The sequence below is a fragment of the Juglans regia genome, chromosome 6, assembly GCF_001411555.2.
Source record: "Juglans regia cultivar Chandler chromosome 6, Walnut 2.0, whole genome shotgun sequence".
Classification (NCBI taxonomy): domain Eukaryota; kingdom Viridiplantae; phylum Streptophyta; class Magnoliopsida; order Fagales; family Juglandaceae; genus Juglans; species Juglans regia.
The window spans coordinates 23701647-23773735 of NC_049906.1; the positions used below are offsets into that span (position 1 = coordinate 23701647).

General features: G+C 38.5%; 2 protein-coding genes across 3 annotated transcripts; both read right to left on the reverse strand.

Moving 5' to 3' along the window:
- Positions 1–4240: 4240 nt before the first annotated feature.
- On the reverse strand, positions 4241–8969 carry LOC108993933 (isoaspartyl peptidase/L-asparaginase-like). The gene is made up of 4 exons (XM_018968989.2): positions 8590–8969; positions 7566–7799; positions 5222–5308; positions 4241–4882 (listed from the first exon to the last, which is right to left on the reverse strand). Exons 1-4 carry the CDS (start codon positions 8749–8751, stop codon positions 4391–4393), a joined length of 975 nt encoding a protein of 324 aa, XP_018824534.1. The 5' UTR covers positions 8752–8969; the 3' UTR covers positions 4241–4390.
- A 19898-nt stretch (positions 8970–28867) lies between these two features.
- On the reverse strand, positions 28868–42188 carry LOC108993938 (uncharacterized ATP-dependent helicase YprA). 2 transcript variants are annotated; one of them, XM_035691324.1, is made up of 27 exons: positions 41853–42188; positions 40723–41511; positions 40516–40627; positions 40306–40403; positions 39573–39728; positions 39053–39121; positions 38724–38846; positions 38495–38644; positions 38254–38385; positions 38084–38163; positions 37754–37848; positions 37579–37646; positions 35080–35181; positions 34935–34990; positions 34309–34416; positions 34060–34135; positions 32903–33039; positions 32648–32807; positions 32361–32540; positions 32091–32207; positions 31802–31957; positions 30468–30635; positions 30166–30278; positions 29862–29985; positions 29456–29551; positions 29312–29374; positions 28868–29226 (listed from the first exon to the last, which is right to left on the reverse strand). In XM_035691324.1, the coding sequence occupies exons 1-27, from the start codon at positions 42015–42017 to the stop codon at positions 29137–29139; spliced, it is 3783 nt and encodes a 1260-aa protein (XP_035547217.1). In that variant the 5' UTR covers positions 42018–42188; the 3' UTR covers positions 28868–29136. The 2 variants fall into 2 exon arrangements, with proteins under 2 accessions (XP_035547217.1, XP_018824543.1); XM_018968998.2 differs by having other exon boundaries at positions 34935–34999.
- Positions 42189–72089: the final 29901 nt, after the last annotated feature.

Below are 72089 nucleotides of genomic sequence, written 5' to 3' on the forward strand. Positions count from 1 at the left end.
CATCTCGCCCCTCCCACAAAAGAGAGTGGTCCAGCCCCTCAGCTACCCGAAAACTTACCCCAACCTCTGTCACGATGAAGAGTGGGGTCAGCGTTAGTCTGACCCAACACTTACCTTCCTTGTGATGTCAACAGGCGAGAGGGTCCAGTCCCAAATTGCCCGACTACTTACCTGCCCATGAGGGCTAAAGGGTGGGCAGGTGACCCAACCTCCCTCGTAGGGAGAGCAGGTCCAGCTTCTTAGCTTCCAGAACAACTTACCCCGCCCTCGTCATGGTGAAGAGCAGACTAGCTGTTCAGCTGTCCGACACTTACCTCCCGGCAAGGTACCAAATGAGTGAGTTAACCTAAGGCTGTTTTATCTCTCTCACGGTGGAGAGCAAGCCAGCCCTGCCCGACACTTACCTTCCTCGTGAGCGTCAACAGGCAGGAGCGGTTTAATCCCAAACTGCCCAACAACTTACCTTCCCGTGGGAGATAGAGAACGAGATGCGCCTTAAGGCCATCTCACCCCTCCCATGATGGAGAGCGAGTCTAGTCCCTCGGCTACTCTACAATTTACCCCGACCTCCGCTACGAGGAAGAGTGAGATCAGCGCCAGCCTGACCCAACACTTACCTTCCCTATGATGTCAGTGGGTGGGAGCAGGTTTAGTCTCAAACTGCCCAACAACTTACCCCACCCCACATGGCGAAGAGCGGACCGGCTTCTTAGCCGTCCGAGAAATTACCTCCTTGGGGGACCAAAGGTGCGGGCTTGGCCTAAGGCATCCCAACCCCTCCCCTGACAGAGAACATGTCTAGTCCTTCAACTGCTGACACAATGTCATCTTCAACAACCGAACGCCAAATGAATGACGCCTCGGGCCCCTTCCCTCGCTCCTCCCTCCACCAAACTGGATGCCAAGTGACTAATGCCTCACGTCTCAGACAAGACAACCCAGGTTTACAAATTTCGAACTCATAGATCGAGGACGAATTATACTAACTTATTTATATTGTCTAGCAGTCGAAGGGCAGACCACCTTCTCGGTCGTCCGGCAAACTACCTCCTCAGGGGAACCAAAGGGGTGGGCTTGACCTAAGGCATCCTGACCCCTCCCCCAGTGGAGAGCAGGTATGGTCCTTCGACTACCCAGCATAACGTCATCTCCAACAATTAAACTCCAGACAAGTAAGGCTTCAAAATCCTCTTGGAACTCCTCCGCCAAATAAGAAGCCAGAGCAAGACGACTCCTCAACTACGCGACGCCCCCCCACCACCCCCTCCCCTCCCCTCCCCTCCTCTCCTCTCCTCTCCTTCCGGGGAAGCCAAAAAGGAGGACAAATTTTGCATCCCGGCCTCTCTCCCCACGAGATATAGGCCCGTTCTCTCCTCAACCCAAAAGATGCATCAATACAAGAAGAAGAATGTTCAGCTGGCAGGGTAGGTACTAGTTGGGTTGCCTAAGAGTGCGCTTGAGATTAGATCCTTCCCTATCAAGGCCCCACGCTTTGGCGCCGAGTCAGGAGGGAGTACTTACACTCTCGGTGCATCGATACTTACACTTCGCCAAGTGGCCATGATTGCAAGTGTCACCATGTCTCCACGGACCTGTCAGTCTATGAGGCTGACGGGATGATTAGGGTGAGCAAAGCATCGTGTTCCCACGGAATTTCCTAACCCCTGCTCTAGTCTACAAGGCCGACAAGAAGGTCAGGGTGATCAAGGCACCCTGTTCCCATGAGTTTGCCTCACTTCTTGCCTCGGTCTACAACGCCAGCGAAGGAGATCGGGGAGCCAAGTATCACGTCCCCCCAGATTTGACTTATCACTCACATCAGGCCCGCCAAGCTGACATAAGAAAAAGCAAAAAATATACTGAAGAAAAAAAAAAACAGAGCGAATGGCAAAGAAAAAATAAAGATAATTTTATTGACAAGTCAAAACATATACAAAGCACGAGCAAATAGCCGCAAGGGCATCCAAAGATACTTGGTCAAAGTGCTTTACAAGAAAAGGAAATAATGTGTCTAACTTTACAAACAATGCATGAACAAACACTAAGGTATGGGAACATCATGATTCTGCTCGGGAGCATTGGGGTCTGGAGCAGGCGCATTAGGATATGAGGCGGCCAACTGAGATGCACCCTATCGGCAAGAAAAGCAAAAAGGGGAATAGTCAGCATAGGACTCCTAAGTAATAAAACGATAGAGAGGAACAAACCAATGCGAAAGACCTCGGAGAAGAAACCATCAAAGATTTGGTCACCTAATCGAGAGACTCTGCTCGAGCTCCTCACCCATCAAAGAATTGTTTATTATATTTTGTGTGAAAGTTTAAAAAAATTGTAATAATGAGATGAGATGAGATAAGATGAAACATTTTTACTATTCAAACAGGGCCTAGAGATCTATTTGTTGAGAAGGGTCCAATTAGAAATGATTATGTAAATTTTCTTAAGTAAAAATAATATACATTTCTTTACCACATAATAGATCCAAGATTTGCCAAATTTACAAATACATGATAGGAAATAATGTATTAATTATCAATCTTGGCCATGAAAATTTAATAATAATTCTTCACTTCAAAAAGTTGGAAGAATATATAGTTTTTAAATTTAAAAAACTTTAAATTTTAATACATTTAATATAATATTTGTTTTTTCTTGTTATATCAAAGATAAAAGGCCACCTTTCCAATTTTAGATTTAGGGCATTCCAATGGTTTCGTTATTCTAACTTTTAAAATGTATCACTAAAATCTATTTTTTTATTTATTTTACATATGAAATTTTACAATATACTATACATCAACTTATCTATTTTTTTTTCTTTATCATTTAAATATCATATGTTTTAATATTTTTTATTCATTTCAAAAATTTCCTTTAACTATCAATGATATTCTTATATCTTTTGTTATTTGCAATATCTCCTTATATATAATGTCATATAATTATGTTCTATTTCAAATTAATCCAAATTTATAAGTCAAACCAAAATTTAAATTGATTCAAAATATATATAAAAAAATATTATATTATGAGAATATTCTCAAAATATATTATAAGAATATTCATTTTTGATTATTGTGAAATAATTATTATATTATATAATGTGTGCTGATAAGTATGGATGTATGTTATTTTAACTTTAATAAAAACTTCAATAAATATATAGCCAAATTAAAAAGCTATGACATTTGAATGCTTAGATGAATCATTCATTGGGTCGGGACCAGACTGCCAGTGGCGGAACCACCCAAAAGTTTTTTAAAATTCAAGATTCCTACTATATTTAATGGGTGGGACTATCATTTCCCAAAACAAAAAGGGGCAGTGAAGGGTCAACAAGCAACTACCAACAGTTGCAGGAAGAAGATTATATAAAAGTGGGATGGGATGTCACAACTTCAACGCTCTCTCGATCAAATCTCTTTTTTTTTTTTTTTTGGCAACCTCTCGAGGAAGATAGTATCTCTAATAGGAAGAGCTCTAACTTTCTTTATATGGTAATAAATGAGAGTTCATAAAAAACTGTAAACAAATATATTATAATAGACTTTTCTTTTCCAAACGCTCGTAGACATAGATAATATGTCGAATCACGTAAATCTGTGTGTCTCTTACTCTTACTTTCTCTACATTTGTTTTCCATTCACTGTCATAGACGTACAGATCGCTACAGTACCGCCGCACCGGAACACTACCGGAGACTCCAAACAACATCAACCAAGGTTTAAGTTGATCCAGTGGGCCGAGAATGACTCTTTCTCTCCCTTCGATCTGTTGTACGATTTTTCCAACATCAACAAGATGGGTGAGATGAGATAAGGCTTACTTAAATAGCTTTGAGCACTCAAAATCCCAACAGGCTTAAAGTTCAACATAGCCTAAAATAGGTGATCTTACATTCCATGCCATAATTTTGAAGGTCGGATCTTAAAGCTGGCAGTGTACACGCATGCCATAATATATCAGTGTTGATGATTCGAGGTACAAAATATGAAACATCTGTTTGTTAGGTGGAGGAAAGTGTATTTTTTCCTAAATTAAAACATGATATATTAGCTAGGCCCTGTGATCTAAGTACCGAGCGAATACCCTTCATCACGGATGCCTGCAGATCTAAACAACGAGAACGCCATGCTTTCTATCCATGAAGCACCTACCGAATTTTGGGGTACATGTTTTCACCTTTTTTTTTTTCGGGCTTTTTCTTGACGAAACAAATTAAGGGCAGAATAGCAACTCAAGCAATGAGAACGCCATGATTATGCAATTCCATATCTACACAATAGCAGTACAATGCGTTTCCATATTTTGGACACTTCATAAGATACCAAATACAAGTACAAGTCACCACCAAAATGCAATTTATTGGACTCAAGCAATTGAAAGTCACCTAAAGCACCCAGTTTTCCACAGAAGGCCAAATTCCAAACTCTGCATACCCATCTTCAGTAGCAGAAGCTCGATACATGCCTGTCGTATTAAAAGGCATTGTGACTTCTCCTTTTGCAGACACAGCAACCAAGCCAACATTGTCTCTTGGTACACGTTCCTCAACAACACAAGCTGCAGCATCCTTGAGAGAGAGACCTTTGAATTCCATGAGGGCGGCCACATCTCTTGCAACAGTGCCACGCATTACGGCTTCGCCTCTCCCTGTGGCAGAAACTGCACAAAGATTGTTGGCATATGTCCCTGCCCCAATGATGGGCGTGTCCCCAATCCTACCAACCATCTTGTTGACAAATCCACCAGTAGAAGTTGCAGCAGCTAAGTTTCCGTCATTATCAACAGCCACACATCCAACTGTACCGATTTGGCTATCGCCATCGCCAGTTGGTATTTCTTTCTTCACATCTTTCTCAACCGGTTGTGCATAATCTATCTGTAGATTGATCACGGTAAGTTGCCAGCTTCTGATCAAAATATATTCGAGGCATAGTGGAAGTGAAAACAGGTTATAGATATACAAACTTTAGACACTTGCACAATTCCCCACTTCAAATTAATTGCTGGGTTGCTCTACGTACAAAACAGTCCGAATGTTTATAGGTCCTTGACAGTAACAAGGGATAGCCAGCAATTTGCAAGTTATAGACTTATAGTGGTAGTGAAAAGCACTATGCAAGTGATTGAGGAAATACCATTTCACAATTCAAGAGAGACTCACAGCACAAAATTCAGGATACTTCTCATCTACAGCCCCAAAAAGGAGACAAAATACCTGAACTCTATTGGCTTCTTTGAATTGCTTTAGCCTCTCAATGTTTGCCGGAGTTATGAAATGGCTTGGATCTACGGTTTCAAGACCCTGGACAAATTAAGAAGTCATCATTACATAAATATTTGATGAACATAAACCATACTTTGAGTCAATCAAATTCTAATAATAATGATTACAACAATTAAAATATCTTTTTTTTTTTTTTTAAAAAAAAAAACAACAATACTGACATTATTATTGTTGGTGTTCTTGCTATCAGTATTACTAGTGTAGACTTGCACAATATGCGGGAATAATTCAAGTAGAATAGTGAGGAGTTCAAGAAACAAAATGGGTAAATAACGATGAGTCAATAGCTACATAGATGAATAGCCTTTTTTTATTGGAAAAGTAATAATAAAATGATAGAAGAGTTAAGTGTATGAAAGTGGAAGAGACATATAATGAGAAATCAATATCTACCATAAGATGAAAAGTTCCTTTTTCCTCTCTATTGAATTAGTAATCATGAATGGAAGGAAACTTTTTGTCTTCAAACTTCTCTTTTAATCTTAATGTCATAAAATGGAGAGGGTTTATTGCAGATATAAAGACAATACAATGAAAGGCCTTTTTAGCACTTAAAAGGGTTGAGATAGGTCAATAAAGTAAAATGAAAGATAAAATAAATTGATGAGGTGGCTTAATAGAATACAAAGAACATGCTTCAAAAATTACTTAGGTAATAGATTGTTAGAATAATGGTAAAGTGAGTCAATTCTACCTTACATTTGAAAAAGTTCAAAATTCATATAGGGTTGAGCCTCACTTAGTGAGAGGATGTCTGGTATAACAAATGATAAGGAGCATTAAAATAATGCTTAAGTGATTAAATTCACCATTTCAACTAACTCAAACTTTTAAGATGACTAGTGTTTTGACAATTAGGATAATCATCATTAATATTATTATTTATCACTTCAGATTTCAGTCAAGATAATAATCCCAAAGAAATGCCAGTTTTCCTTTCATCTGAATTCAAAACTGCAAATGGATCTGAGCAGGTTTTGAGTCTTGGCCTTTCCTAGCATTTATTTGGCAGACCTACCCTCGTAATGAAACCCAAATTGCACGATGTTGAACTTGATCAGATCAACACATTCATACTGATCTACAAATGGTTCACTTACCTTCACTTACCATTTTCCTATACACTGATACAAATGTTGATAGCATGCTATACACTGACTTCATCATTCATATTCTCTTTGCCCCTCAGTCCCTCTTGGTTAGGCCTGAAGTCGAGGGCTTGAATCGAGCTGTTAATTCTAGTATGATCGAGTATAAGAAAAATCCAAATACTAAAAAGAGCTTGAGGCCAAATTACAATGAATGTGTTATTTATGGTTCTAAGGAGGTGTTAGTGGACATCTTATGTCACCTCTAGGTCATGACCATATAGGGCTAGGACTTTTCAAAATGAGGATTTGAAGTAGGATGATATCCAGTATTGTTAGTGGCCACTTTTGGCAACAAAGAGTGATAATTGGGTTTCTTTCAAAATCAAGAGCTTGCAAAGCTTAAAAGCCAGTTTAGTTGGATATCTTGAGGGACTCTAGGGTCCCTAGATGAGTTGCAAAATGGTGGTGTTTAGAAGCCAGAACAAGGAGGGGCTAAGGTTTTCGGAATTGACTGCTCTGTTTAGGATCAGGATCCCCCATATTTCTAATGTAACTCAACGGCTAGATTTTATGTAAATCCCAATCACTTCTTTCAAATCCAATGGTAGGAATTTTCCCGCATCAATATTGATTATTAAAATCCTGAACCATTAATGTTTACACATAAAAAAGGATGAACCATTAATTTTCCCACATCAAAATTCATTATTAAAATCCTGAACCATTAATGGTATTAATGTTTGCACATCAGCTTTCCTTTATTTTTCCTTTTTCACAACCCAAATTCAGGGAGAAAATAAGGATGTTGACTGTAGTAACAGTACAGCAACTAAATTGGGTTCTTACAATCAGTGGAAACAGAAGACTAAAAATGCATGTCATACTCAATTGTCTTGAAAACCAAGAAGAGAGAGAGAGAGAGAGAGAGAGAGAGAGAGAGATGGATTCAGTGCATGCCAGTTTTGTAATGCTACATTTTTTGGAAGTAATATCTATCAGCGCAACGCATTATTATTTTTTCTGGATAAGAAAGTCATAAAATCAATAGATATTACAGATTTACAGGCACAAACATGTCTAAGGAAACTCATAGAAATTTGATTTCAATTCGAAATGAAAAGTAGAGTTAGAATATAATAAGCTCAAGCATAGTAAATATGATCAGTAGTATGATTTTCACTAACTTGTTCCCGTGCAAATTTTTCTGCTCCATCAAAAGCAAGATATATATGAGGAGTCTTCTCCATGACCACTCGTGCTAAAGATATGGCATTAACAACGGTAGTGAGCCCAGAGACAGCCCCACATTTTTTTGTCTTACCATCCATGATACAAGCTTCCATTTCAACCGTGCCTTCCGTTGTTAAGACAGACCCCTTACCTGCATTGAAGTGCGGATTGTTTTCTAGTTCACGAACCTACACATGGAAAATCATCAAAAGTAGAATAGTAAGTGAAATAATCGTGAACAAATTTTCCAAATCATTCATCAAGAACAGAAATAGCAAGGCCTGCATTTATCCATAGATTCTCCACTTCAACGAGCTTCCTTGAAGACATAAAAATGGGAACTCGTCCTCAGAATCAACACAAGGTACAGATCCGAAGGGTTATATGCTCATTCAAAAGTGATCATAGCACTCTGTAATATAATTATGAACTAACAGTTGCATTTAAGATGTTAATTTATAACCAATCTCTCTCTCTCTTTCTCTCTCTCTCTCTCTCTCTCTCCATATATATATATATATGCATCTTTTAACATTCTCTTCTACATCTGGTTCATTCATCACCTGATACAGCGACATTATATTAAAAAAAAAATAGATTTGGCTCCACCTCAGCAGTTTACTGAGTTTTTGATCGTCTTAAAAAAACAGTTCCCCGGAGCATCATTTGAGGCAATTCCTCGAGTATGTTCGAAGAGGACCATCCTTACATTTCTAATCAACAACAGAAGCATTGAATTTAACATAGAACTAGTATAAGGCAGATAAATACGAAAGAAATTGCCAACATCGGACACTATAGCGAGGTAATCGAAGTAAATGGATAACCGAATTACATAAATCCAACCACTGATATAGTTATACAGACAGAGAAAACGAGAACACATCATGTTCCAAACAAACGCATTAGTATTACTTGAACAGAGATGTATATAAAAGTTTGAAGAGTGGAGTGGGGTCATGTTGGGTGGTTACGTACCACAAGTTCAACGACGTCGAGGGGGGACTTTTGGGCTTTGAGAGCATCAACTCCGATCTGAAGGCAGTGTCGCAGGGCGGCTTCTCGGGGTTGGCGACGCTCCGGCGGAATTTCAGGTGCGATGTCGCCGGCGCCTCCGTGTAGAGCTATAGCCCAGCCCATTTCCACCCACTGTCTTTCACACTCTTCAACTCGGGGAAGGGTGGAGGAAGAACTTGAAGTAGTAAGTAGCTTCTCAGTCTTAAGGCAGTGTCTTCTTCTTCCCCTTATTTACAGTGGAGAGACGGCTGAATTGAGCTTCATCTGCAAAGCCAATAGTGAAGTGTAAAGTGCTCGCTGGAACCATGCTTTATTTCGACCTTTCCTAGGAAGTACATCGAATCCTATAAAATATACGTACATCGAATCCTATAATGTCTTAAAGGCAGTGTCTTCTTCTACTTCGTTTGTAACATTTAAATTTTTTTTTTTAAAATTAAATTATATCACTTACATAATATATAATAATAATTATTAACTAAAATAATGATAAATATAATGTTTTTACAATTTTTATATAATCATACTTTAAGTTGAGGATATTTAATGATGTTATTTTCTTAAATTATTTTATAAAATTTTATTTTATTTAAAATAGAATTTTATAAAAATTATAAAAATAATTTTGTTATAATTTTTCTTGAATAAGAATTCAAGAAAAAAAGGGGAATCCCGATAAACACCTGTCACCCATTAATTAATACAACACCAATAAATTGATTTTTATGATAAAAGGAGTCCTCATTTGTGTTTTTAGTACAATTAAATTTGTTTATGTTTGGATATCAAAATTATTTCAACCAATCTCAAATCAAATATTGATAGAGATTTATTATTTATTTTTTAATTTTTTATAAAAAGTTAAATTAATCATAATTTATTTTATACATTCAAATATATATCTTAATTTATTTATATTCAAATATATCTTAATAAGACTCATAAAATATTATTATTCACATATAAATTAAGATCATCTGAAATCAACTTAGCATTTAAATATAGAGTAAATTGCCATGATCAAGAACCACGGGGACTGGAGGGTGTTGCATTTTATTATTTTTGAGTTAATTGATGGAAAATTCTACTTTCTTAATTTGTTGATTAGAAAAACGAAAATATTTTAAACAGTGCACAAGGTATTTAAAGAATCTAAAGGAAAATTTTTAAAAGCAGTGAAACACCATTACAGATGGAAATATCCACCTTTAGGAGTGTTTAAATTAAATGTTAATGGAGCCATATTTCCAACACATCACAGTGCAAGTATTGGAGCAATTCTTAGAGATTGTAAGCGTGAAGTACTTATGATAGCTAGCAAGAGAGAGCAGGATGTTAGTGATGCAACAGGAATTGAGATGATGGCGATACTCAAGGGCCTTCAGCTTAGCACTCACTTGAGAATCAACAACCTCATAATTGAAAGTGACTCTCTAATCATGGTAAAGGAATTATAACAATTTGAGCCATCCATATCTATGTTAGACAATGTCATAAGGATGCAAAGGAGTTGATGGCAAGGTTCAGCAACTGTAAAGTTTGACATGTAGGAAGAATATGTAATGAAATTGCTCATAGGTTTGCAAGACTTACTTGGAATATCAATAACATTAGCTTGTGGTGGGGATATTTCTCTGATGTAATTTCTCAAGTCCTTTGGACTAAGAGACAGTTGAAAGGTTAATGTCTATTAACGAAATTTTTTATAAAAATAAATAAATAAATAATGGCCGACAGCCGAATACATCCATTAGTGGGTGTGGGGAGTATTGGTATAGTGAGAGAGAGATCAGCTAGTGAGAGAGAAAACACTGGATATTGTTCAATACAAAAGTTGAAGGGACAATGACCATTCAACCAAAATAATGTAAAGAAAAATCTAATTGTAAGCGATTATGTGCATTAATACACGCATTCATTCAATGTGATTGGTCAGAAAATAAATTTTATTGAAAATAATACTAATTTAAATTTAAAATATAAAGACAATATTAATATATAGATTAATACATAAACTTGTTTGTACATAGCAAAACTCATAATGCAATATCAATATTTTATTTGCTCTAGGATATAATGTGTTGTACAATATTCGATTTATTTAATCTTATAAACTACCCGCCGGCACATAATTTATTCGTACGAAAAGTCTGCTGCATAATCAACTAGCATAAAACAATATTTGTTTTTTTTTAATCTTATAAATTTATTGAATCTCATTAGTATGTAGATTAAATAAGAAAACTCTGTAGATTAAAAAGATGTTTAGAAAATGAAATGAGATAAAAATTTTATGAATAGTAGTAAAATAATTTATAAATAGTAGTAAAATAGTTTTTGAATAATAGTGAAATAGTTTGAATTAAGATGTTTTATTGAGTTTTAGAAAATAAGAGAGAAAAAATTGAATTAAAATATTATAAAATTAAAAATATTATTCTAATGTTATTTTTTAATATAATTTTTTTTTTAAAAGTTGAAAAATTTGTATTATTTTTTGTATTTTGTTTGCGAGTTCAGAAAAATTGTAAAGATTAGATAATTATCAGATAAAAAAAATTTAAAATTTAAAATTTAAAATTGAAAAGTATTTTTTTAAAGGAAATTTTGACATGAGTTTCCCAAACAAGCCCTAACATGCCATAAAAATGGATTATTACCAAATGTACCGGCAATAATTCATTTGGTGGACAGGAGAGACTTGAAGATTACAACTTGTATCGGAAAAGCACCCAAATGGCATATTGAATATACAATGGCACAAGGGAACATAGCCAAGAATAATATAGGAAGCCGTATAAGCATAAAGTGGAGAAAATGGTTAATCTTCACCTTCATTATTCCCCAAATTAGACACAGCTCTGTATAACCCAGAAAAGCATCCCACAACATCTAATCATGGAGAATTTCCTACGGAGCAATGCTTGAAGAAAACTTCTTTCCACAGCATAATTCTAAGTGACTTGAAGATTAAGGTTTCGTTCAGAATATGTCAATATATATGTGAATATTAATAAAATAATTTAAATTAAAATGTTTTATTGGGCTTCGGAAAAGATAGAAAAAAGTTGAATAAAAATATTATTAAGTTAAAAAATTATTTAAATAAAGTTATTAATAATATTTTTTTTTTAAATTTAAAAAAGTAGTATATTTTTGTGTTTTGTTTGGGAGTTTTGAAAAATTAGAATAATTAGATAAAAAATTAAAAATTAAAAATTAAAAACTGTTTTGTGTTTAAATGATGTTTAGAAAAAAAAAGACATTCATTTTTATAAAATGAGTTATAAAAATTATAAAAATGATTGTCTCTATCGTTACTCGTCTTCATAACTTCCAGCTCCATGTGAATGTATCTACTAGACACACATTAATAAGGCGCGCGCGTGAAGCTCAACTTTGGCAGAAGATGTAATCGATCACATAAGGTGTGAGTGCGGAGTTCGGCTTTGGTGGGAGATGTATTGGATTGCGTACAGTGTGAGAGTGGAGTTCAGCTTTGGCGGGAGATGTACTCGACCACATACGGTGCGAGTGCGGACTCCGACTTTGGTAGGAGATGTACTTGACCACGTAAAGTGCGAGCGCGGAGCCCAACTTGCCCGACTTTGGTGGGAGAAGTGCTCGACTGCATAAGGTGTGAGCCGGGAGCCCGGCTTTGGCAGGAGATGTACTCGACCGTGTAAGGCGCGAATGCGAAGCTTGGCTTTTATGCACTCAAGGGTGGTTGAGCTGTCAAGTGACTTGCCTGCCTATTTGGGCACCTAGAAGGCCGGGCAGCCCTTTACCTTTCTTGCATGTTGACTCGTTATGAAAGTGGTGATAAGCCGAGTAGCCAAAAGGCTAGATCCGCCTCTTTAGCCCTCGTAGACGTGAGGGAGGTCAAGCAGTTCGTAAGACTGGACTTGCCTTGTTAAGTCGAGCAGTTTGTCTGTATGAATGTTTGTCGTTGTTAAAAAATATATATTCATTTGACGTTTTTGTTTTCAAAGGTGTTGGTGAGTTTTCTTTTCCGATCTGAATTGCTGTTAACGTTTCTATTTTGTTGTCAGCGTTAGCGTTTGTTTGTAGTAATTCACACAAAGTGGTTAGGGAGCTCATCAACCCCCTGGGCCCACCTTAGGTGGTTGCTTAGCCGGTCGACTCATTCCCAAAAGTAACTAGCGCAAGCCGGTGGTGGAGCTCGAAGGCACGTTAACTCCGAAGGCTCATTCCCAAAGGTAACTTGCTGGCACAAGTGCGAACACCCGGTGTTTACTAGTGGAGATGCCGTTTCGAGAGTAACGTCGGGCAGTACGTAAGACTAAACCCGCTTTGTTGACATGGCAGAGGTTGAGCAATTTGTAAGATTGGGCTCGCCTCATTGACCCTCGTAGATGTGAGAGAGGTAAGTAATTGGGGCGCTTGACCGTGCTACAGAAGTCAAACCGGTTAGTGTACATAATTTCCAATCATAAGTGTGAGACTCATGCACTTGAATCATCCAATTGGAGTGTGACAAAGGTTTGAGGCGTGTCGACGAGGCCCGTGAGTAGAAATTTTTCGACAATGATTGAGATCTGGGGCCCGCATGCATGTTAATGCCAAGAAATCGATTCTGATGGAGACATGTTGGGACGTCCGAGCAATGCTTGAGTGGTTCTATGATTCCAGTGTTTCGCATGACATGAACCAATTTTGTTAGTACAAATAGAATTTACATAAATTTAGAGAGAGACAAACCGAGGTGTTTCAACTGTTGTAGCCAATTTTTGCTTGACTGAAAATTGCTCGCTACTAGTTACTATTTCTTTTCTTCCTTGCTCTTCTTTTCTCATTTTTCTTCAATACACTTATTTATTTTAAGCACTGGGGGAGTTGGCTGCCTTTGAACACTTCAGTTGTGGGTCAAGCAAGTTGCGGCGGCCGAAGGCTTCGTTTCTAAGTAACCTCATTGTTGAGGGGCTGTTGGCCAAGAAACTTGTGTGGTAGAGGGACTTTCTTGGTTGGGTGGTGCGGATAGAGGACCTGTGGCTAAGTAACCCACTCTGGCCAGGCAGAGTGGTGGCTTGAGCAACTCCAAGCTCAGGCCGAGATGCATGCGTCTAAAGTGCATGTTGGACTGCAAGGCCGAGATGTGTTGGCTGTTTGCATGGAGTCGGCTGGCTGCTTGCATATGGCTTAGCCATAACTCCTTTTCTTTCCCTCTTTGCTTTCTTTTCCTAGCATTTGACAAAATAAAAAGCCTTTTTTATTTTTTTTCCTTTTTATTTTTTTTTATCTCTGGCTTTATTTTTCGAGCTATCATACATACTCCAACCCATGAGAGCCATTCAAAAAAGTTTCTGCCAGGCTTTTTCTTCAACTTTCTGCTTCCAATGTCACTTCTACAATTCTACTTGTGATGCATCTATATGTGTTCTTAAAGTTATCTTTGTTCGTCTTCTTCTTCTTTTTTTTTTTTTTCTTGAGAAAATCATATTGCAATCATTAATAACAGATATTACAACTGGATTTGAAACATACATTACAAGCCAACTACAACATTAATAGCTCTTCAGTACACATCCGTGATTGACATGGTCTAGTCCAAGCTGTAAATCTCTACAGATCTAAAGTCTAAGAGACAACACAACTCTACCCAAGACAGAGTTAATCAAACCCCATATTCCATCTAAAACAAAGTAGAGTTAACCAAACCCCACACTCCATTTAAGACGGAGTTGAGGACACACTCTACGGATGAAAGTCCAAGAGACAGTGTTTTTTATTTTTATTTTTCTAAAAACAAAAGACATTATAGAAATTAAAAATATATGAAGAAATAACTGATTACATCTTGGAAAGATATAGATCTGCATTTTCAACCTTGAAGGAAAAACATTACACAAACATCGGCTGTGATGGTGCATGAGAGCCACGCACCACCATGGAGGTATGGCAGACGATCAGGTTTGAAGTAGCCGATGGTCCTGGACCTAGAAAAGTCACGCGTGGCAGCAGAAGGGCACCTTGAGTGGTGGTGCGTGGAATAACGTGCTCTCTATGGGCTATGTGCGGCTCATGGGCCTCTCCATTTAGTGAAATTCTTCGCCTGTCTGAAGGATTGGCGCCTTGAGAAGCCTGTGGTAGGACGCGTGGTGGTTGCCGGATTCCGGAGAGTAGCAAATCGGCCTTCCTCCATACTTAGCCTTGAAAAATACCCAAAAATGAAAAAGAAAAGAAGAAAAATAAGAGATGAGAGGAAGGAGAGATGAGGGAGGGAAAAGGGAGGGAGGAGCAGAAGCTCCTCCCCCCTTAGTTGTTTATGATTTGTGGGGTTTCTAAAGAGAATGAGGAATCTGTCTCTCTAAAAACTAGGGTTGGCTCCCTTAGTGGAGTGTAATCTTAGTTATCTTTCTTCCTATTCCCATCAGATTAACACGCACCCGAGCAAAAGGATTAACCCCTTAAGAGCTCAAAATGTATATAGTCTAAATTCTACTTCCAATTGTCCTTGTTTCTTGCCCTCACTACCTTTTGTCCATCAAAACATTCAAGAAGCAAGCGTACATACATTTTGAGCTTGCATTTGGCCGAGATGCATGGCCGGGACGGGATGCATGGCCGGAACAAGATGCATGTCCAAGATGAGATGAATGGCCGGATGCTAGCTACTTGCTATGTGGATATGGCCGAGCAGTCGTTGAGGAGCCAAGCAATTGCTTTGGCTATAAACATTTTGAGCTTGCATTTGGCCGAGATGCATGGCCGGGACGGGATGCATGGCCGGAACAAGATGCATGTCCAAGATGAGATGAATGGCCGAATGCTAGCTACTTGCTATGTGGATATGGCCAAGCAGTCGTTGAGGAGCCGAGCAATTGCTTTGGCCGAGCACTTGGGTGAGTCCGCCACTGGTGGCTCGTGGAAGTGACGCAAAGTGACTTGGCCAAGTTGCTGACGGTGGCTAAGGGGTAGTGGCCAGCTTGTCGCGAGACCGAGGCTGAGCAACCAGGGGGGGTCTGAGAGAGGTGGTGCTAGCGAGTTTGCTCCTGTGCATGGCCACACAAGGTGATGCTTGTCAGGGGTGCACAGTGGGATGGTTCCCTGCTTGCGCCTGAGGAGCTCACTAAGCCGTGGAGCACCTCGTCGGCAGTCCTGGTGGAGGCTGACGTGGCTCGCCAGCCCACGAAGGCCACGAGGATGGAGGGTCTCCCCTCAGGTGCACCTGGCAACGTGCACCCGTTTCCCACCTTGAACGATGTGCACGACCTTCATCGTTAGGGGCCACAATGGCCGCGGTAGAAAATGCTAGTGGCCCTTGTGGTGGCCGCCCTATGTTCTACTAGGCCCACATACAATGGGCGAGGGCTATCCCGGGTGCATGGGGTGACGCCCACTCGGGTTCCATTGTGCATGGTGTGCACGACCTTCATTGCTAGGGACAACCATTGCCGTGGTAGAAAATGCCAACAATCGTCATGGTTGTCGCCGTTCTTCTCCACTGGGCCCATGGACAGTGAGCGAGGAGTATCTCAAGCACACGGTGATGTGCACCCGCTGGCCGTTGTTTGTCCGGCCTCCTTGGTCAGAGTCTTGCATGGTGGAAAGAGAAGGTGACGGTAGTCCAAGTGGTGGCCACTGATGTCTAAGTTGGGCCCACAGCCGGTGGGGAAGTACCCAGGGTACACTGTGGCCTACACCCTTCCTACCGTGGCATGCACGTGCATGCCATGCACAGTCGTGTTTCCTTGGCCCACTGTAGCATTTAAGTGCACAATGCACGCTTGGTCTATGCCCTTGCGTATATTCTGAGTCCTTATTCTAAGTGCACAGTGCACATCCAAGTACTGGGTTATCATCCCTCTCTTTTTGTGTGATGCACTCGATGTGCTCTAGGCACTTACAACTCAAGTGGCTGGGTGATTAATTTGCTCGGCTCATTAGGTGTGTGCTTTATGCACTGTGACTAAAATGCTAGTACCGTTAACAACATGGGCGAGGGTGTTAAAACCCTTAGGAAAGTGGCCTCGGGACAAGCCTTGACACGGCCCTTGGAAGGCAATGACAGCACCATGGCTAGCCTACAGGCATGCCTTGGCCCGCGGGTTGTCATGCACAGGGCGCCCAGCATGCAGGCTAGCGAGGTTAGTGGCCACACGCCCGTGCTTGCGCACTAGCGCATGCCCTCGCACACACCTAAGCCCGCGCGCGCGCGCATTTGCGCGGTACTGCCCAGCCCCATGCGCACGCCTACGTGCAACAACGCGCAAGCTCCTGTGTGCGCACCCTCCTGCGCACGCCCCAGCATGCTCCCCATGCCGCACACCAGCGAGGCTAGTGGCATGCCACGAGGCATGCCATCCAGCGCATGGCTCCAGCCCATGCCTTGTAGTCCAGTGCCCAGGCCACTAGCCTGGGCCATGCAGCACACACACATGGCTCATCATCATCAGGCCTTGCATGGCACCAGGCCATGCCCATCAGTAAGCCCATGAATGGCATTATGCCATGACCATCGACAGGCCATGTTGTGCCACCTAGCCATGGTCCAACCCGAAGACCACCAAATACCATTCTAGCCCACCATGGGCCATGCATGTAACGGCCAAGATAGGTCCATGACATTATCTTATTTCTTTTTATTTTATTTAATTATTATTTATTTGCAAGGGACCTAATGGGAGTTTCCAAGTTGTAACTCTTATAAATAGGATCCTTAGTCTTTTCTTTCACATCTTTTGACAAATTCTTTTTGGACGGCTTGTTCTTGAGATCATACATTTCGGTGCTTAGCACTTGTGCTCTTTGTGGTGCAATTCGTGAATCCCTAAGGAGAGAATCACACTTTGCAATTCGTGAATAAGTGTGATTCAATCTATCAATCTTATGAGTAATTCTATTCACTCTCTTGTCTTTCATTGTTTCTCCATTGATACTATTATTTTATGTGTATAGCTCATGAATTGTTCTTGAATTATTTTTGAGAATACATTGTGTTCTTCAGATTGTTCATTGGCAAAATCCATCATTTGCCTCATTTGATCCAACCAAACACTTAGTGTCACCCATTATAGTGTTTGCCTCGATCCACATTCCATACATAGCTTTGCCACCACTCTCATTAAACCCTAGCCAAATCTCCACTTCCATACACGACATTCCAATATTTACCCCACTTCCATCCTAGTTTGCCCTAGCCGAAACACCATCACATTTGAATTCAAGTCCAAGTTTCGGCCAACACTTGCCTTAATTGGATTAACCCTAGCCACCCACCTCCCTTTCTATATTGGGATTCCTATAACTTAGGAACCCTAGTTGACCATATTCTTCCCCATAACCGGCCATATCTTTCTTTATTGGAGTTCCAAGATTTTAGGAATCCTTCCTAAAATATCTCAACCAATCAATCAATCCCTTCCTTGTTGCCGTCCACCCTAGCCGCCCAACATCTTGCCCTAATTCCATCTTCCTTCATCCAACCCTAATCCTAAACCCTAAGTGGCGCCAACCCTAGATTCCTCTATTGCCTTGTGCCTCCATCAACCATTGCAACCCTCACACCCCAAGCCAAGCCTAAACACCTAACCTCACCCTACCAAAATTGCCACTTTGGTAACCTTTGTTCTTGAACCAAGCAAGAGAGGAACGGGCTCTCGGTCATCACAAGGAGATCCTAGGCAAGAAGGTCATAGTGTTTATGGACTTGATCGGGGTTCCTAACAGAGGGACACTGTTCACTAATCCATTTATTTATTATTTTTTTATAGTGTTGTTAATAAAAATAAGAGTGGAGAAGCTGAGAACTCTTATTTGGAGAAAAAATTATTTGCTCAATCTGAAATGATTTAGCGCACCGGAAAATCGTCCTTATTTCACTTCCTTTGTAGAAAGTAAATTAGATCTCACAGACGGCACCAATCGTTAATGTTTAAAACTAGCACAACAGCCTGGGTGGAGAGAAAGTGTCATTCTTGGCCAGCTGAGACTGTTTGGGTCTCGATCGGTGTGGTTTGGAGCCTCCGGTGCGGTTGCACAATATCTAAAATTTTATAAATAATTAATATCTAACTAGTTGATATTTATCCAAACTAACAATATATTATTAATACATACATTTAATATGATAACATATATGCATTTCATATATGTTTCTCATATACTAGTATATGAAATTATTAAATTTTATCGATTAGTTATTATACAAATTATAAAATATACTTCTGAAGTATATTCACTATATAGACATAAGTAATTAGATTACATATTATATATTTAATTATAAAAGTGATATGCTTATATTATTAGCTAAAACATATATGTATATATACATAGGAGTATGTATATATTTATCAATATATGAATGAATTTTAATCGAGTCGAGCTAACGAGTCGACTCGAGCATAAATGAGCGGGCCTTAACAAGCCTTAGCCGAGTTGAATCGAGTTTTATCGAGTATGTGTCGTTTACAAATCGAGCGGGTATCTACTTTCACGAGCGAGCCTTTTTTTTCACGAGTCGAGTCCGATTCGAGTTTAATAGAGCGAGTACCGAGCGGGCTATCGAAAAAACTTGTTCATTTACAGCCCTAGTATCCATTGTCATCCCCTTGCCCTCTCCTTCTGTAGCCGCTTCTTCCACTTATTCTTAGGGCTTCTAATGGCTATGTAACATTTTATTACGGGTGTAGTCTCGTCTCTGAGTAGTATTTCTCTCTACTTGAGTTTCTTTACGATGTTTGTCATCTACCTGTTGTTTGATATCTCTTTCTGAATTTTCTGGTTTTTTCCTCTCTCAAATTATATATTTATTTTCCTTTTATGAATAAAAATCTGATTTTATGTAATTATTTTCCTTTTAATTGTTTCTGAGAGAGAGAGAGAAAGTGAGGGGAAGCAAGAGATTGGGGGACAACGCAAAAATGTTTGAGAGAGAGAGAGAGAGAGAGAGAGAGGGGTTGGGGTTCGAAATTAATTTTCAGGTTTCTCTTTGTGGATAGCTGTATTCTCGTTGCATTCTAAGAAAGTTAAAAAAATTGTTTTAGTATAATAAGTCTATTATAATTTCTGTGAAATTATTGATGTGACAGTGTTATTGAAGGGCTATTAATGCCTCAACATCGGATGGATCACTGCAAATCGGTGACTACAAATGCACTTCTTATGAATAAAGTAGCACACATTAAAAAAAAAAAAAAAAACTAGAGCTGAAATGAATGTGACTTCTATTACCTAATATCCACCATGCCTTACTCCTCATATGACTCCATTCAGAAATCCCCTCAAGCCCTCCCCACTATTATAATACGATGACAATTAATCAAAAAATAATAATATAACTTTTAATCCAAAATATATCATTTATCAATCACACTTGTGAATTATTTAAAGTAAAAATAATATATCTTTTATGATTTTATCATCTATCCTTAATTATCTTATTTCCTTTATGAAAAATGATACTTACAGTCGTGAGTGTGCAAGTACCGTGCAGTCGCTTTGAAAAAAATGAATAAATATGAGATCTACATGAAAAGAAATTAATTTTTTAATAGTGAATCCCACTATTTTTTAAAGCGACTGCACAATATTTACGTATTCCACGACTGTATATAAAATTACTCTTCCTTTATTAGTGTTTTTTCTTTTCTATTTCTCTATTTTTTTCCTCCCCCAGAACAATTCAGCTATCCACTTTTCTACGTGTTTTTGAAGGATCTGTTGCTGGGTATTATATTAATTTTTGTTAGTTTTTATATTTTCTCATCATTTTCTTCGATTTCCCTTCTACGTGTCTCTATTAGTGCTTTTGAATGTCCAACCTTGTAGAATCAAAAGGAAAACAACCGAAGCCAGAAACAACTAGAATAATCAAAAAGCCAATATAGGGAAGACGTGTAAGAACTGTGTCGTAACGATCAAGACATACTAGGCTACAAAATCCTATATCCATCCTATGACTTTCCATTACAAGAAACAGAATGAAAATTAACAGGACTATTATGTAATACACCCACTGGAACAGAAAGGAATAGACGAAAATGGGTTGCTCACTTCGAGGGAGCGCCTTCAGAGAAAAAATAGGCCAAGGAAAAAAGTAGGGGTTTAGCTCTTCGATTTCCAGATGCTTTACAGATTGTTCCTTGTTGCTAATATACTACAGATTCGTCTATGCTAGGCCATGGGCCAAATAAACTATTGACTAAGGAAGCCCATAATGCAGATAAAGAAATAAACGAAATCAGATCGGGCTATTAAGAGTCCAGCCCATTACATGACCCAACCCAATTAAATAAAATAGACTTAAAACTCCAAACCACTAACCGACTCAGTTCAAGGCCTATGGTCCCTAAACATTTTTTTATTTTTATTTTTTATCGAAAATAGATTTCATTTCATTCCATGAAACTGAAGTTACAACTATGACTAACAAATACAGGAATAAACCTAGATTACAAGCCAAACTATTCATCTGTTTGGGGCTTTTCCGCATATAAATTTCTTTGTTACAGATATTGTCTTAACTTCTATAAGCTCTCTAATGACAAAACCTTCTAAGATTTCAATCCCTGTTTGTCTGAGAATAAAACACTATGTAAAAACAGAGATAACTATCACCCAATCTCCAAAGGAGAAGAGGGTATCCAACCCCATCATCCAAAGAAGGAGAGAGATTCTCTTATTATGAACAACAAGTTCAATCGTCTATTTATTTTTATTTTTATCTAACACAAACAACAAAACAGAAAATACATAAGAAATATTGAAAAACAAAACTACAACAAAACAAAAACTTGAAATACAGTGAAATCGAAAAAACATTAAGCAATGAGGCTGTAGTGGCACGTGAAGGACGCGCCACGTTGGGAGTGTGTCGAACCGTCGATCCTGAAGCTATCAAGATCGTTGACCCCATAAAAGCCGTGCGTGGTGGCAACAGAGCCCTATGTGTGGTGGTGAGTAGAGACCACGCGCGTACTTTGACTCGCGCGTGTAGATCACACACTGCTCCTTTTGGTGAAACCTTCAGCAATCTAAAAGATCAACAGCTTAGGAACCTCACGGTGGGGTGCGTGGTGGTTTCTGGCCATCTGAAAACCTCAAAATGGCGCTTCTCCATGCTTTGACCGGAAAAAACAAAACAATAACAAAGAAACAAAAATTAGAAAAGAAACAAATTGAAAAGACAGAGATTCTAGGCTGGGAGGAGGAAGGGGGGAGGAGCCGAAGCTCTCACCCCCTGGCTGGTTTCGGTTTGGATGGGTTTCTAGAGAGAAGTCAGAGGTTCTCTCTCTAAAAGGGAGGCAAGTCCCTTAACAAACTAAATAAACTGAAAGTAAAAGACTTAACTAGTTGACTTAAAGTGAAGTACTTCACGGAAGTTTTTGGTCTCCCTCCCAATCTCCATGTCCTCTTCGTTCTTCTTGTCGAAACCCTAGGCCATCTCCATACACAACCCAGATTCCAGCATGTTACATATTAAAACCAAGAAGACCCATTTTAAACTACCTTAGCGCCCTAGGTTTGGGGATCCAGTCTTCCAGATGTGGAAAAGAAGAGAGAGAGGGAGAGAGAGAGAGAGAGTAGTCAGATAGACGGGGATCGGGATATAGAGAGTGAGAAGTCAGGCCACAGTTTTCACCCATTAAACATCAGGTTGGATGATGTCCAACCCGCAAAGTTTAACTCATTTTTATCGGGCGGGTCGGGTCCATAAGGTTTTCTGCATAGGCCTAGTCAACTCAAGCACCATAACCAGATTTTTAAAGAGTTGGACTGTGATATTGAACCGACCCTGTTTCATAGGCCATATGTAAACATAGACAATATCCCTAGGCATCACTTCTCTATAAGCAAAGACTCCCGAACTCCATACCCAGGAGCTCAAAAGAAAGATATTTTAAAGCTGCAATTCTGAGTATCCAAATGTCACACAATAAAGTTGAATCAACTTACTACTAGGAAGGCCCACTCTCCATCACAGATTTAATGATCTGCCTAATTAAACACAACATTTGTCGTTATTCGTGTAGATCTCTTAAACAAAATTAAATTCTCAATTTATATTGTAAAACTTATTTCTCTCTCTCTTCTATTCTTGTAACAGCCCGATCATAAAATTAGGCCATAAAATAATTTTATAGATTTTTTATATAACTATAAATATTTTATTATTATTATTATTTTATCAGATTTTACATTGTTAATTTTATTATGATAATTATGATATTGTTATTATTACTATTGGTATTTTATTTGTATGAACCTTCAGATTTTGCAATAGCCAAGAGTTCTTATGTTTTTAAGCCTTGTTTCTTCCTATCTCCACCCGTAAGCCTCATCCTTATCTCTCATTGTATAATCCAATGCTTATCTCAACCAACTCAGAAATCATATCCTCAATCCTCCATTTTTCCGCTCTATAGATCCCACGAAGCCGCTGTTCAACATAACACAACATAGAGAAGAGGAAAACTCATTCACAACAAACCTTCCCCCAAGTCTCAGCCTTGTTTTAGACTCCTCAACAGAGCACTGACAGTAGCAACCAAAAGGGTCACGACTCGACGACAGAACCAGAACTACCGCGGCGACTCCACTGCCTAGACCATGCATGACTGTGAAAAACTCCAAGCACTGTCACACGTACACCACGTTGCGGCCTCTTGCACCCGTAGACGAGCACCTCAACGCAACCAGTCCAAGTTGTTTTCACCAGCCACCTCAAGGACGTCGGAGCACCTCTCGGACAACACAGAAACCGCCGACTAGTTGTCTCCCGTCGAACCTGCATCTTCCCGGTAAGCCTATCGCCGTCGGTCACCATTTTCTCTTCCTAAGGCTTTTTGGTTTTACAGTTCTCTCTCTCTCTTTCTCTCTCTGTCATGAACCCACTAGATAAAATTCACCCTTGAAAACTAACTTACAAGGGAAGGGTGCCTACGGGCTTATAAACCATCAACCAATCTTATACTTAGTCGATGTGGGATCGTAACAACCACCACGCTCCGCAGTCGACATCCACAGCGGTCCCGGCGCTCATACGGGCGGGCTGTGCGCTAGGTCTTTTCCTAGCTTCGGGTGAACACTGCCATGCCGACATCATCCCTCGTGTCGCACGATTGCAACCATTGCAACATGGTCTTAGACGTGGGGTGGCTTTGATACCATTTGTAACACTGCTGATAATGGATGAAATGGAATAGAAGAAAAAGATAGAAAAATTGGTAATGCTTTTTTAGAGGGAAAGCGCCTCTAGACTTAGAGATGAGAAAATAGGGTTTTTGATTAATGATTTCAGATCCTCTATCAGGTTACAGGTTCCAACATAAAAGGACTCTCTATTGGGCCACAAGGGCCTTACATACGGACTCAAATAGAAATAAACTGACCCAGGCGCATGGCCTTTTACACAGACTCAAAACAACTAAAACCAATAAGTAATAACATAGAAGGCCCATTAGCACTCAGCCCATGCTAGCTAATTGAAGCCCAACGACCCAACTATAACAATAGCACACGCCCCATTGCAATAACACAACCCAGCCCATCGTCTATGAAAACAAGTCAAGAGTTCGTGTACTTCCATCTCTGACTCAAACACAGAACACACTCACACACACACACTTCACTTCTTCTTCTGTCGATCACTTCCATAGCTTAGGGTTCACTTCCAGCTTCACGCCGTAGTGCCTTTCTCCACCATGTGATCCTTTCAGTTGGTCGGCATTGTTACACTCTCGACGTCGCACCACCCTACCCAGGAGCCCAGTCGCGTAGCCGGCCACTTTTAGCTAGGGGTGTAACCGGTCCGGTCCAGTTCGGTTTTGGATAAAATCTAGGACCGAACCGGTATGTACCGGTTTTGTATTTTTCAAAACCGATTACGCACAGGTTACCCTCCTAAACCGGTACTTCCGATTTTACCGGTTTCCGTTCCGGTCTGGTCCGGTTTTTCGATTTTTTTAAAATGTAAATTTCACAATTTGTCATTAAAAATTTGTTTATAAAAAAAAAAAATTGATTTAAAAAAAACTGTTTTATACTTTTATTAATATATTAGACTATATAATAGTATTAATATTAGACTATTGGTATAGTTATAAGTTATATATTAGTATTAGTTATAAACTTTTAGTGATTTAGTATTAACATTTTATGTAATAATTTATAAATTATAATAAGAAATTATTTCATATATGAACATATATGTTATATATAAAATTTCACATAAAAATTTATAATTATACATTATATATAAAACTTATATATATTAATATTTAATATATATAAAATATTTTGTATAAAACGTATATATAAAAATATTATTTTTTATTTTTTTTAATTAACCGGTCCGGTCCAGTCCAAAAAATCCCGGAACTGGAACCGGCCGGTTTTTACATTTTAAAAATCAGTTCCGGACCGGACCGATTCAAAACCGGTCTGGTTCGGTCTGGTCCGATCCGGTCCGATTTTTTGGTTTGAGTTTACACCTCTACTTCCAGCCACTCCAGAGTTGCCATCACCTCGATCTCCCCCCCTCGGTGAGTTTCGGCCCTGTACCACATGCCTTTCTACCGAGCCTCTACTCTCTTCATGTTATAAGTTGTGTTTTTAGGTTGTTGGTTTACTGCAAATATATGTTAATAATATTACATATATGCCCTTTTATTCCTTTCCCGTAATATCTTGAATGATTGTTTTAAGGATAATTACTTTTATGACCTTGCACTTAAGTATATGTTAAGTTGTCTCATTTATAAGGAATGAACTTGTATTTTAATTTGGGCTTGATTTTATTAGGAAAAAGCTTGAGACCGGTCGGGTAAAACTTTCGTTTTCACACCCACCAGTGAAAAATAAACACGTCGGCAGCTTATAGAAATGACAATAAGCACAGATCTAGGTAAAACTCTCTCTATTTTCCCCCTTTCCTCTTCTCTCTTTCCTTTCTCCCCCCAATCATTTTTCCCCCGTAACCCTCTCCTCTCCCCTCTTCCTCTCCTCTCCTATTACTCCAACTTTGTCTTCTTCTTGGAGCTTTGCAGCTTTGGTTTCAGTTTGTGTTTTTTGCTCAACTCTGTTTTCGAGGATGACAAGGTTGCGCCAGAGCTAGACTCCGAGGAGCTCGAGGCTGAATTGTAGAGCACAGAGCTGTGAATGCTCCGCTTCTCCATCCAATCGTCGATTCGACGAAGATTCAGCACCTCTTTTTCCTCTTCTTCCACCCAAGTGCCACGCTTAGCAAAGCTAGAAATGCTTTGTTTCTTGAACACACATTTTTTTCTTTTAAAGAGAAAGAGAAACAAAATCTAAATATTAAATATTGCAAACACATTACATGACATGATCATGGTCAGTGTGTGCATGCAGATGTGCTTGGAAACTACGTACGTACATCATGAGTTGCAGAATCAACCCAAAATTAAGCATTTATTTTAGATCATTCTGGTAGCTGTAAACATATTATAACGTATCATCGTATGGCCACATATGGCCTGTAGTAGTACTGCAACTCTGCAAGATTCAAATCATGCATGTGGGATCTACGTACGAAAACATAAACTTAGTAGAAGATCATTGTATAATTTTCTAGTTTTTTGAACACGCATGTTTCTTTGAAATGAGCTTCTTCGGCGTTGGACTCGTCGATGGAACGGTAAACTGCGTCGAGGAGAGAGGAAGAGAAAGATGGGGTGCTTCTCCTTTGTGGGAATAACATGTCTTCTCGCAGAGATATCTCCCTTCTATACATCGATTTTGTAGTGCTGGAGATGAAAACACAACTTCTATAAGTGAAAGCAGAGAAAAGGAGAAGAACAAAGGAGGTAACAAGGAAGATCGGTTGCAGGTAGGGGAGGGATTTTTATTTTAGGGCAAAGAAGCTCAATTGCAGATTGGGGAGGGACTTTTTTGAGGCATCTTCCTTCAGAGGGCAGATGGGAAAGGGACATTTTTTAGGGGTATCGTTCGAGTGCAGATGGGAGAGGGAGAGGGAGAGGGAGCGAGAGAAGGAAGAAGGAGAGGGAGAGAAAAAAATTGGTGATCACCTGTATGCGGGTGCATGAGGAAATTTTGTGGGAGGCCTACATGGCTCTTCATGATTTAGCCGGTGTGAAATTAATTTTTGCACCCGACCGGCTGGGAGCCGCACTCATTTTATTATATTTTTTTAGTGATTTTTATTGGGCTGGGATTTTAATCAAGCTAAAGTTTCACTTAAATAAATATGAGCAATTAGACTTAAATTATTGTAGAAAGCATTTAAAGGAATTGAAGTATATTTTTATTGAGCCTATTATTTTAATTAATATTCCAATTGACTATTTAACTAGATTTTAATAAAATTATTAAGTTATATTTTAAAATAGAAATTTAGGAATATGTTATGAGTTTTGAATAATATTATTATGTATTAATCTAAGTGTAATTAAATATGATTAAGCCTATTTTATTACTCGACCGTTTCAGCAATTATTTTTATAAACTTAGATACATATATATATATTTAAATTATATTTGAAAGATTAGATATCATATTAGTATTTAAAGTTCAGTAGTAAATAGTAAGTGTTTTAATCTTATTTTAAGAGCTTTTAAGTTCAATGTCTATCATATGAAAATAATTTCTACTGTTTATTGCAATTGATTTGATATAATTATGCTGTTAAAGTTGTAGATTGAAAATAAAGAAATATGTTAAGAATATTTAAATGATATTAATATTTATTAGATTTCTTATAAGATTGAATAATTATACTAAGAAAGGAAACTTATTTTAAGAATTGAGGTTTTTATGACTTATATCCTAAGTATTATACTAAGTTATATATTGGAAGTAAAAATATGCTATTAATATTTTAAATAATCTAAGAAATCAATATTCATTGATTTTCGTGATAAACAGAATATTTTTTACGATATGAATTTAATTAAGTGGGATATTAGTACATGTTTTGTTCCTAGACATATTTAGTGATAATTAATACTGCATATAGATGACGAGTTACGAAGTGAGATTCAAGAAGAAACGTAGTGATGTAAGTAATTTGATCAGAAATTAGGATCATCACAGTTCAGCTTATATAGATTATTATTAGCGCTAGTTCTTTGACAATCATTTTTATGTACCACTCATGTCATATGCAAACATGTCATCCAACATAGCACACGATCATGTCATTCCGCATCACGTTCAGATTCAGAAATTATAATTATGTATGTATTATGTTAAGCATCTCATGTGCATTATACACGTAAGTTATCTTAAGTTCAAGTACAAAATAAGATCAGATCAGTTAATCAGATGATCATTCAGATGCATGGTACCAATGCAGTTCACTTTCAGGGTGGATGTGCAAGCCACAGACTCAAGCGTGGTCCATCATAGTATGCCAAAATACTATCAGTGGCTCCCCTCGTGGCCGTGGGACGTGGGGCCGGTGCACAATCTCACACGGGGTTAAGTGTGTTGACCAGTCAGTTCAATCAGTTAAGTCAGATCAGTCAATTAATTCAGAAAAATTAATAATGCATAGCATAAATATCAGTATAAACAATCATGAATTTTAAGATTTCAACATGAAAACTTTTATGAAAATTTTATGTTTATTATGTTTACATTGTGATAGATTTCTTATTAAATCTTCGACTCATTTTAGTTTGTTTTCATATTTTTAACCACCCAGGTGAGGATGATGAACACGAGCAAGCAGGCCCTTATTAGGAGCAGTTGATTTAGTTTCAGACTTTCTAGAATAACATTAGTTTTATGACATAAATTTATTCAGTTTATTCATTTAAGTTTTTATCAAGACATTTTATTAGACAAATCTTTTTATTAAATAAATGCTAATTTCATATTATTAAATATTATATCTCTTGCCGGGTTCATTTTATGAAAAAAAGTGACACTCCTAACCTACGGGAATGGAGTGTTACAATTCTAAACCTTAGCGTTCAACCAAAAATTCTAGGGAACATAAATAGTATTAAATAAATACAAAAAGGATCCAAATGGGTTGGTTCTAAATATCTTGCAATATTGCCCACCCTGTTCTGTTCAATCCAAGGTAGAAAATGGGGCTTAATTAGCTAGCTTATTCAGGCAAACTCTGCTCCTTTCTTTTTATAAAAGACACTCTCCCACCTACACGAACAGTTGGGATTCCATTGTGTGCGCGTGATGTAAAGGCCGAAGGCCACTGTCTTGGAATACATTTTCCCCAAGAAAGAATCTTACAGCCCCTCAACTGGGAAAGGGGCCCTTCATTTTATTAATATCCAACTTCTGTAAATCAGCTACCCAATAATCCTTCAAAATTTCAGAACGGAAAAAAAATGCAAGAAAAACAAAGCAAAAGAAAAAGGACTTTCAAGTGCAGCCTAATGGATCATAATCATGGAATCAACAAACCAATGGCAGACTGAAATTAAGAATGGCTCAATATTCATTATATTGATTTCATCAAGGCTAATGCTTTCTACACAGAATAAAAAAAGAAGAAAAGAAAAGAAATTGAATGGTTTGGGGGTACAAACATGTCAAACACTTTGGAAATGCTCATCAGCAACATCAACTTGAGAAAAGCCGGAGGAATCCCCAAAATATGATTTCTCTGCATCGAGAACACCCTAAAAAGACAGCAAGTCTGGTTAAGGTCGCAATGGAAATAAAAATAGCAGGAGAGATTTGGCACCGTGAGTTTTAAGTCAGAACCTTAATGATCATAATGGCTGCATCCTTGTGTAAGACTTCATTATACTCGTGACAAGCAAAACTCTGCAACGTGCAAATAGCTTTAAAATTTATTTTTAGATTGAGAAACAGAGAAAGTAAAGAGCAGAGAAAAAAGAGGCAGACCTGAACACAATTAGGGCAACCGGCATCTCCTGAGCAGTAGCAAGATGTAAGCAGTTGAAGAGCAGCGATTAACAACTCTGTGAAAAGGGGTTGAACCTGTCACAAGTTCAAACATATTATTTATATAAAAATGGAGCATAACAAGTTTGTTGCCAACAATTTTCAGCTATCATTCCAAATAAATTGAAGTATCTTCCATCACCCCTGCAGATGATGGATATCTATCAAAGGTTTTATATGCCATAGGACTTAGAGCAGCTCTTTTCAATCTAAGTTTGGAGTCTGCCTTATATCAGGGAACAGATAGAAATTAAAGATTAGGATTAAAACTTACTCAACAAACCTGACATCACTTTAGATAAGTGCAAAATGTCACAATTCATGATTTCAATTCCATGTTTCTCACCTGAACTGATACCCCGATTCCTCCAGGATGCTGATCATACAATAAAATTCTTTCTGGATAATAGCGGCTATCATGAGGATTTGGACACTCTGGAGCCATGTCAGATAAGTTGCAAATTATACGTCTACACACCAAAACATCATAATGCAGTCAGAGGCCTCATAATAACAAATAATGACATGCTTGAATTCTTATTATCAATCCTCACCATTTTGCAAATTAACAAGCATAATTGTAAAGAATGTATAAAAATATATTAACCTTCCAAATACAACTGTCAGCAATTAGTATATAGGAGACTTACAAAGGCACTACATTTAGAACAGCATGTGAAGCAGCATGCAAGCCTCCACGAAAATCAAAGTTTTTCTTATTGACTGCTGCTTTTACTGATTGTGGAACTGGAATCCAAACTGCCTGTTTAGATGTAAGAACAAAATAAGCATTATACAGAGTTCAGAAGAAAAGGAAACATTCGTATATATGCATGTATCTGTGTATTTATTATGTATATATATAACTGCATGATCCAGAACAATGATGCCAGATGAGAATAACTAAAACTTTTAGAGGATTTACGAATGTCAATATTTTATTGAAGTGTACCTGTGAGTTATATGAATAACTAGGAAGTGAAAGCTCAACCGTATCAAAGATTTGATTGCTTCCTCTCCAGATTCGATAGAAACCAAACCAATTAGTTGTTACTTTGCAAGTATTTGCTTTGGCAGTTGTTTTTGAAAGTTGAATGTTGGAAACCCTCACTGGATAGGCCTAAAAATATAGTAAGTCATGCAGCTGTCAGCAATTAGTATATAGTATATAAACATTATTAGTATATAGCAAGTCATGCAAGTATATAAATTGCTGCCCGCTTGTATACTTCCTGTATACTTGGGCTATGCCTATTTACTTGTCTTAATAAAACTTCTTATTACTTATCTAAAAAAAAATCTTGAGGAAGTAAAACCTCCAAATGCTTTAAAAGAATATAAAGAAATCTGTAACCAATTGATGATAATATCTGTAGACACAAATCATAATGGCATATGCATATATTTTGCTTATTTACTCTTCTTTGTTCATATCGTACAATAGTAAACCTAAAACCCTCTGCAATCTCTCCCTTTCTACCAAAGCCGCCCCCCGCCAAAACAAAAAAAAAAAGAAAAAAAAAAGAAAAAAGAAAAAAGGAAAAAACAAAGGGAAGAAACTAAGGGATAAGCCCACAAAAACTAGATACATTTTATACATACCAAGCCGTGCCTATTTTTAACATACAACTATTTTAGAATACAGAAAATGCATAGTAACTAGTATATACCTGACAAATGTCCATATAAATGCTAAAAAACATTTCTGCCAAGCAAATGGGATGCCAAGCAAACTTTTCCTATCTCCCCCAAGTGGGAAATAGGCAATATATCTTAACCCCCCTTATCCCCCGTTCTCCTTTGTAGCTACGAGTCTCATTGTGTAGATCAGGGAGTTACAAAGTAAACTTCTTTAAGTAATGCGGATGTAACAATTATGTCTCATGCCTCAATAAAATAAAAAATGTGGATCATGCTTCACTACATGCATCCATCCACCCACCCAGCCGCCACAAACAAAAATATGAAGACAGAGCTGCCTTCTAGGGAGACTACTGCCATTGCTGGCTAGCCTTCTCAATCTCCTCTCCTTCCTTGAAAGCATATGTATGTACATGCATATGTATAGAGAAAGTACGCATACATAGTTCTATCATTCGGGGTATTACAATCATAGCCAACATGAATGGAGCATAAAAATTCAGAAACTACATTTAAGCTATTCCCGAGAACTCAATTTCAACAAGTGAAATATAAAAGCATCCCATGTCCAAGTACTGGACTAAGTTATGCAAGTTATAAGAAGCCACTTAAAGAACATCAGATCAGAAAGTTGGCCTGACGTACAATATCACCACCATTGACATGAACATCTGTGTAATCTCGAGTTCTTGTGTAATACTTCAAATCAGCTTCTTCACAGATAGCAGTCTTATTAGATAAATCTAACTTTTTAACCAGATAGGTCTTCCCTTGGTGCATATAAACAGCACCCTCATATACCTGGATCACACAAAAGATGATAAAATATAGAGCAATCAACAACAATTTCATTAAGAAAAAAATCAATATGTGATAATCAGGGTGAAAGTCTGATTAATGTACAAAGGACTTCATAAATTTACAAGAAGCCAACCTGAAAGAAAGCTTTGCTTTCTTCAATCTCTTCAAGCACTTCATCCTTACGCTGATCTATTACTTCATATCTCACATTTTCTATTGCCCGGATGCTAACTGAATGTGTAGGCATTTTCTACAAACATAATGCATGGCCAAAGGTAAATTTAAAAAATAAAAGAGCCTACAACTGTAGGATTTGCTCATAGGAAATCATACTCCTAAAGTAACAAAGAAATTAACTAACCAATGGTACCATGTAAAACAGACCACAGAAAAGATAACTTACCTCATGCCCCATATAGTTCCATACTTTAGCAGAAGAATCAAATGATTGATCTGAACTCAAGTATCCTCTGGTTTTCAGAGACAGAAGGGCACCACTTAAACCAGAACCAAAATATTTTTCATCGTAAAGCAAACTCAATGGGTGTTCGTGAGCGGCACATACCAAATGCTGTTCAAGAACCTTCATGGAATAAGGCAACAAGAAAAATGAGCATTAAGTTCTGCCAATTTGTCTGACCTGGAAACATAAATCAATAAACAAAATAGCAATGATAGAAAAGTCAAAACCTGCCGGTTTTGAGCATCAATATGACAGCACTCAATTGGGCTTCCAAAGAGTTTCTTAGGATGATTCATAAAATATTGATCAAGAGGTCCTTCAAATGCGACATAAACAGCAAGAGATGATCTTTCTCTTCTGCCGGCCCTGCCAGCTTGTTGCCACAAGCTAAAAATATGCATATAAAGGAGGAAAAAATTCACTGATAAAAACAATTTAAGCTTGTAGTTAAATATTGAAGCTAAGATGACTGGACAACCTACCTAGCAATACTACCAGGAAAGCCTAAATGTAGAGTTACATCAATATGTCCAACATCAATACCCAATTCAAGGGCATTCGTTGCAGCAATACCACAAAGCTTCCCGTCAAAAAAATCTCTCTCTATTCTCCTCCTATCCTGTTCCATCATTTAGCCCATGTCAAACCCACCAAAAAATGTTGGCCAAAGTAAAATATGCTCAGAAGTTTAGTTGGTCCACAAGAATTTGAGAAATGCATTGGAATGCAGAAGTATAAAGACAGAAGACCAAGCAGCTCAGAATTACTGTGGGATAAAAGACGCTGTGAAATACATAAAAATGCCAACAGTAAATGATAAAAGTTGAAATCTGGGCATATAATAGATAAGTAATGCAATCTTTTACTAAGGAAATATTTAGGCACAAGTGGAAAAAATTAATAAGAATATGTTTCCCCTTTTTTTTGGGTCCAACCCAAAAAGTGAGAAATAATTTGCAAATTGATTTCTTTTCTTCCACCATTTTCTTGATTCTTGCAATGCAGTTTCACAAGTTGTCTGGCAGACTGGGGTTAAAAAACAAACAGGAATCAAGAATCAAAGAGCAAAGCAAGTGGTTCAGTCTCTGACCAACAATTCTTTCATCTAAAAGAAGCTGAAAAAAATTCAATCATAACAGAAAAAAGGGCTACCTCTCTCACTCAAAACCTAGATTTTCTTTCTGTAGCTCCAAAAGTCTACCACAAACAACCAACTTATCCAGGCCCAAACAAACACCAAGAATAGATCCAAGGAGTAAAACCCAGGAGATGCCATCATAAAGGCTATATCCTTTTTTTTTTTCCTTTTAATCTATGGACAGTGACAAAATTGGTGCTCATGGATGGAGTTAGTCCTCCAATAGATTGCTTATTAAGTCTTTCATCACAATCAAAAGAAAAGACTTACCAAATGCTACCCAAAGCATTACAAGAGCTGATGCTCCTGCAGTAAAAATAACAAAAACAAAAAGCAAAAAATAGTAGAACCCATACTTTTCTGCCACATCTGAATTTTGGGAGTAAGGATTCTCTTCCACATTGAGCAGAAGAAAATGTAATTAATTACAGAACATGATATAATGGGGACAACACAACCATTTATATTAGAAAAAAAGCAATGAAGAAAAACAGTACTGACCACGGCAACATAGCCTGCACGATAAGCACATATGGAATCCACCAAATGGGGTGCTGTATCCTGAAGAATCTCACGCCTATCATGATTTAGCAATTTAACCGAATCATTTTCTTCATCCAAGAATAAAATACACATTAAACTTTAAGCTAAAAAAATACCAGGAAAAATCAATAAGAAATAACCCAGAAGGTCATAAATCATGTAATATAGCAATGATGTACTGAAAACCACGATAATGATGTGACATACGTATAGCTTAAAACAACTTCACAAAGTTTACGCGATTTACAGAAAGCTATGCAACGAAGTCCATGCTGAACCATTTCCGCAAGGAGGCACGAAACATTGAAAATTGGGCTGCAAAAGTAAACAAATCATTAGGCACTAAAGTACTGATTTCACATATATAGTAATACAAAATTCATTTGCAGAGATGACTACAGGAAATTTAGTAAAACCCAGGTCACATTAAAATTTAAATGTCCTTACAGTGTACAAAACAAATGTAAGGATTTTCGAACTTAGCAGATTTTAGGCTGAAATCTTTCAACAATGTCTTCATTCAGATGGAAACTATTCTAAAGCGTCCTCAAGAAGAGCTTTAGTCCATTGAAAGTGGAAAAGAAAACCTGGGGGTGGGGGGGAAGGGAGTAATCCCACTTGTATTTGGGCCTTACATTCTCACTGGAGGCAGGCCAATTTCTCATTGTGATAGTAACCAAGTTACGCTGACAGCAACAGAGGCTCAAAACCCCCACCTCCAGCAGATATGGGTTTTTTATTTTTTTGAAAAAAAGGCAGGATCCTGTGTATGGCATGCAAGCATCTAGCAAAGTTCCCCCGTCTCCATTTCTACAACTGTGAGAAATTGTTACCTTGAATGTCTGAAATTAGCATTTTCAACTGTAGATTCACTAGCATCCATACTACTCTGAGTTGCCTTCAACAATTGTAATTAAGTAGCATTAGAAAGTAAATAAATATTTTTCGACCGCAAAGTTCTTCAAGTAGAGCACATACAGCGTTTGGACATGCTATAGGATTCCATAGGATGAAAAGCTTTCTAGCAGAGGGACTGCCATCATTCTGAATCAGCTCCAAGGTTCGTAGATTTGCAAGTTCCTGAAGCATCAGAATTCATTTTTCAAATCCATATATCCAAACTAATTTGTCAAAAAGCCTAAAATTATTCATGAAACCTAATGCCACCAATTTTATATGTCTAAATAATGAATAAATATAAAATACATTAAAAAACTCATCAATATATATATATTATATGTCTAAGCTTTGCCCAAAACGTATATATATAAAAAGAAATTTCGTTACCAAAACTACGTTGTTTTAATAACGAAATTCTTTTTTTTGTTTTTAAATGAATGCTGAAACGGCGTCTTTTGTTTTTGGGGAGTGGGGGGCGTTAACCCTAAACCCTAAATTCCCCGGCAGAAGCTCTTCTCTCTCTCTCTCTCTCCTTTGTGGCCTCCGCCGCCCTCTCTCCCTTTCACAGTCGCCATCCTCTGCTACTCATCCTCCTCCTTAGCTCCTCCTCAGTTCCTCCTCTCCAAGTCCATAGTTTCTTTTAGTAGTTTAGGTTTCTTTTTGTTGTTTCCAATTCGAATCATTGATTTTTATTTTGTTTATTGTTGTGTATTGTATTGTGTGGTGGATTTGATGTGTATTGTTTATTGTTGTGGTTTTTTTTGTGTTATTTTATCTTTCGTTTGAATTTTTTTTCCATTCCAGCGGTGGATGGGGCGGTGGAAGGACCAGGGGTGCCCCAAGATACGGTGGCGGATTGCGGGGGCAAAACCCCCCAAGGGCAAGGTGCGGGAAGGGGGCAACCCCCCGCTAGGGTGCGGGTAGCACCCCTACTACTAATCAAGAAAAAAGTTCAAACGAGAAACTGAATTGAAGCATAACTAAACAGAAAATCCCATAACCCAAGACCATAAATGAGCTAGCCTATGTACAAGTGTACAATGCTTATAAGCTACATATGTCAAGTATTTATGCCAAATCAGCCAGTCAAAAAAAGAAGCCTCCCCCAAGCTGTTGGCTTATTTCACTCATTAAGAGTTGGGCTGATATGTTCTCGTCTCCACTCAATTTTCATAAATCCTGGGCAACACGTGATTCCCATTGATAGTCCCATTGAATATACAATAGCTGAAGCCCATAGAAATAAGGTGTGGAAAAAGAAACATATAATTTCATCCAAAGAGCATGCTCAATCTTCAAAGCTTCTGCCATTCCTTTCAAGCCAACTGCACCACATGAGACATAAAAATTTCATATAGCGGCAACATGAGAGTTACCCCAAAGACCTCTGCAACAAGAAAAAAGATCCACAACCCTCCTAGGCATCTCCCATGCCAATCCAGACCTTCTAAAATCTTCATCCCATAACATCCTTGCCACCTTACAATTAAGTAATGAATGATCCCCCAATTCACCACATTTTTACACATATAACACCAATCCATAACAATAAGCCCACGCTTCCTTAGGTTGTCAACTTGTACATGGATCTAACAATAAACTTCCCGTTCCTAGAGTTCCAAATCATCTTATCTGTCTCAACCCTGCCAATACTTGTAGCACACAGCAAGCTGAACAGATCAGAAATAGCACCAATCTCCCAATCCTGCGCGATTCTAAGAAAACACAGTCCACAATGGAGATCCACATGCGATATCCGAAAGATCTGCCACCGAAGCATCCTGATTATGAGCAATCTGATAGAAAGTAGGTAATGAAACCTTAAGGGTTGTATTACCACACCAGTAATGCAAGAGGCTGACTCTGGAGCCCTCACCAGTCACAAAACTAACATGACTGGCAAAATCTCCCCAACCACTCTAAATATAATTCCACAACCCCATACCATGTATGCCTCTCACTTCATTAGAGCACCAACCCCTCCTAGCACTCCCATATTTGGAAACAACCACAGTCCTCCATAGTGTCTCCCTTTCTTGACGTCACTGCCATAACCATTTCCCAAGAAGGGCTATATTAAAATTCCTCAACTTGAGTACCCCAAGCCTCCACAAGAAATAGGGGAACAGACCTTGTCCCAACTAACCAGGTAGAACTTGACCTCAACTAGAAATAGGAAAGTGCAAAATAGCATATTAATCCGATAAGCCACTCTGAAAGGTAAGGGAAATAGGGATAGAAATATGTGGAGAGGTTGGAGAGAGTGCTCTTGATAAGAGTTATTCTTCCCCCTTTTGTCAGATAAATTCTTTTTCAGACAAGCAACCTTCTTTCAATCTTCTCAATCACCCTGTCCCAAATAGCTTTTGACTTAAGAAGGCTAAGGTATTTCATTGGCAAAGAAGATACCTTGCATCCCAAATTATGTGCCAAACTTCTAATATTGCTCACAGAATCCTTTTGGGGATTGGGTGGGGGAATGAGCCAAATGAAATTCTTGAAAACAAAGAACAGCATGAAAACTAAGAAATAGCATATAAAACATATAGTATGCAACTATATTATAGAAATCTTTACCATACAATGCTCAAGGGGATTTGCAGAAGTTGCGGTAGAAAATACAAAAGAAGGATCACTTCCATATACTGCACATGGAAACAAACAACCGGCTGATGCCTCAATATCAACAGAAAGCTTTGAATTGTAAAAGAAGTCCTTTAAACTTCTGTGAAATATACTGGAAAAAACTTACCATGCGAACACAGTCGTCGAAGTCTCCTTATTATAAGAGCAGTATGACATCCAAATGCTCCCTTATAAGCATGAGCTTCGTCGATGACCACAAATCTAATTAATAGGAATATAAACAAATCTCCATCATGATACAATTCGTTTATCAGGGGGAAAAGAAACATATAAAAGAGCATCTTAATGATGCTTATAATTATCAACGTAAAAAAACTTCAAAAAATTATCAAAACCAGCAATTAAGGCAGAACATAAATCAACATGGTGGGAAGAAGGGAAAAATATAATTAGTCACTTGGTAGTGGGAAGAGAGATGACAGTTCAACAAAAATACCTAAGATTTGATAAAATCCGCCTAAATCTTTCATGGTGTGGCAAGATTGATATGTGTAACATATCTGGATTTGTGATCAACTGCAAGCAGACAAGAATTCCAGCATAAATTTAGGTGAGGCCAGCCAGCCTAAGAAAACTGTCCTTTAAAACCATAACTTACTACATTACCAGCCTAGCATTATCGCGCAGCCACGTTCTGTCCTTCTGAGAAGTGTCACCATCATATATACCAATATTTAAGCTAGCATCAAATCCTTTCGTCATGTCTAACAAAGCTCTAAGTTGATCTTGAGCTAAGGCCTGCATGCATGAAAAATTTCATCATCTAGTTACCAGCTAGAAGAAAAAGCAAGATGATGAATTCTGCCAGAGCATGTAGATTAATAGAGATATACAAATTGAAACAAACCTTTGTTGGAAATAAATACAGAGCACATGTTGACAAATTCTGGGACAAGACTTCAAGAACAGTGAGATTATAGCAAAGAGATTTCCCACTGGATGTCATTGTGGCAACAACAAAATTCTTCCCAGCAAGGGAGGATTGTATAGATTCTGCCTGGGGATATCAAAACACCCAAAAAACATTCAGGAAATGTTGTCTATCTGAAGGATGAAAACATAGGAAATATCCATACCTGGTGACTATACAATTTAGTAATTCCTATAGATTTAAGTGCACATCTCATGTTTTCTGAGAGTTGATTTGGGATTTCCACATACGTGGCTTTCCGGGCCTCAACATCTTCAACATGCACCATCTGCAATTAGACATGCCCACAGGCATAACCAATTAGGCTAAATGGCCCGACTGATGAACAAAGCCAAAGATGAAAATAAGAAATAACACCGCCTTCATGTATATCAACATGTTAGGCTGCCAGGTCCAAAGAAGCCTGGGTGGATGGCATGTTAACATACTTCTCTTTCCACCCAAAAACAATTGTAAAATAATTATACAAGAAACCTGTCCTCTAGATCCAACGCCCTTTCGAAGATGTTCAACCATTTCCATTGGTAACAATGGATTCGTTTCCTGTTAAGCAAAGATGTTAGAATGGTGTAGATGTCTTTGATGGGACATCCAAATTCCTCAACTTCAAAAGAAATACTGCAGCATGAAGCTCCACTGAATATTAATAACAATTCACTATCTTACTTTATGAGGAGTAACGGAACCTTCTATACTAATTATACCCACTTCACTCATCATAAAATAACTAATATCCCCAATATGTAGTCATTCATATCATGCAAAACACAGAATAAATTGAGCATTATGACAAAGCACATAAAAAAGAATCATGGTGCCATGTTAGATCAATAGCATTCATTGTATTACTAACCAAATTTCAAGGACATACTAGAGCATAAACCAAGCAAATTCTTGAATTTTTTTTCTTTATCCTTTAATGTGGAGTCTGTACTTGCACCTAAATAGACCAAATAGAATAATCAAGGAAAAAAATATCAAAGTGAAGACCTACACGACATTTTATGGGGTCTGAATCAGAACTTGAGGCCGCCCAGCTTCTCCTTGTCCTCTTTGCTTCACTTCCGCTTGCAGCTGTGCCATGGTCCTTCATTAATAAGAGCAAGTCCTCCAATGAAAACTCAGTGATCATCTCAACTCCATATTTAGACTGCAAAATAAATCTCATATTATTCAATAGCCCCAAACTGTTGTTAATACTCAGCTATAGAACCGTGTTTGTCTATTTACTATCATAATCAAAGGGCAGTCTGGCTAGAAATTCTGAGTCACTAACAGCAGCTAAGAATTTATATTGTCATATAGAATATCCCTTCCAAGAGATACGTGTTTTTTATAGAAGGGAAACAGCCAAAATCTCAGCAGAAAATGAAAGTTGCAACATAGATGTGGATTTTTTATGCATCATGACTGTGAACAACACAAGAAATCTATACCAATAAAATCGCCAGTTGATTAGAAAGAAAACAATATGAGTATGCCCTTGTTCCAGTCTAAACCTGTGATATACCTTCTACAGGTTCAGATACTTACACTTCTATCATAATAATACTGACTAGTCAGTGGTAGGTGCCATGGTGCCAACTAGCTTCATCAATTACAGTTAAAAGCAGGCAGAAAATATCTCTAAACAGGAATAAATGTGTGTACATCATATGCAAAATGGTTAAGTAATGGAAGGGTACCAGTAGGAAATATATCAAGAGTTACAAGTTAAATACACATACCACAAAAGACTGAACAGCCCTCAACATATTAGTTTTGAAAGCAGTTTCCCGTCTCTTCAATGCACTCACAATCTTTGGTACACACAACCGCTTACGAGCTATTGAACAGAAATATTTCACCAATGCAATCAAATTATCCACTTAAAAGCCTATAAGATTTTTAATCAAATACAAAAAGGAAAGAAAAAATATGCATATCCACAAAATTACCCTTTTTGGGATTATCATCAACTTGATCTTTCTGCTGCGTTGGACAATTGATGATAACAAGGGTATCACCCAAACTTGCCTCATCCATTTCATTTTCTGAAAAACGCACGACCTGAGAAACAAACTTAGGCTTAAAGCAGAAAATGAAACAAAATGCTGGAATTCAATGACGTGGTTCTAAGTCCTTCCAGAAATACAGCCTACTACCTTGGGACAAAGAATGGAAAGATGTTCTATGTCCTTCATACTAAGTTTGATTCCAGATTTTCCCAGCTGATTAAGCGCTTCTTCCAAATGCGTAGTGGTTATTTTCTTCTGCTGCAAATGAAGAAATGCAGAAAAAATGTTTAAGAAAGCAAATGCTTTCATGGTCATCTTCAACCATTCTGGACACAAACAAGAACTACCATCCTTAGGTCCCACTCCCATGGCACCGCAGCAAAAGTTGGCTTTCCTCAGTAATAAGCAGAGCTCAAAACCTGGCGCTGATAAACAACTCACCGACTTCAAAACCTTAACAAATACTTCACGATTATGATCTTCAAGCACATCCTTGCCACGAAACTGAAATGTGCTCAGTATATGATCATATGGGAGTCCCATCCGATTATCAAAATCAAAATCCCTTTTCCGTTTAGCCTCAAAGGAACAAGAACTTGACGTTCCCGCCACAGTTTCTTTCGTATCTCCAAGACTAAAATCCCGTCCCACTGTTTCTGTTCTATCTCCAGGACTAAAAGTCCCCACCTTTTGAGTAGTTAGAGTTGCATTATCCTGTGTCGCGCGCAAATACGACAAATCTTGCATCACATTAGACCACACCGAATCAGCAAACTTAGAAATTGAGCTATTATTGAGACAGGTCGAGGAAGTCTCGTATTGTTCATAATTCTGGGTCCGGCTCGGATCCTTCTTAGTAAACGGAACGAGCACAAGAAATTCACCACGCTTAATCAGGTGAGCACTTATCCGACTCTGCAATCTCAATTTAACGCCCTGGCACACGAATTCCGTAAAATGATGCGATACAAGTAAGAAAATGTAATCACATAAAGCCAAACATTCGAAAAATCGCAATCCAAGGTTCAAACCGCCTATGACAAACTTAAAAGCGAAAGAGCACGACTACAATCAGTTGCTTCAAGAATGAAAAGGAATGTTAAATTAATGAGTCATTGGAAAGCATTAGCTTGTCATCAATGTAGAACATACGATATAAAAAGACTTAACTTCCTTGAGTTTCGTCGACAGCAAGAATCATAATGGGAACGGAAAGGTTAAAAATAGAAGCAGAGAGAGACAGAGAGGGGGGGGGGGGGGGGCATGTGAGTGCTTGCCTTGAAGAAAAGGTGGAAATTGGGGGAGTTAGAGGCGGGAAGGAAAGATTGCTTGAGGAGGAGCTTGAGGTCTTCAATGGTGGTACTATGAGTCGGGACCGAGACGGAAGTGGATTCGCCAGTTATTGTACGCACTTCGATTACTCTCGGATCGCAATCTTCCATTATTTTGTGACTTTGTCCCTTCTGAGGGTTAGTTCGTGTACTCACTCGTTGATTCTTTTAAACACAGAACAAGAACAGAAACAGGAACAGGAACATGGAAAACAACGGGAATGCGTTCAGGAAACCTTCGTTTGGCGGTTCGCCTTTTTTTACCTTTGGATTGCGAGTTTCTATTTTCCCCTTTTTTTGAAAGAACAAATCACCACTTTTTGCAACATGTCAGCCTCCACTCGATTGCAAACTCCTCGAATAAATAATGAGAGAATTTATTTAAAAATCTTTTTTATTTTAATACGTCCAGCATGCTATGTAAAAACTTCCTAAATCAACGATGCTTAAAAATGATTAATATGATATTGTTGACAAAGCAAGGATAGAGAGCATTGCAAGAGAATGACAGTCTTTTTCATAAAGTCTATTGTGCAAAATACTTCCTTAAAGGAAATATGTTGGATGCTACTCTTAGTGTGAATCCCTCTTATGCTTGAAAAGAGATTTGGGAAGTAAAAAATTTCTTACTTAAAAGGGACGGTTGAAGTGTTGGAGTTGGCTACTCAATACATATTTTGAGGGATTCATGGATTCCTGTAATTCAAAGGCTGGAAGATGAGTTGGCCAGGGTAAGTCTGTAACATAGTGGGGAGTTGGCATCACTGGATGGAAAGGTAGCTAGTTTGATTGATAGCAGCACTAAATGGTGGAATGTAGATAAGGTGAGAAGTCTCTTCAATCCAAAAATTGTAGAGGAAATCTTGAAGTTGCATCTAAGTCCTTCCAATGCAACTGATAAATGTATATGAGAGCATGAGAAAAGTGGTATCTTCAGTGTGAGGAGTGCTTATAAATTCTTTAAGACCTGCTCTAATCCTAATAAGGGTCAAACCTTCGACTGTGGCCTATCAGAAATCATTTTGGACTGCTCTTTGGAAATTGAAAGTTCCCCATAAGGTCAAGATCTTTGCTTGAAGAGCTTGTAGGGAGGGTTTACCTACAATTGTTAATCTGATTAGTAAGAAGATCAATGTGAATGGCCAGTGTTGTTTCTATAAAAACCAATTAGAAGATTTACCCCATGCTTTGCTTTTCTATCCTTTCATTTATGATTATGGGGTGAAGAAGTTTCGTGCCTTACAACAGGTTGATCATCACAGGCCTTTTATGCATGTGGCAATGGATATTAAAGAATATGGCTCCTCTGAAGACTTAGTAGAGTTGTGTTTTTTTTTTTAAAGTAAAATTGTTAATCCATTCCATTAAAGAAAAGTTGCAATACAAGTAGGAGGATCCTCCAAAGTTACAATGAAATCAGATATAGTAAGAGCATCTTTTGCAAGTAAATGGGCTATATGGTTGCCATTTCTCCTAACATGAGAAACTTCCTATTTATCAAACAGATTGAGATAACATCTAGCCTCACTCCAGAACATACTTGAGCTACTCAGCACTTCTCTAACTTCGACCAAGGCCTTTGTGACTTGCAATGAGTCACCCTCGAGTATGATCTGTTTCAAACCAATCTCCCATGCCACTTTGACAGCTTGTAGAGCCCCATATGATTTGGCCAGTAGAGGGTCAGGGTAGAGCTTTTTCATCTGCCTCATTGTTGCAATTACCTGGCCAAGGCTGTTCCTTATCACTACTCCTATTCCAATCAGTCCCTTGCCTTTGTCAACTACCCCATCCCAGTTAATCTTGAACCAATCCATTGGAGGAGCTTGCCATGAAACCGTTGGGGGGGATACTTGGTTGGTGAATTGGTCTAGGCTCTTCTCTGACAACATCTCTAACACTGCTCTTGCCTCTCTTACAATGAGGTTCGGGTGAACAAACTCTTTCTTGAAAATAAATGAGTTTCTTCTACACCAAATTTTCCTTGCTATCACTACAAATTCTTGAAGTTCCTTTGGACTCAGTACCTTGGTTAGTGAGCTGAAAAGTTGGATCATCGAGGAGATTGGAAAGGAACATTTCTGTATCCTTTTGGAGCATTGACTCCATACATCCTTAGCTGCTTCACAACTCCACAGAACATGTTGCACACTTTCTTCTTCTCTGTTACAGATAGGGCATATAGGATCACTCACTACTCTCTTCTTGTACAAGTTGTACTGAGTGGAAAGGGCCTCCTGACAGGCTCTCCACAAAAAGGTTTTGTCTCCTGGTGTAGCTTGTATCTGCCATATCTTGTTCCAGACTTCCTTGAGACTATTACTGGTTGAAGCTTGACCTTGAGCAGCCACCTCTCTATCCTTTTCCATGTGATAAGCACTCCTCACTGAAAAGGAACCATTCTTTGTCCCATGCCAAATGATTTTGTCCCCAGTAGCCATAGCACTGATAGGAGTTTCCATTATCAGCTGTGCTTCCCTCACCTCAAAAGTATCTTGAATTAGATCTTGTTTCCACCTCTTTGTTTTAGGGTCAATTAAGGCATCAACCTTTGCATTCTCATCTAGGTTCTTAACAGGACTTGTGACTTTCCTCGGGTTAGATTGATCCAGCCATTTGTCTCCCCAGATCTTTATTTCTGAACCTGTTCCCACCCTCCAGAAGGATCCAGCCTCGAGAACATGCCTGGAAGCCATCAAACTTCTCCATACAAAAGAGGGTTTAGAGCCAATCTTTGCTGTTTGTAGAGTTAGGGATGGGTAATATTTTGCCTTCAGCACTCTAGCAACTAGGGAATTAGGGTCTTGGATAAGTCTCCAACATTGCTTAGATAACATGGCTACATTGAAGCATTCAAGGTCCCTAAAACCCAAGCCCCCTACTGATTTTGCTTGTCCCATTCTCTTCCATGAAATCCAGTGTATTTTATGTTCCTTATCTTATTGTCCCCACCAGAAATTTTGCATAACACTGTTGATGGCTTGAAGAAGAGTTTTTGGCAATTTGAAAACACTCATGGTGTAGGTGGGAAGGGATTGGATGATTGCTTTTATGAAGATTTCTTTCCCAGCCTGAGATAAGGTTCGAACTTTGAAGTTACTAAGTCTCAACCTGATGTTATCCAAAATAACTTTAAAAGATTTTATCCTATGTTTCCCCATTACAGAAGGCAAGCCTAGGTACTTTTCATAAGATGATGCATAGTAGAGTTGTGTTAATGGCATGGGGCTTCTGGTTTAGGCGAAATAAGATGATGCATGACCATATTTGCTTTCCTCCACAACAGGTAATTGGTTTTGCGCTCTCACAGAAGTATAAAATTGAGCCCAAGTTGCAAATGCAGAGGGGATACCTTCCAGTGGGGAAGTGTTAATTGCAGTCAATAAAGTAGAAGGTGAGGTATGTGAACTAGGTATTGGCAATGTTAAGAGGTTTACAGCTTTGTGTGAACATGATAATTGATAATCTCATCCTTGAAAGTGATTGCTTGTTGATGATTGAAGAGGTTAATAGTGGAATTGAGTCTTTTAATCTTGAAAGAACACTAGCGCAGGAAGTTAGAAGGCTAATGCAAGGCTTTAAGGAATGCAAACTACAACATGCCAATATATTAGCAAATGAAGCTACACATCGACTTACAAGACATGCATGGAGTGCTACTGACATGCAAATTCGGTGGTAGAGTGCACCTTCTTTTGTTGAAAATGTTACTTGGATTGATAAACAGTTTTTGTAATCTATATATGGTTTGTTTCCACTATGAAATGAAGTTGTTTTCCTATAAAAAAAATGATTAGTGCCTTATTTTTTTAAAGTTAAATGGATCTCACTTTAAATGGTGTGCTAACACCCTACTTATGTGCAACAAAACTTATAAATAATTTCACAATTATCTTGCTTTTATTTTATTATATTGAATTGACATTATCGATTAATTTTAATTTTTTACTTTTAAAAATAAAGAAATGATTGAAAGATAATTAATAATATCACATTTTACATAATAAGATGAAAGTATAATAACATTATGGTTTTAGCATTGTGAGGCCCTGTAAAAAGGGCCCAACCCTTGTAAGAAGTGAAGTGAGCTTGGAAGCCCCGTCAGCCCATGACCGTAAGTGGGGAGTAGCCCATCAAGCCACGTTCTTAAGTGAGGTCCAGCCAGTTTACACCCCCCTATACGATGTCGTTTAGGGTTGGGAGAAACCTTATGTTCCTCCCCTTCCATCACTTTCTCTAGAGCTCTCTCTCTCTCTCTCTCTCTCTCTCTCTCTCTCTCTCTCTCTCTCTCTCTATTGCTCTTCATCCTGCGTTGCACCCCTCACCCGTGACCCCTCCTCCCCTCCCATGAGTCCTGCGCACTACACATGCCTGCCACCATCTTGCTGCCACGTGTCAAGAATGTCCAGCCCCCTTTGCCGTCTTTGGCCACCACCTTTACCCTCCAAACCATGCCACCTCCCCAACTTTACTCCTCCCAATTAGGCATTGCTGCAATGAGTTCCTCCATCTATCCTTGTACTCTATATCTCACGCTTATGCTCTCTGTCTCTCTAACTCTGTCTCTCCATGCAGCAACACATGACACACACACACACGCACACGCACTCACACTCACACACTGTTTCTCTCTCAATCTGAGACATCACACCTCTAATTGGAGGACCAGTTTGCACCCATTGTGGGGAACAACCACGACCAGCAGAATATAGTTTAGGGCATTTTGATCATCCAAAATTCCTATCCGCGCTGCAAGAGATCCTCGAACCTCTGACTAATTCTTATAAAAACTGTTATGAAAATTGTGAGATTGTCAATTGTGCAGTCTGGTTGTGAATCTATGTGGTGGCTGAGGGCCCTTGTAAAGTGTTGACTGAAACTTGTAGTTGGTTGTGATGTTGGGATTGGATGTGCTAATGAAATATTGTGTTTCTCTTAAACAAATATTGTTGTTGTTATGTCACTCATGTATTAACTGCTGCATTATAATTGATAGTTGTCATTGATAATTATGTCATTAAACACTAATTTTGTGTGCATGGGCTGAAATTTGTGAAACTGTTAGCCTTGTGTCAAAATATTTTGTGGGTATGTATGTATCACGACCTCATGCTAAGATTGAACATTATCTCTGTGGAGCTCCTCTAGTCACTTGGGAGTGCATAAAATTGAGTAACATCTCGGGGGTTGTCGCTGAGAGACAATGGGATCGGGCAAGATGGTAACGTTCTTGGGGTTGACTCAGTTGCCTCTCTACAAGCCATGATACATACCTTAATCAAACAAGCATTTTCAAATAAAAAATGAGGTTTTTGGATGGGTAGTGTCTTGTATAAAAATCTTTGTGATGACTTGAGTTTGGAAATTGCAAATGTCACATTTCTCTGTATTTTCTTATTACTTAATTTCTCATTTTCCACCTACATGTATTTTGAATCCTAGACTTGGTTTCTGTGACGCCCCCAGATTCTGCTTGGGATCGGACGAACATCTGAGGCGTCAGGACATGCAACACAAGGTTACTTGCCTTTGTTCATGACATATAAGATGCAATGATCCTAACATGCATCTAACATTATGTAATATTCGTAACGGATAATTTTGTTTTGAGCAATACTGTGCACCAAACTTCTAATATCCCAATTAATTAAAGCGTAATCCATTCATACGTAACAAAATAAACATCCAAGATTACAGTACGGGTCTTAGAAGACTATAATATTAAAACATGGGAGACCAGACTCCATATTTACATTACCAAAATACACAATTAGGCCAGCTCATCGAGTAACTCGCATAACTCGACAAAAAGCCTAGAATACTGTCCAAAAAACTAACTATGGAAGCTGTAAGCTCTGCATTGCGTTCGCGGCGTCTAGTCAACCTCCTTCAGTCTACTAGTGTCTGTTCCCTGCTCTGTTCCTAACATATCGCTTACCATTCGGGGGGAATGATAGTTGGGATTACCAAGGTGAGCAAGTTGACAGGAAACTTTCACACATGTTAATGATGCATGCATGGCAATAAAGGCATGAATGCACAATCAAAGTCAATAGTAAACATAACATAAATTGACATAACATGACATGAAATAATATGCATAATGTGACTTGACATAACATGGCATAAGCTGACATAACTTGAACTGAAACTTAGCTTGACGTGACATAAACTTGAAACTTAACATAAACGTAAACTTGAACATAATATAACGTGAAATATGACTTGAACGTGACGTACATGAACTTAAAATCTTATTCAATAGACTTAATTAATAAAGTGACCATACGGGTGCTACATGGGTCCCGTTGAGCTGTGTGTCCCTGTCGATTACGGCATCACAACACAAGTGTCTACACCAGCTGTGAGTGCGTTAATACGTACTCCACAGTTGTTGTGACCCTGTGTATTCTACGTGTCACAATCGTTGTGTCTCACGTAGTGTATACTTCATAGTTGTTGTGGTCCCATACTTCATGCTCCACAGTTGTTGTGGCCCCATAAATTGTTTGTGTCACACTTGCTATGAACACACGTAAAATAAAGTGTGGCTCCATCGGCGTTAGTGCCTGGCGCACTCCGATGACCAGCTAGTTAGGCCCCATTCGCAACTTGTTGACTGTACTTCGTCAACCCTAGGAACTTCACTAGGATATTACCCTATTCTAATGCTTAGGGTTGTGATTGACATGAATAACTTAACAAGAATGATATCGAGATACACAAACTGTATTCGAGACTGGATGACATGAATACTAAAAGACAGAAGTTCTGACGTAGTGTAATATGACATGAATGTAAGACGATAAACATGACATACTTTGAGACATAGATGTAACTGACAATATTTCATAATATGACATACATGTAACAGACAATATTTTATAATATGGCATAACATATAACAGATAACATTTCATAACATGGCATAACATGTGATAGTGAATATTATGCGACATGATATACATGTAACAGATAGCATACGCAATGTGACATACTTGCAACAGATAGTAATATGGGATAGAATATATTGTGTATAGATAAGTATTTTGTGACAGAATAATTCGTGTAACAGATAAACATGTGATGACATGGCATGGCATGACATATATAATAACATACAAAAATAAACTGTAGTTCCCTTACCCATCACATATACATAGTAAACTGATAGTAAGTTAAGAGCTAACTTACTTCGATAGTCGCATTCTACAAGAGTAAAGCACGAAACATGATGAATTGTAAGAGGGTATTCTAAAAGTTGGAAATTTAATTACTAACAATTAGAATGTGAAAAGGGACAACTTAGAGTAAAATTATCATTTTACCAACTACATATGGAAAAATGACCATTTTACCCATAACTTAAGGATTTCACATCCTAACTCCAAAAGTTACCAAAATTTACATTCCTCACATAAATTTTGTTCTAAACTCAAATATCAACTCATAAAAATTTAAAATCATTCACAACTATGAAATACTCACAATGGCCGAAACATTCATAGGTCATTTTTCTTGATTTTGGTTGCAATTTCTTCCATTTTCAAAATCCATGATTAAACCAAAATTTTGTAACAAAGATCTTCCTATCCTAAGTTTAAAAACACACTTAAAATATCCATTAAGAAAAGTTAATCATCAACACCAAACTTTTTGTAAAAAGATCTAAACTTTTTTAATAAAAAGTAAATCCTTAAATCACAAGTTTTGACCTTAATAAAAACATCTCCAAGAATTCAAAAAAAATCAAATCTTACTTCTAACATATTTATAACATCATCCTAAAATTAACCATACTTTAAATCATCAAACAAAAGTCACCAAAAATCATAAAACAACACTTGGAGGTTTTGGTTTTACACTTAGTCCAAAAATAGAAACTTTTCTCTCAACTAACTTTGATCAATCTCTTCATCCATGGCTTAAAGAGATGTGATCTTCAAACTAAAACATCACATGGTTTAAAAATGTGTCGTAAAGAAGATCCAACCATAAATCTTAAAATCACATGGCTAAAACTCAATGAAATATGGATCTAACCCAAAAACATCAAATCTTAGGCCTAACTGAAATCCTCTTGCATAGAAAAATCATATCTTTAAAAATAATACTAAATATTATCAAAATAACATCCTAACATGTATATAAGAGGCCTAGGATCATCACATAAAAATAAGCCTTTGGAATAAGATTAAACTATGAAATATTCAAACTTTCACAAAACAGAAACTGTGTTTCCACTTCCAGTTTTCAAGTTTCTAAATCTAAGGAAATCTATCATCAAAAACTTTTCCATGCAACAAAACCTCAATTAACATTCCTAAACACATGCTAACAACATTCCATAAACTTTTCGGACCAAGATATGTCCATTAACATGGTCAACAATTCCAAAACATAACATACTCTCCAGTTTCACGCCCAAAATGACCTTTCCATGGTTAAAAATACTTTTGACTGACCAATTGAGCATGGAATGAGACTAATAAGATATCCACAGAAACTACACTCAAATACGAACAACTTTCTTGAAGGAGTTATTGTGCGAAAATACTTACAAAGGGTTGAAAGTCTCTACGTAAAAAGACCCAAAAATCTGCCCGAGAGAGCTCTTTTGAGTTTCTTTCTAAGAACGAGGTGAATAGGTGATGAAAAGGAGTGAAATGTGTCTTGTACGACTCAAATTCTGGAGGGAGAAGTTATGGGCTTGAATGACCCTTGATTGGAGTTGACTATGTGACATAAAGTGGAGAATAGAGAGGAGAAAGGACTGCTTGCAGCAGCTGTGAGATATGGAGGTTGATGCGGTGGATTTCTCCTTCACATTAAGGCACTATTGGGTGCAGCTAATGGCAGTGTATGGTCTGCCATGTGGGAGAGGAAACTTCTTCAAGAATCTTTGCTAAGGTGGCCAAATTCGTGGGCCTTGATGAGCCTCAACCAAGTGGGTTTCAATTTGGGGTTTAAAGGGAGTTTGGTTAGGGTTTGAGGTGCTATCAAGCCCAAATCTAATTTTTCTTAGCCCAATCAAATTCCAAGGTTTAAAAGGTTGGATAATGATGTCATAACAAAGATTTGATTAATTAATAGCATGTGGAAGTGATTTAATTAATTGATTAAACACAATGCTAGAAATCAGATTAAAAAGGGTTTGGAGGCCAACTTTAGGGTTTGGGAAAACCGTTTAAGGTTTCGGTTTCAACCAAGATTTTAGAGTTTCATTTGGATTCTAACCATTTAGGGTTTCGCTAGGATTGAAACCCTCTTTGGTCTGGCACAATTCGATTGGTCAGATGAAACAAAGTTTTGCTTAGGTGACATGATTTTACACCTTGATTTCTTTCACAAATCCATCTAATGGTTCCTCATGGTGCCAAGTGTCTAATACTATTCACTATGTGTGGCTAAGATCTTGCCAAGTGTCCAAATAAAACTTCTCTAACCTAATTTGGACATTCCACACTGTGATTTTGAAAACATTGCACTGGGTGCGCTTATCGAGGTTACTATTCACTCCGAAAAAAATGCATAATAAACTTAGTACTGAAAAATCTTAAATATTCATATTAACTTATAGTGAAAATCGTTTACCGAAATTCAATTCCGAAGTGCTCCTAAAAATAATTTCACAATTTCAAATAGGCGTTTCATCCGAAATTATGAAAATAGGTTATTGCGCCATAAAATCCTAAATAATCAACTAAGTTAATTTCGTAGACCAAAATACATTTTGATACTTCTAACTACCTCTAATAATTAAACTCATATTTCTAGCACCATAGTGAGTGATAACATTGACTATGTTGACAGACTAAAACCTGTGCGATTGGTCGATTCGTAAAAACTTATGGGGTTTTCACGAGATTTCAAAAGTCAATAGAAATTCTACTAGTGAATTTCTAGCTAGTTGTTACAGTTTCCCTTATTGAGATTTTTTGACATCTCACTGTGGTGGTCCCACCTGTGGTTCCGCACCATTGAACCATAGATTTTGATGCAAAGGATGGGTACGAGTATGGAGGTCTGACTCTACCTGAGGATTGAAGACTAAGGTCTTTTTCCCCATTTGTTATTAAGTCTATTTTTAGCCTTTTATTATTATGGGATGACTATAATAATTTTCTCATCTTTGGTTGAAGATTCGAGAATTGTGGATTATTGGGAATGTGATGTTTAAATTATTCTGGTGTTGTTAGATTTTAATGACTACCCTTTTTATTTTTCTACTGTAAATTAACTGTACACCACTTTTATTGTATGTGTGCACACACTTTGTTACCACAATGTGTTAGGAGTGTATGTGACAATAACCGTAGAAGAAAAAGTGCCAGGAGAGAAAAGATGAGCGATTGGGCAGCTGCATCTAAGGACTTGGTGGAGACGCGCCAGGTCTTAGAAGGACTTTGTGGCTCGACCAAGGCCAAGGTTTGCCTCGGCCATGGCCAAGCCATGGCACCTTGAACCCATGACAGGTCGTGGCCCAGCCTTGGTTGCACCATGGCCCATGCCACGAGCAGGCCATGGCCTAGCCTCGATTGCACCATAGCCCGTGGCACACGCAGGCCATGACCCAACCTTGGTCGTGCCATGGCCCTTGCCCCACGAGCCAGCCAACAACATGCCATGGCAAGCCACGCCAAGGCCATGACCCAAGCAAGGCCACGACTAGCCCATTACCAGCCATGGCCAAGCAAGCCCAACCCATGGCCACCAAAGAGGCATGAAGGATGGAGACTTAAGGCTTCTAGAAGATAAGGTTGTTGGAGAGGATATAGACAAGATCAAGCAGAACTTTCAAGTGATTATCCAAGATAAAGTAGAGTCCAAGATTGACTCTAAGAGAGACAAAGAGAGAAGAAGAGTCCAAGACGAACCTAAGCACCATGAGGGCATTATGTGGCTAGCCACCAAGAAGGGATAAGCCTATCCCTACATTTTAGGTTTTATCCCCTAGCTTTTAGACTCTATCTCCTATTTTTTAGACTTTATTTTCCTAACTTTTAGCATTTCATTTGTGTTGGGACTTTGCTAGAAAGCCCTATAAATAATGGCCTTGTGGCCTAGTTTTGAGGCATTCTTTGGCTTTTACAAATTTCGGCTAGGCTTGTTTAGTTGTTTAGATTTTCAGTGCTAGGGTGATTTGCTCTACACTTGGGCTACTAAGGGTGCAATTTGTGAATCCCTTGTAGAAAGTGGCTCTTTGCAATCCGTGAATAAGAGTGACACAATTCTTTGTTATTTTCTTGCTTGCATTCCAAACACTTACCCGAGCCCTTAATCAATCCAAACACCAACCTTTAACCTCATATTGTCGAATCTAGGCTTGTGGGAGGAGATCTTGTGTTTCCTTCAATCAGTCTAGGAGGTTTCATCATTCGAATCTAAGGAGAGGAAGGCTTATGTTTAAGGGCTAGATCGAGGCTCTTAACAGTATGACCCCAGTGGCCAACATCTCGACCTCTCGACTACTGCCAGAACACAAGCAAGGGCCTAGGCGCCACAGGTGGTATCAGAGCATTTATGGCTCTGGGTAAATCCATAAGTCACATAGGTACAGTATGCGAATTCTAGGCTTCAATCTCGAGGTGTTAATGCTTAAGTGTGGAGATTAAGGCCCTGTTTGGTTGTTGGATTGTACTGAGATCAACTCAGTTCATTCTAATTTTAAACCGAGTCTAACATCCAAACACCCAACTCTCAAATTACTAAACTTATCTCAACTCAAATTTTTTTTACACGTGAGACCCACAATCTTTTTCAATTCAACATCTCTTTACACGCGAGACCCACAACCTTTTTCAAATTCTCATAAATATATCTAAATTCACTTTAACATCTAAACACATTTAAACTCATCTTAAATGGGCCCCATAAAACTTACTCTACCATTTCAACTCACTACTATTCATAAAGAACTCAACTCAACATCCAAACACAGCCTAAGAAAGTTTAGGGGAGTAATGAGGTTGGATTTTTCGCAGGTAAGGCAAAATGGTGCAACCAAGATTTTCTTGAGATGAACCTTATAACCAAGCCCTTGAAGATGACTTGTCACGTGGTGACAAAATTATGCCATGGCGAGAGCCCTGAGCAACATGACCGAGTTCCTCTAACAAAATTTCCAGCAACAATCGTGGAATGAGCAAAGAGGATGTTAGTACAAGTGTTTCCTGGCCGATAGGTCACTTGGATTTTCTGGTGATGAAGGAACAATCAGAGCGGGGAGATGGATCATCGAGCGGACCTTTGAGATATGTGGTTGCACCAAAGATTAGAAAGTGTCATACGCGGGTTATCTGCTTCTAGGAGAAGCTGCGATATGGTAGGAGACAAAGAAGCAGCTCCTTGAAATGGAACTAGGGTCCATAGCAGCTGTTTCTTAGCAGCAATTCAAGCAAAAATTTGATGATCGCTTCTTCTTGAACACCGTGAGATGAGAAAGGCTAGAGAATTTGCTAGACTAGTCCAAGGTTGTATGTCCCTAGAACAGTACACAAGGAAGTTTATGGAGCTTGGAAGGTTCACCACATATCCTATAGCCACTGAAGAGATGCGAGCCAAATGCTTTTAGGAAGAGCTGCAACTGCGAATTCGTGGACAGGTCGCCTATCATCATATTCAAAACTTTTAGAGGCTGGTAGAAGTGGCCTCTATAGCCATATGTGAACATGGCAGCTTGGTGGCCTCTCCAACGAGTCAAAACAGAAGGACCTACACTGGAGAACGTAGCAGTTCAGGGTCACCCCAAAAGCATCTACAAGAGTTAGCATGGGGGGCTGAGCCCCAGTCTGTAGTAGGTACAATAGGTCCCATGAGGGTGATTGTTGTCAAAGTGGAGTCCATTGTTTCAAATGTAGCCAGGTGGGGCATTATGTTAGGGAGTGCCCTAGTGTTGCTTAAGGGAGTCAACCGGGCTAACATGGAGGAAGATTGAGCCAAAGGCAATTAGTGCAACTGTGAGTTTACACCTGAACGCTTGGAGAAGTGGATGATGAAGCCCTAGAGACCCAGGATGCTGGAGTCATTATAGGTATGAACTCGCTCTAATTTTTATAAGTTGATGCATTTGTGTGGTATAGCATCTAGATTGAAGGTGTTTGACCTTATCTACGAGAGTTTGATTGTATTAATATTACGCTTGTACTTTGTTAGCTTCGAGATCATCTCAATCCTTTGTATATGCTACTTTCACTTGGATGTGTAGTCTATGAACATAACTGCTACAGTAGATGGTGGTAATGGAATTACCAAATGGAGAAGTGGTAGTATGTTCGAGGGTCACCTTGGGTTGCTCTTTGGATTTACGAGGAAAAGTGTTGGAAGCTGATCTGATAGTGTTCAATTTTCTTGGGTTTGACATTATCTTGGGAATGGATTGGCTATTCCAAAATTATGTGAGTATTAACTGTCAAGATTAGTTATCAGTTTCCAACTACTTAGAGAGGGATATATGGAGTTTGCGGGCAGTAAACCTAAAGCGAGCCCCATAGTAATATCAACGATTCAAGCGAAAATGGACTTGGCCAGTAGAGCATAAGCGTATCTCGTTCAAGTGGTGATGAAGCCAATGGAAAATAAGTTGGTGATGGGAATTTCGGTCATCGAGGAGTTTCTAGATGTTTTTATGGACGATCTTCTAGGACTACCTCTTGTTCAGAAAATCAAATTCACAATTGATTTGGAATTGGGAGCAGCTCCTATACACAAGGCTCCCTTCCATATGGCGCCATCAGAATTGAAGGAGCAGAAGGCACAACTGCAGTAGCTAATGGACAAGGGGTTCATTAGACCAAGCTCATCACTGTGGAGAACATCAGTGTTGTTCATTAAGAAGAAGGATGGGACACTTAGAATGTGTATAGATTAATCAAGAACAGAACAAGGTAACTATAAAGAACAAGTACCCCTTATCAAGAATTGATGATTTGTCGATCAACTCCAGGGAGCAGCTGTATTTTCCAAGATCGACTTAAGATTGGGGTATTAATAGGGGTGTAAATTTAAACCAGGAAACTAGACTGGACTAGTTGGTCTGATTTCAGTTTTGAACCGGTCTGGTCTGGGACCGGTTCCTTTATTAGGAAAATTGGCCGAACCCGGTCCGGTTTCGGTTCCATAGTTTTCGAGACTAGACCGGTTGGAAATATATATTAATATATTATACAAAATATTTTATATATACAAGTTTTATATATAAATCTATGGGGGGCTCTGCTGGTGGCGCTCTGGTTAAACCAACGTACGCACAAGCAATGGTGAAGCAGGATTCGTCTTCCTTCAAGATGCCGATGCGATATCCAGTTGATATAAACGGAGAATCAGGTTTCATTTTTACTGATCTGGAGATGTCGAAAGTAGCCGATGATTTTCGTTTTGCTCTAGTTTTGAAGTTTGCTCGTATACGTCCTCCGATAGAGAAGATTCGGCGTCATATAATTAAATCCTGGGGGTTATTGGAGCGTCCTACGATTAGTTTCATGGATGCACATCATGTGCTTCTACGGTTGCAATCGGAACGGGATTTTGTGCATGCCTAGGCGAGAAAAGGCAGATTGATGGAAGGTTGTGTGTTCCGTCAATTCAAATGGACGAAGAATTTTGATCTTCACATTGAACCCTCACTAGCACCGCAGTGGATTTTTTTACCTGGGCTACCCATGCATTTATATAGGCAGGATTGCCTACAGATTTTAGCCACACGGTTTGGTCGATATTTGGGCACAGACCATGCAACTTTGAACCAAACGAGAGCAACGGGTGCGCGCATGTGTGTTGAAGTGGATCTGATGGAAGACCCGGTGCAAGGCTTCTCGATAGTGGTGTCTGTGAATAAGACTCTCTGGTAGGCGGTGAAATATGAAAAGCTGGGCTTTTATTGCAATAAATGTTGTAGGCAAGGGCACATGGCAGCAGTATGCAGAATAGGTGAGTACAGGAAGAATTCGAGTAAGGAGAGGATCACAGTTCTACGTCAGGATTGGAAGAAAGTAACAAAAGAGAATGAGGTGCAAACGGATATCTCGATTCCGAAGGAAATTCCTCAAAATTCAACGGATTGTAAGGACAATGATGAAGGAAAACAAGTGCTTAATGATTTGACCATTATTGAATTAGAGGAAGGCGAAATTACGACAAATGATGGACAGCGTATGGAGACTCTTCATTCGGAGTACATGACAGTAAAAGTTCTGCCAGACTGTTCTGGCCTTGAAGTTGTTGGCACTCTGGTTTGTGAGGATGTGATGGCAGAGGAGGTTCTGAAGATAGTGGGAACAAATTTTTCAAAGGGTCCGAGAGTAGTACAAGGTGGAGGAGGGTCTGTAGTGTTGACCCAGGACGAAATGCAAGTGGTGGATTGGGATACTTTGGGAGAGATGTCTGGGAAGAAGGACAGTAAGCAGGGGCAAATGGCTCTGGTTTCCGAACTGTTAGAATTAGAATGCCAAGCTAATTTAACAACTGTTGAGATATCCCTTCCAGATGAAGGCACGACTGAGAGCTTGTCTGATGGAGAAACGAGATGCAAATCCCCACCGTTAATGAAAGAGAGGTGTTATGACTCAGATACTGATCTCCAGGTCGCTTTGAAGGTTAGCGACAAGAAGCATGTGGCACGTCAATCCCTACGGGTTTTATCCCGTCCTACAAAACTAAACTTGTGATGGACAATATGCTAGTGTGGAACGTGCGGGGGTTAGGCACGTCAAGGAAACATTTGTGTCGTATGGTGAGGAAATTTAAGGTGGCTATGGTTGCAATCTCAAAACCTTTTTCGGAAGTTAGTAAAATTAGTCGTTTGGCCTATTTGCTAGGACTTTCGAATTATTGCAGTAATGCTGAGATAGGTGGTAAAATATGGGTTTTTTGGAATGAGTTATATGAGTTTGATGTTTTGAGTATGTCTAATCAAATGATTACCAGTTGGGTCTGGAATGGTGTCGAAAATTCTCTAGTTACTTTTGTTTATGCAAAATGTAATTCGGTGGAGAGGAGGGGATTATGGGGTAGCTTAAAGACAATTTGTATGGAGGGTCCATGGATGGTAGTGGGGGATTTTAACATCATTCGAGAGGATCGGGAGAGAGTAGGTGGGAACCCACGACCTTTAAATTCCATGGCTGACTTCAATGAGTGTTTGGATTCCTGTGGGTTGCTAGAACTTGCAGTTGAAGGTAGGCGAATGTCATGGTGCAATGGTCATGATGGTCGCACACGTAGCTGGGCTCGCTTGGATCGTGCCCTCATAAATTCATCGTTTGGGTGCTCTTATACTTTGGCGTTCTTAGAATATTTGACAAGGAAACACTTGGACCACTCGCTGATGCTTCTACGTTTCAAACGTTCAGAGGTAAGTTATGGCCCTCATCCTTTTCGTTTTCAAAACATGTGGTGTAATCATGCAGGTTTTAAGCCTTTTGTTGAGGCGATTTGGCGTGAACCGGTGCCATCTTCTGGGTTCTTCAAATTGGCTGAAAAACTCAGGAAAGTAAAGTTTGCGTTGAAGACATGGAATAGGAATATTTTTTGGCACGTGAGTCAGACCATCAAAGTGCTAAAGGAACGGCTAGAAATCCTTGAGAGTCAGTTGGAGAACAGTTATAATGAGGAGATAGAGAGTGAATATCTCATTACCAAAGCAGAGTTGGACATTTGGGAGAATAGAGAAGAAATCCGTATGTCACAGTTGGCCAAGAAAAAGTGGTTGAAGGAGGGTGATCAAAATACCAGTTTTTTCCATGCTAGTGTTAACCAAAAGAGGAAGAAGCTTCTATCCAAGATGGTACTAGAAGATGGTAGTGTCTTGGAGACACCAGAAATTATTCATGAGGGTGCGACCACTTATTTCCAGAATTTCCTATCGATGCCTAACGTGGTGGAGCAGGGGAATTTATCTTCATTGATTGATGCAGTTATATCCCAGGAAGACAATATAGATTTTGTTCGGGCACCTTCTTGTGAGGAGGTGGCGGAAGCCTTAGCAACTATCCCAAAAAATAGTACACCGGGGCCAGACGGTTTTGGCTCAGCGTTTTGGCAGATGATTTATTGATTTTTGCTAATGTTGAGAGGCGCTCTATGAGGCGTTTGGTTCATACTTTGGATAAATATGCGATGTGGTCGGGTCAGCTTATTAATAAAGATAAGTCAGCTCTATTCTTTTCGAAGTGCATCATAATGTCAAGACGGAGAAGCTTGCTGAGAATTACCAGGTTTGTTGAGGGGAATTTCCCCGTAACATACCTTGGAGTTCCCCTTGTGTTTGGCCGTTTAACATCGAGGGATCTAGAGCCTATTGTTCGGAAGATAAAAAATAAAATGGCTGGTTGGAAGATGAGATTACTCTCTCAAGGTGCTCGGCTTGTATTACTTAGGCATGTCCTCTCTTGCATGGCAACTCATCTCTTGGCAGTTCTTCAGGTGCCGAAGATGGTTTTAAAAAAATTAAATTCGCATTTATCTACATTTCTTTGGGGAGAGTTTAATGGTAGATCAAAAAGGAAATGGTGTGCTTGGGACCAGGTATGCAAGCCGTTCAAGGAAGGTGGCTTGGGGCTTAGGAATTTTTCGGAAGTGCAGAGATCACTACATATGAAGTTTGTCTGGCGCCTTTTAACTACAGATTCTATCTGGGACAAGTTTCTTCCATGCAAAATATTTATGTATGGGTCATGTGAGGCTAGCTGAAGCGAGGCCCACAGCCTCCCGTTTTTGGAGGTCTATAGTCAATGGAATTCTGAAAGTGGTAGAGAATGTGGCAGTGAAAGTGAGGAATGGAGAGTCTTCTTTCTGGTTTGATAACTGGTTGGTGGATGGTCCTCTGTGTAGCAGATATGAGGTTATCAATGTTGGACTTAAAATCCAGGATGTTTGGGTGAACGGATCGTGGGATGAAGATAAGCTAGGGAATCTCGTTGGTCTTGAACAAGCTGGCGACATCACACGTAAAATTATAGTTGGGCGAGAAGGATCAGGCGTTATGATCTGGAAATCTGCAGTAGATGGGTGTTTCTCGACTAGTAGTGCTTGGAATTTACTTCGGGTAAGGGGTGTTGAGAGACCTGAGTTGGACTGGGTTTGGCATCAAGTGTTACCAAAAAAGATATCGATGTGCATGTGGAAGGCAAGATTTGGAGCATTGCCAGTCGATGTTCGCATTCAGGCTATAGCTATTCCCCTGGTGTCACGCTGTGACTGCTGCGTGCTGAGGGAGGTTGAAACTGTTGACCATGTCTTGAGATTGGGTAATATTGCCATGCAGGTTTGGAATATGGCGTCCACTACTTTGGGTATCAGCCGCATGGAGGGTCGTTCTTGGTGGGAAACAGTTCAAGGGTGGTTCAGACATGCCAAAAAGTCCAGCCATAGAGGAATACTTCTTGGCCTGCTACCGTCCATCATCACTTGGAGACTATGGTTTAGGAGGTGTAAGGCAAAATGGAGGGAGTGCAGGAGTCGGCAAGGGAGGTGTGGACTGCTATAAAGGTATGGCTTAGAAACTTATCTACACTTTTACTTCAGAGTTAGGAGATTTCAAGTACAAACCAGAATATTCTAAGGGCTCTTGAGGTGCCTTTTAGTACTACCCCAAGAAGATCGCCACGGTTAATTAGATGGAAGAAACCAACAAATGGTTGGGTAAAACTGGACGTCGATGGTAGCTGCCGTGGTAATCCAGGTAATTGTGGTGGAGGGGGTCTCATTCGAGATTGGTTTGGGAATTTTATGGCGGCCTTTTCGTCTCATTTTGGTCATGGGACCAATAATGAAGCTGAACTTCGTGCCTTAATTGTGGGAGTGGGTGTTTGTAAGGAGATGGGATTTACAAATATAGCTTTAGAATGCGATTCCAATTTGGTGGTTCATTGGTTAAAATGTCAAAGGTGTTCGGTGTGGTACTTATGGGATTACTGGGAAGATTTGTTGGAAAAGTTACGAGGATTAGAATTTTCCATTGAGCATCAATTCAGAGAAGGGAATTCTCCAGCAGACGCCTTGGCCCGTTTAGGTGAACAAGGCGTTAACATGAGCTTTAATTCTTTTGGTTCTCTACCTCGGCACATAAAAGGTATGATTCGGTTAGACAAGGTAGGACTTCCAAACATTCGTCTTTAGTTTTTATTGGTTCCTCTTAGGTATGTTTAGATTTATTTTGATGTTGGTCTCTAGGCTTGTTTAGTTTGTTTCTAGGCATGTTTAGATTTTTATGGTCCTTGTTGGTTGATCGCTTGAGTTTGTTTTTATTTGGAATGTTTTGATGTCTTGAATGTTACCACGGTATTCCTCCGCCATATGTGAGAGCTTATTAATAAACTTGGGATGGGGCTGCTATGTGGGTGGCTACCGGCTCTTTAAAAAAAAAAAAAAGAGTCTCCTGTTATTGAGGTTCCTGCGGAGGAAATAAATAATAAGGAGGTGGAGAGAACTGACGTAAGACTGGAAGGTTCTTCTCAATCGAAGGAGTTGGACACGAATTTGAGGGAGGTGGAAGTAGTTCCTTGTATTGAGGAGAGGGAGGTTGATAAATTGCAGGAGGAAGAGGTTTTCTTGGAAGAGGGGTCAATGTCTGATCTGGAACAAGAGTTACATGCGGAAGTCTTTTTGCAGGATAAGGAATATCACACGGAAACAGAGGATGAAGTAGGGAAGAGAAAAGACCATAAGAGGCAATTTGAGAAAATTAGGAGTTCCAAGAGGGTGATCACTCGTGCCAAAAAGTTATCTCAGTGACATGGTCAATATTAGTCTGGAATATAAGGGGAATAGGTACTTCTATGGGACGGTGAAAGAGTCTGCTGAATAAATACAAACCAAAGGTGGCAGTGCTGCTGGAACTGTTTCAGCGTGTTGATAAAATTCAGATGTAAATGAGGCTGTTTCATTTTGATAAGGTAATTACTAATGAGGAGTTTGGTGGGAAAATCTGGGTATTTTGGAAAATTGAAATGGACTTGCAGCTGGTTCGAATGGGAACACAGTATTTGTCTTTACGTATAGACGACGAGTCTTCACATTTTTTGGGAAATGTTATCTATGCTAAGTGTAATAGATAAGAAAGATAGCTGCTTTGGAAGGAGCTGAGTTCGGCTAGAATGGGTGTGGAGCCTTGTTTGTTTGCTGGAGATTTTAATATAATTTGTTCGGATGTGGAAATGTGTGGTGGTAGTCCAAGGACAAGAGCTGCAATGGATGAATTTAATAGATGGATTCACCAGGGAGGGTTGATTGAAATGAATTCTTAGGGGAGAAAGTTTTCCTGGTGCAATGGTCAACATGGACTATCTAGAGCTTGGGCTAAGTTGGATAGAGTGCTTCTTGATGCAAAGTTGCTGATAGCATTTCCGAATGCATGTTGTTCGTATTTATTAAGGTCAACGTTGGATCATAGTCCCATGTTTATAGAATTCCTGAAAGATCCTTTTACTTATGGTCTCTTTCCATTTAGGTTTCAGCAAATGTGGATTGAGCACCCTGATTTTATGAGCTTTGTACAAATGGTGTGGTCTGAACCAGTGGTAGGTACGGGTCTCATGAAATTAGCTAGTAAACTTAAAAAGCTTAAGGTGGCTCTACGTGAATGGAACAAGAGGGTGTTTGGGCAGACCAATACTCAGATTGCTATTTTTGAAGAGAAGGTTGAGGGGCTTGAGCACTCGCTGCACATTAATTGGGATAATGAGGTTGAGAGGGAGCTTGTGAGGTACTCTACTGAGTTGTCTACTTGGAGGCGAAGGGAAGATATAAGATTGGCTTAGATGTCTAAAATTAAGTGGAGAATGGAAGGTGATCGCTCAAAATTCTTTCATATTTGGTTATCCAATAAAAGGCATAGGAAAATTCATAAGTTGAGAACTATGGATGGGTTAGAGTTCAATTCACCAAAAGAAATTCATCTTGGTGGCGTTGAATATTTTTCAATGTTCCTACAAAAATCAAATTAGCAAAGAGAGTTGCCGGATTTAACAAACTTAATTTCACCGGTTATTGAAGAAGAGGATTGTGTCCGGCTTAGTTGTATCCCCTCGTTGGATGAAGTTAAAGAGGCTCTCTCGTCTATTCCTATAAATAGTTCTCTAGGGTCGGATGGTTTTGGTGCGGGATTTTTTATGAGCTGCTGGGAGGTGGTAAAAATGGATGTTTTGGGATCTATTTTAGAATTTTTTCTTTCTAAAAGCCTCCCAAGATTTTATTTGGCTTCCTTCATTGTGCTTATTCCGAAGGTAGATGTGCCTTCGAGGTTTAATAAATTTAGGCCGATAAGCCTTTGCTCAGTCTTCTATAAAATTTGCTTGAAAATTATTGTGAATCATTTGATAGGTTTTCTTCCCAAATTGGTATCTTTTGAGCAATGAGCTTTTATACCTGGGAGGAGTATATTTGAAAATATTAGTCATACTCAGGAAATGGTTCATTCATTGAAGAGAAGGTCACATGGTGGTAATATTATGATTAAAGTTGACATGGCAAAAGCATATGATCAGGTGGAGTGGAATTTTTTACTGGAGGTATTGAGGTGTTTTGGTTTCCCTCCTCCTTTTTGTGAACTAATTCATGCTTGTATTTCGAATGTATGGTACTCTATGATACTGAACAGAACGACGAAAGGATTTTTTAAAGGGGGTCGGGGACTACGCCAGGGGGATCCCCTATCGCCTTATCTCTCTATTATTCTTCAGGAGGTACTATCTAGACTTTTAAAACATAGCTTTATGACAAAAAAGATTGGAAAATTTTCCCAAACTAGAGGCACTCCTCATATTTCACATCTTATGTACGCTGATGACATTGTGATTTTTCTGAATGGAGGAAAGAAGTCGGTGAGGGAACTATTATGGGTGTTTGATAAGTATGAAGATTGGTCAGGACAGAAAATTAATAAAGAAAAGACGGCAATATTTTATTCTCCAAAAATTTTGTTGGTTCGAAAGAGAGCTCTTAAAAGGCTAACAGGGTTCTCAGAAGGCTCATTTCCTTTTAAATGTCTAGGGGTTCCGATTGTCTTGGGGCGTCTTAAGCATGATCATCTGGAGTAGATGGTTAACAAAGTCTGGAACAAAATCAGTGGTTGGAAAATGAAAATCCTTTCACTGGGAGGACGGTTGATTCTTCTTCGGCATATGCTTTCTAGTATGGCTTTACATATATTTGGGTGTTGCAGGTCCCTCAATCAATTATTAAAGAGTTAAATCGCATGATGAGCACATTTTTTTGGGGTGAGGTGAATGGTAAAGCAAAGAAAAAGTGGGTGGCATGGGATAGTATTTGTAAGCCAATAGAGGAGGGTGGAATGGGTTTGCGTAATTTGGAGGACATGCAAAAAGCATTGCATATGCGGTTTGCATGGAACTTAATTCAAGGAGAGTCTCTGTGGGCTAGGTTCTTTAAAGGAAAATATGTGGGCTCTTCAACTTGGTGTCTCATTGATAGGAAAAAAGGAACGAGATTTTGGAAAATGATTGTTAAAAGTATTCCTAGTGTCTTTAATAATGCAAAATGGAGAGTTAGAGATGGGAACATTTTATTTTGGTATGATAAATAGAGAGATGGGGGTCCGTTAATTGATGAGTTCCAGATAGTGGGTAATCTGATGCTTAAAGTTAAAAAGTGCAAGTTGTCCAATAGTTGGGATGTGGAATTGTTGAGTATGATAGTGGGACAAGATAATTTGGAGGAAATTATTGAGGCTTTGGCCGTATGTAAGGAAGGGTCTGATGTATTGATCTGGATGAAGCATGAAAGTGGAAATTTTTCTACTAAATCCGCTTGGGATTGCATTCGAATACAAGGCCCTTGGATGTGGCATAAGTTGCTCCCACTTAAGATTTCGGTGTTGATGTGGAAAGCATGGAACATGGTTTTGAGTGTAGATGATCGTCTTCGACGTATTGGAATCCTGATAGTTTCTCGTTGTGATTGTTGTGATGAAGGTAAGTATGAAGATCAGAACCATGTACTTTTCGAAGGTGAGTTTGCAAAGGAATTATGGAATTATTATGGAGCTACCTTTGGTCTTCCTCTTGGTCTTACTTGGAGGGAGACGGTAATAATTTGGTTTCGACGTGTGTCCTCAGTATCTCAAGTGGGGCTCATAGTGGGGCTTCTACCTTCCATTATTACTTGGCACCTTTGGCATGGAAGATGTACTGCACGCATGGAGGGTAGTATTCAGTCTATTAGTTCGGTCTGGCTTTCTATTAGAAGTTGGATGCATTTAGTAAGTTGAGATATGAAAAAGGTTAGTAAATGTTCTAGACATGACTTGCAGATTTTACAGATATTGAATATTCCGACTTTGGTTCCTAATAGGAAGTTTTTAAAGCTAGTTGCTTGGCAAAAGCTAGCTCAAAGGTAGTTTAAGTTGAATACAGACGGTAGTAGTCTTGGTGACCCAGGTTCTTCAGGAGTGGGTGGTATTATTAGAAATGATTGAGGCCATATGGTTTACGCCTTCAATTCTTATATTGGTTATGGTTCAAATAACAGAGCTGAATTGTTAGCTGTTCTGCAAGGTCTCAAAGCTTGTAAGGATCTGGGGATTAATTTTGTGGAAATTGAATTAGATTCTCAAGTAGTGATCTCGTAGTGGAATAGGCGAAGGTGTGGGGTGTGGTACTTGGAAGGTTTTTGGGAAGAGACTCTAGCACTTATGGATTCTATGGTGTGCATAGTTAGACATGTTTATAGGGAGGGAAATAAAGTTGCTGATTGGTTGGCATGGAGTGGTTCGACTGGATTGAACTCTGAATGGAGATTTCTCAGGGATGTGCCTAGGTTGCTTTGAGGATTAATCCGTTTGGATATACTGGGTTTGCCATCTTTGCGTTGCTGTTAGCGTCAGTAATGGTTTTATGGTTTTATGTGGCTTTTTGGTTGGATTGGTAAGTTTTTATGATTTTATGTTTTTGAGTTTGATGTTGTTTGTGATTCTTTTATAGGAATGGTTTTCTTGCCAAGTATTTTAGTATATCTTGTCTTGATGTAGTTTTCTTTTGGTTAGAGGCTTTTAGTAATTTTGACACCTGGTTTAGGAACTTTCTTACTTATCTTGTAATCTCAGGTACCAGTCTGTAACTACGGTTTTCCTCCGCCACAAGTGAGGGTTTATTAATAAAATTTGGGACAGGGTGTAACAGCCCGCTAGAAATTCATTGGTGGAATTTCTATTGACTTTAGGAATCTCGTAAAAACCCCATAAGTTTTTTACGAATCGACCAATCGCATAAGTTTTAGTCTGTCAACATAGTCAGTGTTATCACTCACTATGGTGCTAGAAATATGAGTTTTATTTATTTGAGATAGTTAGAAGTGTTAGATTGCATTATGGTCTACGCCATTAGACTCAGTGGATTATTTAGGATTTTATGGCGCAATAGCCTATTTTCATAATTCCAGATGAAACGTCTGTTGGAAATTGTGAAATTAATTTTATGGGCAGTTCGAGGTTGAATTTTGGTAAACGATTTTCACTGTTGGTTAATATGAATATTTAGGAATTTTTAGTGCTAAGTTTACGATTCACTTTTTCGGAGTGAATAGTAACCTCGGTAAGTGCACCAATTGCAGTGTTTCAAAATCACAGTGTGGAATGTCTAAATTAGATTAGAGAACTTTTATGTGGATACTTGGCAAGATATTAGCCACACTTAGTGAATAATATTAGACACTTGGCACCATGAGGAGCGTTTGATGGATTTGAAGGAATCAAGGTGTGAGATCATGTCACCTAAGCAAACTTTGTTTCATCTGCTCAACCAAATTGTGCCAGATCAGAGAGGGCTTCAATCCTAGTAAAACCCTAAATGGTGGGAATCCAATTGAAAGCCCAAAAGCATGGTTGAAATTGGAACCCTAAACGGTTTCCCCAAAACCCTAAAGTTGGCCTCTAAACCCTTTCTAATCCGATTTCTAGCATTGTGTTTAATCACTTGATTAAATCACTTCCACATGCTATTAATCCTTCAAATTTGTGTTAGAACATCATTATCCAACCTTGTTAACCTTGAAAAATTGATTGGACCAAGTGATATTGGATTTGGGCTTGATAGCAACCCAAACCCTCTTTAAACCCCAAAATTTAGGCCCATTCAGTTTAAACCCATTAAGGCCCACGAATTTGGTCACCATAGGATTGTTTCATGGCTAAGTTTTGTACCCCCACTTGGCTGGCCAGATCTTTACAAGAAGGGCCTAGAAGGTTCTTGAAAGACAAAGCTAAAGGGCCACCTCACTCTTTCACTCTCACACTCCACCTTGAGAAAAGATCTTGGTCTGATTTTTATGAGAAGAAAAGGCCAACACTCAACCATTCCTTCAGTCCTATCACTTTACATAGCTTGTGTAAGAAGCTCTCCAGTCCACTTCCCATGAAAAGCAGCTCTCCTTTACACTTTTCCTTCATAAAACACAAAAGACACTCTCGGACAGTTTTTTGTACCTCTTTTGAACACCTGTTTCGAAGCTTTTGTAAGTGTTTTATCGCAAATTTTCCTTCATGAAAGTTCTTTCTGTTGGAGTCTAGTTTACGTGGATACCTTATTCGTTCCATTTTGAGATCATTTGATCGGTAAAAAGTTGTTTAGACCCCAGAAAGGTCATTCTGGGCGATAAACTGGAGAGTGTGTTATATTTTGGAGTTTTTGACCAAGCTAATGAATAGATCTTGGTCTGAAATTTTTATGGAGTACTGTTAACATTTGTATATGATTTTTGGTTGAGGATTTGTTGCATGATTAAAAGTTTTGGTGAAATATTTTCTTAGGTCTAGAAACTTAGAAACTGGAAGAGGCAAAACAGTTTTTGTTTTGAAAACGTTTAAATCTTTTATGGTTTAATCTTATTCCAATGGCTTTGATATTTTTATTGGAAGATGCTAAGCCTCTTATATACATGTTAGAATGTTATTTTAAAGATATTTGATGTTAGTTTCGAAGATATGAAATTTTATGCATTCAGATATTTGGTTAGGCCAAAGTGATGATGTTCTTGGCTAAATTTATGTTTTGGGTGATGTTTAACCATGTGATCTTGAGTTTGATGCTTGGCTCTGTTTTAGGACACATTTTTAAACCATGTGATATTTTGGTTTGAAGATCACTTCTTTATAAGACATGGATCAAGAGGTTGATCAAAACATGTTAGAAACAAAATTCTGTTTTGAACTTAGAAGAAAAACCAAAAAGTTCAAGTATGGTTTTAGTGATTTTGATGACATTTGTTCATGATTCAAAACATGATTATTCTTAGGAATATGTTATGAGTATAGTAGAAGAAAAATTTTGGTTTAATCATGAGTTTTGAAATTTGAAAGAATTACAACAAAATCAAAGGAAATAGCCTTTGTAAGTTTCAGCCCTATAGAGTTTTAATGGTTGTGTTTAGTTTTAAATTTTTTTGAATTGATATTTGCGCTTAGGATAAAATTTACATAAGGTATGTAAATTTTGGTGATTTTTGGAGTTAGGATGCAAAATCCTTAAATTAGGGGTAAAATGGTCATTTTCCTACATGTAGAGGGTAAAATGATAATTTTACTCTAAGTTGATATTTCTCCATATTCTTAATTGTTAGTGATTAAGTTCTAATTTTTAGAAATTACTACTTTCAGTTTCTCGTGATCGCACTTGAGTTTTGTCTAGAAGCGCGAAGACCGAGGTAAGTTAGCTTTTAAGTTACTATCAGTTTAATGTGTATGAGTGATCAGTAAGGGAACTAAATTGTATGTATGCATGTTATCATATGTGTCATGCCAAGTCATTACATATTTATCTGTTACACAGAATTTATTCTGTCATGAATTATTCATCTGTTACACAAGATATTCTGTCACGTATTGCTATACATTGCAAGTATGTCATGTTAAGTTAAGTATGCCATCTGTTACATGTATTTCATGTCACGTAATATTCACTGTCACATGTTACGCCATGTTAAGAAATGTTGTCTGTTACATGGTATGCTATGTTACGAAATGTTGCCTGTTACATGTATACCATGTTATGAAATGTTGTCTGTTACATTTATGTTTCAAAGTATGTCATGTATGTCGTCTTACGTTCATGTCACGTTACGCTACGTCAAGATTTATGTCTTTTATGTCACGTTTATGTCATGTTCAAATTACGTCACGTTACGAAATGTCATGTCTGCCAGTTAAGTCATTCATGTCAATCATGACCCTAAGTGCTAGGATGGGGTAATATCCTAGTGGAACTCCTTTGTTCACGCTGGAGTGTCTAAATAGGTGTGAAATTCCCTGGGTTGACGAAGTACAGTCAACAGGTTGCGAATGGGGCCTAATTAGCTGGTCACCGGAGCGCGCCAGGCACTAACGCCGATGGTGCCACACATTATGTTACGTGTGTCCACAGCAAGTGTGGCACAAACAGATAAGTCATGGGGCCACAACAACTGTGGAGCATGAAGTATGGGGCCACAACAACTGTGGAGCATACACTACGTGAGACACAGCAATTGTGACACGTAGAATACGTGGGGCCACAACAACTGTGGAGTACGTATTAACGCACTCACAGCTGGTATAGAAACCTGTGATGTGATGCGGTAATCGGCAGGGACACACGGCTCAAGGGGACCTGTGTAGCACCCATATGGTCACTTTAATGATTAAGTCTATTGAATAAGATTCCAAGTTCAAGTCATGTTTCACATTATGTTATGTTCAAGTTTACGTTCACGCAATCATGGTAATCCCATGAGACAAGAATATGTTCCAAGTTCATGTTATGTTATGTTCACGTTCACGTTATGTTCCAAGTTCACATTTATGTTATGTCATGCTCAAGTTCATGTTCAAATTATGCATGTTCACGTTCATGTTATGTTTCAAGTCCATGTTATATTTCAAGTTCACGTTCATGCTATGTTTCAAGTCCATGTTATGTTTCAAGTCACGTTCATGCTAAGCTTCAGTTTCAGTTTAAGTTATGCCAGTTATGTTATGTTGTATGTCAAGTTATGCTATGATTACTTATGATTTGATTATGCATTCATGCTTTTACTGCCATGCATGCATCATTAACCTGTGTGGAAGTTTCCTGTTAACTTGCTGAGATTTGTAATCAAATCTCACTGTGGTAGTCCCAACTACCATTCCCCCCGAATGGTAGATCTTATTACAGGATCTGAAGGAGAATCGAGAATCGACCAACTGGAAACGCGACTAAACATTGGTGTGACGTAGATGGTGGTACAGTAGTTACCTCAGATTACTACTTGTATTTGTGGAGTTCAATCTCCAGCACTCTTTTGATCACAACCATTTTGGACTAGTGTTGTGATCTCAGTTGTTTAGTACGTCATTATGTATGAAGTATGTTTTAAGTATTTGAGATATTTCTGTTTGGTGCATAGTATTGCTAAAGAAAAAAATTATCCGCTGCGAATATTGTATAATGCTAGATTCATGTTAGGAATATTGCATCTTATATGTCATGAACAGGGGCAGGTAACCTTGTGTTACATGTCTCGACGCTTCAAATGTCCGTCCGATCCCAAGAGGAATTTGGGGGCGTCACACATGGTCACTCATGGACAGGTGAACCTTGGCTCTTCTATAAAAAAAAAAAAAGTATTATAACTAATACTTATATATAGCTATACTAATAGTGTAATATAGACTATAGTTATACTTATACTAATATAATTATACTAAATCACTATAACTAGTACTAATATATAGCTATACTAATAGTCTAATATATTATATAGCTATACTAATATATAACTAATACTAATAGTCTAATATAGAATATAGTTATACTTATACTAATATAGTTATACTAAATCACTATAACTAATAAATGTAATCATATACAAAATGTAAAAATTAAAAAGTTTAATATATTGACAATTAACATAGATTCATAATATTAATACATTGACATACTCTAAGTTAGTAACAAATTAGCAATTAAAATCATAAATATAATTATAAAACTGAGTTGCAGGAAACATAAAACTGAGTTGCGTTGTTTTATGCAACTCAATTGTTTTTTTTAAATAAACTGTCTATTGAAACACAGTCGTTTGGGTCCAATTTTAATCCAAATGGCGCCGTTTGCAATTCTCATCCAATTGCCATAAAACCTGGAACTCGACAAGTGCTGTAAATCATGGAGTCTTGGGTCTCTGATTCATGCTGTAAAGCTCGAGCCGATAGCGCTTTAGAGCCTCGAGCTCCTCCCCGAGTCCTAATTCGTGCTGTAAAGCGCGAGCAAATGCTTTAGAGCCTCGAGCTTTGCCCTGGGTCTCGCCTAGATTAGCTTTCCCAGAGCCTTGAATGGTCTGGGTTTCTAAATAAGAGGCCATTTTCACCCTTTGAAATACACAGAACAATTTCTCTGCATTTCTCACACTTCTTTCAGTTTCTCACAATCTCTCAAACGGCTGAGCAACATTCTTCCAATAATATTCTTGATTTGAATCAGGAACTATTTATGTCTCAACCATTAATCTTCTGTCTTGATGCCATCAACGCCACTATCAGAGCAGAGATACATTTTTCTACCAGGACAGATGCTGAGGTTCTTGCAGGATCGAGAATGCTCGCTGCTCAATATGCTGCTGCTATTACAACTATGTCCTGGAGGTTACTGTCATGGATGAGTGAGGTTGATCAACTTAAAAATCAAATTTTTGAGTTGCAACAAATGCTTGCTAATAAAGGAGAAAGAATAAAATATTAAAACACGAAAAAAGGAGTTGAAGAAATTTATGGACTGGTATGCTCATGACTTGCAAGCACGCATAGAGGAGCTGGAACGAGAGGGGGTACAAATATAAAGTGAATAGTAGCGGTTAACAACAGAGGTTTAGCGTTTACGAGAAACATAGGGATAATTTGCAGTTAATCTCGCTGGTTTAGCTAAATAAAATATATACCCAACATATCTTGTAATTTGATAGCTTGTTTTGTTTTCATTTCCTTAAGTTTTTTTTTCATTTAATGTAATTACTAACTTTTTATTGGAATTAACTGCTTGATTTATTTTTCATACAATTGCAAAGTTTGTTGAAAAATTTGTGTAAAAATGGTAAATTAACGTCCTTTGCTACACATCCTAAATCACTTAAAAGCAGTTTAAAATTGAAAAACAAATCCTTTGATATTTAGAATATACCAAAGTTGTAAATAAGATCACTAAAATATTATTTACCAAGAAA

Bases quoted from the DNA above. Each gene is read 5' to 3' on its own strand.
- LOC108993933 (XM_018968989.2), bottom strand. From the start codon at position 8,751: ATGGGCTGGGCTATAGCTCTACACGGAGGCGCCGGCGACATCGCACCT. The intron at 7,800-8,589 runs GTACGTAACCAC...TTCCATGTGTAG, and splicing joins TCGACGTCGTTGAACTTGTG to GTTCGTGAACTAGAAAACAA. The intron at 5,309-7,565 runs GTTAGTGAAAAT...TAATTTGTCCAG, and splicing joins AAAAATTTGCACGGGAACAA to GGTCTTGAAACCGTAGATCC.
- LOC108993938 (XM_018968998.2), bottom strand. From the start codon at position 42,017: ATGGAAGATTGCGATCCGAGAGTAATCGAAGTGCGTACAATAACTGGC. The intron at 41,512-41,852 runs GCAAGCACTCAC...TTCGTGTGCCAG, and splicing joins ATTTCCACCTTTTCTTCAAG to GGCGTTAAATTGAGATTGCA. The intron at 29,986-30,165 runs GTAAGTCTCCTA...TTTGGTGTGTAG, and splicing joins GTTCTAAATGTAGTGCCTTT to ACGTATAATTTGCAACTTAT.